General features: G+C 38.6%; 4 protein-coding genes and 1 long non-coding RNA gene across 9 annotated transcripts; 4 read left to right on the plus strand and 1 right to left on the minus strand.

Moving 5' to 3' along the window:
* Positions 1 to 4,844: 4,844 nt before the first annotated feature.
* On the plus strand, positions 4,845 to 8,557 carry LOC137726521 (G2/mitotic-specific cyclin-2-like). Its single transcript, XM_068465455.1, has 11 exons — positions 4,845 to 5,024; positions 5,214 to 5,274; positions 5,384 to 5,483; positions 5,614 to 5,673; positions 5,766 to 5,799; positions 5,897 to 6,118; positions 6,224 to 6,346; positions 7,132 to 7,221; positions 7,335 to 7,655; positions 7,759 to 7,937; positions 8,040 to 8,557. Exons 2-11 carry the CDS (start codon positions 5,223 to 5,225, stop codon positions 8,176 to 8,178), a joined length of 1,320 nt encoding a protein of 439 aa, XP_068321556.1. The 5' UTR covers positions 4,845 to 5,024; positions 5,214 to 5,222; the 3' UTR covers positions 8,179 to 8,557.
* Positions 8,558 to 15,386: 6,829 nt separating this feature from the next.
* LOC137726318 (protein LAZ1-like) lies at positions 15,387 to 21,522 on the plus strand. 4 transcript variants are annotated; one of them, XM_068465231.1, is made up of 9 exons: positions 15,387 to 15,469; positions 16,509 to 16,685; positions 16,781 to 16,837; positions 17,462 to 17,594; positions 18,353 to 18,537; positions 18,654 to 18,742; positions 19,452 to 19,713; positions 20,085 to 20,336; positions 20,746 to 21,522. In XM_068465231.1, the coding sequence occupies exons 2-9, from the start codon at positions 16,533 to 16,535 to the stop codon at positions 21,100 to 21,102; spliced, it is 1,488 nt and encodes a 495-aa protein (XP_068321332.1). In that variant the 5' UTR covers positions 15,387 to 15,469; positions 16,509 to 16,532; the 3' UTR covers positions 21,103 to 21,522. The 4 variants fall into 4 exon arrangements, with proteins under 4 accessions (XP_068321332.1, XP_068321331.1, XP_068321330.1 ...); XM_068465230.1 differs by having other exon boundaries at positions 15,400 to 15,473; positions 16,417 to 16,685; XM_068465229.1 differs by having other exon boundaries at positions 15,404 to 15,469; positions 16,417 to 16,685; positions 20,746 to 21,521.
* A 1,035-nt stretch (positions 21,523 to 22,557) lies between these two features.
* Positions 22,558 to 23,697, minus strand: LOC137726319 (uncharacterized). Of its 2 annotated transcripts, none has more exons than XR_011067611.1 (4): positions 23,563 to 23,697; positions 23,393 to 23,480; positions 23,057 to 23,184; positions 22,558 to 22,682 (listed from the first exon to the last, which is right to left on the minus strand). It is a non-coding gene; the product is annotated as an uncharacterized lncRNA (long non-coding RNA). The 2 variants fall into 2 exon arrangements; XR_011067612.1 differs by having other exon boundaries at positions 23,057 to 23,199.
* A 190-nt stretch (positions 23,698 to 23,887) lies between these two features.
* On the plus strand, positions 23,888 to 26,562 carry LOC137725592 (SEC1 family transport protein SLY1-like). The gene is made up of 2 exons (XM_068464328.1): positions 23,888 to 24,013; positions 24,349 to 26,562. The coding sequence occupies exons 1-2, from the start codon at positions 23,983 to 23,985 to the stop codon at positions 26,187 to 26,189; spliced, it is 1,872 nt and encodes a 623-aa protein (XP_068320429.1). The 5' UTR covers positions 23,888 to 23,982; the 3' UTR covers positions 26,190 to 26,562.
* A 537-nt stretch (positions 26,563 to 27,099) lies between these two features.
* LOC137726478 (isocitrate dehydrogenase [NAD] regulatory subunit 1, mitochondrial-like) lies at positions 27,100 to 30,615 on the plus strand. Its single transcript, XM_068465415.1, has 4 exons — positions 27,100 to 27,741; positions 27,817 to 28,056; positions 29,791 to 29,869; positions 30,105 to 30,615. The coding sequence occupies exons 1-4, from the start codon at positions 27,214 to 27,216 to the stop codon at positions 30,377 to 30,379; spliced, it is 1,122 nt and encodes a 373-aa protein (XP_068321516.1). The 5' UTR covers positions 27,100 to 27,213; the 3' UTR covers positions 30,380 to 30,615.
* The last annotated feature ends 40,994 nt before the right edge of the window (positions 30,616 to 71,609 follow it).

Raw genomic sequence — 71,609 nt, forward strand, 5'->3', positions numbered from 1 at the left:
ATGAGAGTATATTAATATCACACGCTAAACTATATAATCAATGCTCGAACCCACTTGGATTTTATTGGCTACTTGTCAAAAAAGGAAAACCAAAGTTGATCATGATCCGGAAGTCTAGGATTGGTTTTTGGTGCGTGCTTGGTACATTTTTGGCGGGTTTTTATGACTTTGCCAAGAAAAGAAACAGAAAGATTTGAAAAGTAGTTGCATATGTTTTGCTCATACATGCATGGGGATGGGGATTTGGATTGGGATGTGGGACCGGGTCTGGGTCGGTTCACGCGGTTTATTGACAATGTGACGCGCATTCACGTGCAATCATTTTGGATTGGGGTTACCTGTTGTGCTGTCGTGACGTGTCCCATTCTGCACTCTTTTGTTTTCTGAAGGACTTTGGGAGTCCTTGGGTGATGGGGTCCCGCGTAGCTCTGATCTTCTTCCACTTTTTGTGGTGGGATTTTTGGGGTAGGAAAATCTGAACGGTGAGTGGTGACTTGGAGTGTAGGAGTGGGACCCTTGTTTTATCATGTATTAGCCGTCCTAATTACGCTCTTAATGATTATATTAGCTGTATGTCAGCACTGTCTGACTATATAGTTACAGAATATTATGTTGACTTTGTAGGAATGAGACTGCATCAGACAAATTAGGGTTTAGAATTTACAATCCCATAGGTTTTGCTTCTAAGTTGAACCTGGGATAATAACGAGTTGTGAATGTGACAGTCGTTAAGAGCGTTTTAATTGCATTTTAACTAAGGTACAGGGTTTTTTTATGAGATTTTACTGGATTTTGTACGAAATTTATAAAAAGACTTCTACTTAAAATAATTTTCCAAAAAAATTATAATGTATTGATGTTAGAAACCAATAACTTATATCAAAATAAATTTTAATTAAGATTTACTGATTATAAGAAATGCGATGTATTATGAAAATCAACGACCGACATGCAATTACTTGTATGCACACAAATGAATGTCTGTTTGACAATGTTCCTACCTCTTGAAATCGGGAAGACATACGGTACTGATGCATGTAAATGCATGCACCCAGCAGACTTAAGGGCTTAGGCTATGTATGGTTAGTTAGAAGTCTGGTAAACCCTAATTAAAATCAAGTTTAATCTTAGAATTTATTGATGAGTCAATTTTATACTAAATATTTTATCCTATTCTTATTATTAATTTATTGGTTATTTGGTAAAAATTTTGATACTTTGAATTATATTTCTAATGTAGAACATTCGATTTCCCCTGGAGCAAAAAGTAGTCAAACGGATGAATTTTGGAGTGATTCCAATTGGAGGATGTTCGTGAATCCGTTGGCTTGTTCATGTCAAAATTTGGAATTTTTCTACCATTTATCTCACCTTATCTTACGCACTGATCTCAGTTTTGTCTAGATGCCCAATTTTGGATGCCGTTAAGGGTTGAATATCTTTCTTTCACATAACCAACGACATGCTAAAATCCATGGAAAATTTTAAAAATGAATCATTCACGCTATAGCCAGCTGAGATAATAACCTAATTTCCCTTTTAACTGAAGGTGAAAAACATACCATTAGGTAAAAATAGGCATAAAAAAGCTTAGACCGGTATCATATGGGTGCTTGTTGGATGACCTGTTTGTTTACCTAGTGCATATCATATCCCCAGCCTCGCCCAAATTTGATCAACACTTGCCGACCTCAAAGTTGACCTCCCAAAAACACACATTAACACAAGTGATATACAAGAGAGAACAAAGTTTGGGAGGATGAAGCAGTAGCTTCTAGGCCAAAGTCGAGTCGATACGATCAACGGCCAGACCAAGTGGAAAGAAAGCGAGGCCAATCCGAGCACTAGTGGATTTCTAAGGAGGCATTGGGAGTCTATTGGTTTGTTTGAAATAAAGGATTGGATTGAAAGGGATAACGCTCTAAATTCAAGGCATTTGGAAGGTTGATGTGAATGAGTTTTCATTTTGAGGGGATTAGAAGACGATTAGACATGAATTAAACTTCTTCCTTCCCATTTCGGGAAGGATTGTAATGTATAAGTTTTCTTCTTGAGAAATTCTTCTCCTACCTTCAAGTTGATCATAATTTTTTCATTTCTTTTTTGAACTTACCTTGAAAACAAGTCTTATTCATTCACATCAAATTATGTATGTCGAATAAGGTATATAGTCTTAACCAAATCTTTATAAAGTAATGCTAAGGAGACTAATTTTGTAGACAAAATTTGCAAACTAAATGATGTGTCACCAATAGGAAATGAGCACGTTTATCAACGGTTAAGTAATAATTTAATTATAAATTTTCAAGTCATTTAGTTTACAAAATTTTGTCTACAAATTTAATTCCTCTAACATTACTCATCTTTATAAAGTCAATTTGCACTGGGATTCTAAATTCTTAGTTCAATCTTTTACCACTTAAGTTCAAACAAACTTAATCCAAAGCTTAAGTGGTGAAGGAACTCATGTTGAAGTACTACTTTGCCTTGAAAAAAAGTTGAAGTACTAGAATCCGACCACAAGCGATAAACAACCAGTTTTAATATCTACAAGTATAATGTGCTTTTTTTTTTTTTTTTTAATTTCCAGTAAGGACAAAAAGTCTATTTTTCTCCTAATGTGACATCATTCTATCACACAAGTGTTACAAGCCAAAGTTAATTTTCTGTACCATTATATAAATACTATTTGTATAAAACATACATTAATAATAATAATCAAACGAACAATTTTAATTTTAACGTATGTACGGTAAAATTATACATAATAGTAACATATTAGGATTTTTCTCCTTGTCGAAAATGAGGCAAGTGTTGTCTTATGTTCAAACACGAGATGCAATTATTCCCGAAAATCTCTTGATAGTGATTAGCCCACGGTTTGAGCCTGTGAGTCACTTAAGAAGATATTCAAAATGTTAAATTTGACCCGTTAACAAGGATTCAAAATATCAAAATTTCAAATTATGGATTGGATTGGATTGGATTGAATCTGCAAAGTGGAAGATTTATGCGTCTGATTTGGGTTGTGTCTCTTCCACGTCAACCTGGACTTCGTGCCTGTGGTCTTTGTGAATAAGTCTTCCTAAGGGCCACAGATCGAATGCCGAAGAAAGTTCCGACTTGTGAGTGATTGCCAGCCACCATATTTGGCACGTCAACAAGTCTTCTTCTCTTCATGTGGTTGCATGATACATGCACTCCCCAAGCTTATTAGGTCAAGTCATTCTTCCTTTCATTAATAACGAATATAAACATTTTTCTTAAGGAGAAACCCTAGTGATATTGATTAACATTGTCAAGGAAGCATACAATTGTACAAGAGAGCGTTCTGGATAATATTTGAAAGCTCTTCGTACCAACAAGATACAAAATTAGAAATAGGCTAACTTAGCCAATCTATGTGCCACTATATTGGCGTTTCTACGAATATGACAAACGCGGGAAGCAACTAAGTTGTTAAACCAATCCTTGTGTCTTCAATAGTGCTAGTGTGGAGGGCGTCACTTTCAATATCATCATATAAGGATTACCCTCCCAATATCTTGTATTAAGGAAAATAATTAAGCCATAATGTTTGGCTTTAATGAAAAAGACTTAGACCATACGTAATGAGAAAAGTTATTTATGCATCTGAAGTCTTGTGGCCAATCCATCCCGCACAACTTGTACCAAAAGAAACATGTCAACACATTTCAAAAAAAAAACACGTCCACTGTCCAGCCTAAAAAATAAAATAAGATACAAGCTTGTATTTCAAAATGATAGCACTTTATAGGCCAATTCACCTTTAGAGTTTATAGGGGAATATGGGAAAGAAAATTGAATTACTTTGGCAAGATAAAGGTAAAAAGGGAAACTGAATACGCAAATGGAGGTAGACACGATACAATTTGATAAGAACTTTGCTGTTCAATATCTCTAGATCTTTCCCTTTCTTGTCCTGCAAAAATGAAGTGAATTCATATTATTTAGTCAATAATAAATGTTGAAACTTGATCACTTAGTACTACAGTTTAGTGATATTCCTCTTCATTTGTAAGTCAGAGGTCTTATGTTCGATTATCGTCAAAGAAAAATTTTAACCACATTATTGCTAACCTATTATGATGCTAAGCACATTCTCTCTCATTTAGTGTAAATAATATCGTTTGTTAAAAAAAATGTTAAAGCTTGAAGGTTCAAACTAAAAATGTGATTGTGTAAAATTAATGCGATTATATATTACTTGATCACATTACGTAATTATTAATTTATAATTAATTTGCTAAAAGATAAAGAATTAATATTAGCGTCTTGAAATTATAACCACATGCTTATTTTTTCCTTAACAATACATTGTTCGGAGCTTCAATAATAATTTTAAAATAAAATATTAATTCATATATTCGTGGATATATTTATAGTAAATTAATTTTTTGTGAGGCACGTGGCATGGGGAGCTTGTATGAGAATTGGGACAGTCCCCTCAGTGCTGTAGAGCGTATCTGCTAAATTTCTAAAAATGACCCTAGGAAAAAGCCAAATCAATAGCGTGGAGCGTAGTAAACGGGCTAATTATCACAGACAAAAAGGTCAAAGGCCCAGCCCAACCCAAAAAAAAAAACCAGGACCGGAGGCCTTCATAAAACATTTGAAATTATATATAGGGCACAAAGCACAAAAGCCAGGTAGCCGTTGGAGACAGACCATCGTGACCTTTCGGCAGTATTGAGATCGGACGGTCAGGTATTAGTAGCCGTTGTATTCAAAACGGAGGAGCACATGCCCTTCTCTCCCAAATTCCGCTTTAAAAATTCTTTTTCCTTTTTTCTTCGACTATGAATCTGCTTAATAAATAAAAACCCGTTTTAAAGAACCCAACAAGAACACAGACGCACAGAGTAGAGAGAGACAGGACGAGAGAGAGGGGGAAAGAGAGAGAAAGCGGCTTCATATGCCATTCATTTCTCTCTCGGGATTTTGAAGATTCAAAGCTTTGATATTTGCATTACTTTGATCAAGTCCCTTGATTTCTCTTCAAGGTTTGTGGGTTTCTTTCGATCTTTCGTTTTGTTTTTTAAATTTCGAATGTTCTGGGTTTCGATTGTTTCAGATTTTCGGTCGTTTTCTTCTTGTTCTTCGTGTTCTAGATCATGGGTTTTTCTGATTTCATTCACATTTTAATTTTTGGTTTTTTATTTTTGTTGTTTGATGGTGATTTTGTGTTGAAGGTGATCGAAATGGGATCAAAGGAGAACAACCCAGCTCTCGTTAGGCCCTCAAATTTCCAAGGTAAGAGCCGCAGCCAAAACCCATGATGTAATTTAACGTAATTTTCAATTTCTGAATCTTTGAATTTATGTTCTTCTTTTGTATTTATTTTCTTTAAATTTTGGAAAAGGTCCAAGAATGGGGGGTTCCAAGTTTGTGAAGGAGGTTGGGCCGAATCATCGACCAGCACTAAGGGATGTCCATAACATCACCAGAAAAGAATGTCCTAGGTTTGTGACATTTTCTTACAATCTGATGAATCTCTTTCCATGTTTATGTTTTAATATGTTTGATTCGTTTTCTAGTAGCCTTTAGTTTACTAATGACCTAATTTGAGACATTATAAACGATGTAATTCAGGAAAGATGCTGCGGAATGTAAGAAAAATGTGCCAGATCTGCCACATAGACCAGTGACAAGGTTTGAATTTACTCTTATTCTATTTGCCTTCCTGTTTTTGTTGTAATAGGCTATCTGAAGAATTTGATACTTATATTTTGATTTTTGTATAGGAGGTTTGCACAATTGCTCCAGCAGCAGCCAAAGGTAGTACCTTTTAGACCGATGACAAGGATCTTTTGTTTACATTTTGGTTTTTCGCTTTTAATTATTAAAATTTTTGGTGTTGGTTATATGTAATTAGGAAACCAAGGAAGTGACTGTGAGTTCATTTGCTGCAAATCCGAAAGCTGTGCAGGACGTTAATCAGGAAGCTAAGAAATCGAGCTCGTATAATGCAAATTCTAGTGGTTTAGTGGATTGCGAAATTATAGATGTGGAGAATATCGAGGATGAGGCTTGTGATGCTCATGTGCCAATGTTTGTTAAGCACACCGAAGCTATGCTAGATGAAATTGATAGGATGGTATGTCTGTCTTACTGTCTAGTACTACTAGTAGTTTTCTTATTCGAAAGCTCTCATCTTTATATATCAGAAGGCTAAATGGGTACATTCTGTTGATTACTGCAGGAAGAGGATGAAAATCTGGAGGATGAGGACCCCATTATGGATATTGACAGCAGCAGCTCAAAGGATCCGCTTAATGTTGTTGAGTACATAGATGACATCTATGCTCACTACAGGAAATCTGAGGTATATTTTCATTAGCTATTGAAAGCATATACTATGGTAACTAGATGGATCACTGAAACCAATGTAAGAACATAGTTCTGCTCTTGAGGGTTAGAAATGAAAGGCATAGTACCTTAAGATTTGTTGGAAGTCTGTGTGATCATTGACCAGATGACCTTAGAAATACCGCTGCATTTTTGTGTTCTCATATGGCTTAGGGTAGAATTTAACCAATGTTGAAACTGCAGAATTCTTGTATCTGTTTGATCATATGAGCTTCAAATTTAAAAGCACTGCACTTTTTGTTCTCATATGAGCATAGGGTAGAATCGAGCGAATGTTGAAAATTCTGAATTCATTCGTCTGTTTGATCAGATGAGATTCAAAACTAAAAACCACTGCATGTTTGTGTTGTCGTATGGCTTAGGGTAGCTAACCCGAAATAGTTATACAAGGATGTCAGATATGCAAATGTTGGAAAACTGACCTGTTTGATTAGATAAGAATATTTACTTTTTTTTGGTCTCATACCTTTTCCTTATAGGGTTGGTCTGATTTCTGGAGGTGCATATGTTGACAATCAATTTCTGCCTTTTTCTTTTCTGGGGTTTTCATTGTTTGGTTTTGGTTTTACTGGTTTTCTTTTGGTAAAGAAATACATTCTTCTTGCCATAAGTATCAATCAAATTGGTTAGTTGGCCAGATTGTCTAGTGAGACACCCTTTAACTAGATAAGTAGATGCATAAATGAGGGAGGTTACCGACTAAGTTCAGTTTACTGAAAAATGATAATCTTTATCATGCAGAAGTCAAGCTCTGTTTCCCCAAGTTACATGGCTCACCAACCTGACATCAATGAGAAAATGAGGGCAATTCTCATTGACTGGCTTATTGAGGTACAATATTGTGTCATTAGTTTGATTCTTTTTAAAGATGCCCAAGTTTGAGTATTAAGGGTTTGGTACTGTGATGTGAACAGATTGTTAACAGGTTTTGATTCTTTTAACAGGTCCACTACAAGTTTGAGCTTATGGACGAGACACTATTCCTTACTGTAAATCTTATAGACAGGTTCCTAGAGAGCCAAATGGTGATCAGAAAGAAGCTTCAGTTGGTTGGTGTGACAGCCATGCTACTAGCTTGCAAGTATGAGGAGGTTTCTGTCCCAATTGTGGAGGATTTTGTTCTCATATCAGATAAGGCATATTCACGGAAAGATGTGCTTGATATGGAGAAATCAATGGTGAACAGCTTACAGTTCAACTTCTCTGTTCCTACCGTGTATGTGTTCATGAGGCGATTCCTCAAGGCAGCTCAATCAGAGAAAAAGGTCAGTCATGCGATACACAGTATAAGAAGCAGTAATATTTCACTTATTTTTATAAAACCTAATGGTATTAATGTACTTGGTTTTCATGGAATTGAATGAACAGCTTGAGCTTCTGTCCTTCTTCCTCATTGAGCTATGCCTGGTGGAGTACGAAATGCTCAGGTTCCCCCCTTCTATGCTAGCAGCTGCCGCAATTTATACTGCTCAGTGTACTCTGTCCCGGTTCAAGCAGTGGAGCAAGACTAGCGAGTGGTATACGAATTACTCGGAAGATGAACTCCTGTGAGTACTTCTTGCACTGACTGTCGGTGTGATAATGTATTACATGAAATTTGTTTACTTGTCAGAAAAGTAATGTTTCATGTGTAATTTATGTATCAACAGAGAATGCTCGAGGATGATGGTTACGTTTCATCAGAAGGCTGAAACTGCGAAACTCACTGGAGTGCACCGGAAGTACAGCACATGGAAGTTTGGCTATGCAGCTAAAGCTCAACCAGCTGAGTTCCTCTTGGATCACTGATCGTGCGCTGACAGACAACTTCGATCAAATATAAGCGACCAAGATTCTATCTTGAGTTTGTCACTGAGCAACAGAAGTTGCCCTGGGGGATCTTTGAACATATTAGGATGGGTTTCTTTTGTTGACAACTCCAGCAGCTATCTATTTAGTCTGCTCTCTGCAGATAACGTGAATGTGTTTGTTGGGTAGTCTTTCGTTGACTCATGTTTCCTGGAATCAACGGTTTCTTTAACATGAATGCTCTTAGATTTCCAGTTTGTCTGTCTCTTCCGTTTTCCATGCCAAAAGACTAAACAGAAAGGAGGGATTGAGTCGATTGACAGAGATCAAGATTTGTCTTGAAATTTGATGGATGAGGTTTGAATTAAAACAGAAACTTGAAGATTCAATTCACAATATAATCGGTCAATTGTATAAACTTTCGACCTTTCCGGATCTTATTTTTGTCATAAATAGAATCAAATCTTTAATCTCTTTACTTTCGATCTTTCTATTCCAGTTTCAACCATACCCAATACAGAGATCTACAACAAGAAAGACAACCGCCACAGCTCCGCTGTTAGATACCAGTTCCGGCCTCTAGTTCAACCTTAACTGGAAGCAAGAATTACAGGGAAAGGTGAGGGAAAGGAGATGGGAGTATTTTTTGCAAAATGATTTCTTAATATTTGATTTCATCCATGTCTGTTGCAACAAGAAAGAGAGAGCTTAATAGCACTAGCAACCTCTCCAAAGTAAGACTGCCACATGGCACACACAGCCTAAACCCTTAACAAACAGCACAAAAGAAAGGCAAATTACATAACGACCCCAAAACACTACATTTCGACCCAAAACTTTGTTGCCTTTGATCAAGGCAATCACGGTACATAACATCCGCTAGCACGGCCGCCACAATACCACCACAAGCCGTAACCAAGAAGGAGGGGGCATCCAGGAATCAAACAAACCAAACGGAAAATGAGAGTAGACAAGCTCCCCGCACAAAATGCGCTCCCCTAATCCAGTCTAATTAAATAGTGCCAAAATGCATTTTATACGTCACCCAACATCGTAGTGTGACACTAAAGAGTAGCCGGTATGGAATTGGTCAAGTTTCCTATATTATTGGAGATTCCTGTAAACTAGGAATTTGATATGCACCGTAAATAATCACACTTTTAAAAAGATGCAATATCTGCTCCTAAATATCATTTGCGATTCTCCCAGTTTAATACATATTTTGTATCCTAAAATGACTCTTTCTCAACTAATATAAATACTTCTCGTGTACCATCTCTAGTGGTGTAATTATCGCATACTATATTCTCTTGCCTACTACTTAAATCTCAAATATTGCTTACTAACTTGACCGTCAAAGAGTCTTTGGCCAACACCCCACCGGTGCGTAGGTTACTTAAGGTTGTTTGTTGCTTTATAGGTAATCAAGTTTGTGCATCTGCAACGCATGTTCCAACTCAATTCTAGCCCTACGCTTGGACTCCAATTCCCCTCCGGCCATAGTTAGGATTGCCCGAAGGTCATTGGCCTTAATCTTCTTGAAGGTAGCATGATCAATCAACTTATTCGCCTCATAATCGTGGGCCTCCGAACACGTCCCGATCCAAAATGTCCATCTGGGCACCAGGATCAATCAGTGTTTGCCAACCTTTTCAAGGTGACGATGTCATAAAGTGATTGAGATGTGCAAAGTGTTACTAATTTAAAATTTAAAGTAACTAATTCTAGAGTGCGCAAGTGAGCGGATTGAACTGTTATCACACAAGTGATGTCAGAACATATGTAAATAAGCAGTAACCTTGTATATGTCTACTTTTGCTAGAAGTCCTCGTCCTCACTAGAGCATTGCCACTAAATCCTAGAGGAAAAAAAAAAGGCCCAGTGGACCTATAAAAGTAAAATTTTGAAAACCTCTATGAAAATGTGTAACTCCTCATTGTCAAACAAATATAGTTTCTTAGAAATAATAATCTAATACTAGTATGTACTAGGGTACCCTATAGCACAAGTGAGTAAAAGAATATAAGGTACTACTACAATACATATCTCATCATCAAATCTCAAATCTTTGTCACAATAAATCAATGCTCATTAAGTAATGGTGGCACATAACTCATGTAACAAATAACTACATGAATGGGCTGGGTGTTAAGTTTTACATTTTAGTACTACACCGCTAGCGTTGCGCTAAGTGCATCACTAACTCTAGATATAAAACGAATGTAAGCGGTGCCATCAGAATTAGACTTGAGCTTGTCATGTGCCTGGACCAATATAATAAATAATAGACACTAGTGCAAATCACAGCATAATGAGCATATATGATATGCAGATGTTATGACCTAACTTTACATTTTACGAATTTTAGATTTTACATAAATTGTTTATACATTATATTCATAATTGTTGAATTAATATTGAATTATATAATTTGATTTGAAAAATAAATTTTTTTTTTTAGGGTTTTCGAACCCAACGGGTAGCGGCTCGAAGTCGCTGCTGCAACTCCCCTAGTCGCTAGAAACCAACCTCGAAGCCACGGGCTCCAGGCTTGAACCCAGAGAGCCCCAGAGCCACTAACCATGGGCAGGCTTGGCTTGCAGCCATGCCCCACCACGTGGTCACCGTCCCCGATGACCTAGGGTTGTCGCTAACCCATTTTTGACCGGGAATCATTGGATTTTTCAAAAATTCGATTTGAATTTATCAAGGGTTTTGGTTTTTGAACATCAAGATTCACCTCTCTCCGCTCATATTCCTGATCACTATTGAACCACGAACTTGCCCCGCAATTTTTCGACCAAAACACAGTCGCCTGCAGCAGCAGCGCTGATCTTCTTCCCCGGCGAGCACACCCAGAGAAAAGGGAAATGTCATGGCAACCAATGAGTTAAAGTGTGGGGTCTTTCGTAAAAGGAATGACTAGACACTGTAAACGATGCTTATTGAGTAAGCATACGCAATTGAATTTAAACAAGATGATGCCCGTTAAGCATTGAATGTACATAGCTATTGGGTTGTGTTATTTATAATTTTGAGCGTCCACATGTATTAGATGAATTCAATAATGTTAAGTTGTTAACGAATTGAATTTCTTACAATGTGAAGTCAAAGTACATAGGTGGGATATTCATGCAATGACTTAAGAAAAATCTCAAACAAAATCACATTGCACAATCCTGAAAGCATACTGGATTCAAAAGATTTTAGAATACAAATCCTATGTTCTGAGGGGTTGTCGAATTGGGCAAAGGACAATTGGAAAGAGTAATTTGCATCTTAAAAGAGACTAGTATTTTAAGGTATGGAAAGGTTAGGGACCTTTCTACAAGTACCCTAAATGTGGAGGAACATTCTTAAGTGTTAGCAAATTATTTATGAAGACATTGGAAAATTATTCTCGTATGAAATATAATTTTATACTATAGAAGTGCACACCATAAGAGTAGTCAACCTTAGTGGTACCACTTATTAAAGATATGACCAGAGAGTAAGTTGATCATCGAGGGGAATGAGGCTAAAGCCAACATAACTAATGAATCAGTCGGGCGGAAACCTAACTTATTTGATTGGAGATCTCATGGTCTAAGTTCAATAGGCAAACTGGTTGGGCATGATTCAAAGAAGTTAACACACTACATACCTCATTCCTATGATGGAAGAAGTGAGTTGTTTGCAGAATTTTTAGGGTGCATATTATACTTAATGGTAGTGATATCTTAAATAAGAGGAATAGAGCAGACTATTCTTAATGAGTGGTCACTTATGTGAGAGTAGAAGTGGGTTGCTTCTATGAGAATGAGATGGTTAAATTCTCTAAAGCTTTCGTGAATCCGAAATTTGTTCATGACCAAAATGAACACAATCGTATGAACCGTAATATATTAGGATTAATAATGTGTGTTGCTTATGGTTTTGGAAGCTTCTGGTTGCTCAACTGTCGGAACCAAATTACCAGCAAAAATGTCATTCGTTCGATATAGTTGCCATCTGGACCGTGAGGGAGTATTAACCACGGCACTCCTAGTTGAGCACTCCTAGTTGAGCACTCCCGATGTCCCCTCGCATACAAACGGAGTTCCAAGACTTGCAGGCAATACCTAAACACTTACGTTCAAACGTGGTACAATCATCTCCATGATATCTTCGTCTAGCCTCTGCCATCTGCTGCCCTGTTCGTTTTGCTTCCTCTTCTTGTGTGGTTTATTAACCAATTGAAGCAGCAGTTGCTTGAACCTGAACCATCTGCTTAAAGAGAGGTAGTCGCCTAGGTTTTGAATTTTGATACGCCAAAAATAGAGTCTCATTCATCTCTCTCGGTCTGTTTAATTGATTTTGCAATACCTTGATATTGCAAAAGATAGAGAGCGTTCAATTTTCTGTTCTAGGGTAAGGACTATGGAATAATCTATAGGATGGAGTGTGAGCCAACCCTAATTCAAAAAGAGAACCCCGATCCTTTCCGCGTCCTACAAGAATAACATTCGGCGCAATTTTTAGAAGTGAGCTATACTAATTCAATTTTACGGAAAGGGATCTTCTCAGGATCCCTTCCTCCTAATCCACTAAGTTCGGAGATTCGAGCCGTTGAAATTTGATCAACGACTACAAATAAAGGTCTACATTAAAAATTATAACAACTTTAGCTGTTTGATAAAATTTTAACGGTACGGATCCCTAAACTTGGTGGATTAAAAGGAAAGAATCCAGAGAGGATCCCTTTCCCAATTTTACCATGCCTACGTTATTCTTTTTCTTTTATCCTATGCTTTTAAGGTTAAATGGTGGCACAAAGGCCCAACATATGGTAACCATCTTTTTAAAACCATCATCATTTGCCACTTAGTAATAGAGTTTAGTGGTATTCATTTTTCACTTCACTTGTAAGTAACAGGCCTTTGATTTGATTCTCGCTAATCGCTAAAAGCGAATTTGAACCACATTGCTAGCCCATTGGAAGACTTAGCTCACGCCTCCCCCTAGTATTGAAATATCATGTGTTCAAAAACCAAAAAAAAAAAAAAAAAAAAAAAAAAACAAAACAAAAAACCATCTTCGTGTGTTTAAGGGCAGATATAGAGTCACAAAGTCCTATCCTTCTAACCATAATTCGAAAAGTGACCTCCAGATGTGGCCTGAAGAAAAAATACTCGTTAAGCAACCAAGAAGTGTAAAACAAGGGGTACAGTCTGACAGATTAGGCATTCTATTTTGATTTTTCCCCGATCAACCAACCTAAACCTTTTATGGTTAATTATCAAAACATTGATGGGGTTCAAAGTCATATTTAGTAAGGCACTCACTGCAGTAGACAAACTGGTTGAGGTCCGGAGTCACAACCGAACCAGGAACAGATGTGAGTGGGTGTGCATGTAAGGATAATTTGTCTAACCTAACTTAGGAAATATGACACTCATTAAATCTGAATTAAAAGTTTAAAACACCTTTTGTGAATTGAAACGCAACCTACCGAGCAGACTGCAAAAATATAAAAAGAGATACGAAGTCATCTAGTCTGAACATTCCTTTCTTCTTTTAATCAAAGCTCTGCACAATAACGAATAAGCGATATCAAACCATCTCAAGCATTGAATAAAGCCTTTAGATTTCTCTTTTGGGATATAATATTTGAGTAAATGAAGCTTTCATCATAGCAAACCACCGGACAAGCAGAAGGATTACAATAGATCCGTACGTAAAGAAACAAATCTTACAATCAACTAAACAGGAAGCACCACATCCACTTTCTTGTTTCTTTACACTCATGCTTCTTGACACTCACATCTTACAGGAATGTCCAGCAAGAAGTCGAGTTTCACCAATGCCTGTCACAGTAGTTGAGCAATTGAGAGTTCAGATAATAGAGAGGGCAGAGGCCAGGAGGAACAACCTTCCTAGTACAGTAGTATCAAAAGATATATAGGCCTCAAGTTCCTGACACATTTATCACACATGATTTATCAGCAATGTATCCAAACGCACAAACTTTTCCTTTTTAATCCAATACAAAGAGAAAACCAGATATTACCTCTTGCACATCATCAGGAACAAGATGGCCACGATTAGTTGTAGCCTAATGTCTATGATACACATTAAAGTGCACGAATTATGAAGAAAACATGAACCGCTAACCACGGCTTAAAGCAGCTCGCTTGATTACTAACTGCAAGAGCGCTCTGATTACCATCGAACCGTCGTTGTAAGTTAGAGGGAAGACAAAACTTGGGGATTTCGGGAAGATTAGAGCGGAGGGATTGCCCGAGAAGTACCTTGAGCTGAGGCGCCGTGATGTTTCCGGTATGGGCCGAGTCGACTCGCGTGAACCACTCCCTCAGAGTCGTCTAGTTCTCCATTTTCTTTTTCTCTGTGAGCGTGACGTTGACTAACTCGTTGTTTCTCTCTTTTGTTCAATTTTAAAATCTTCTTCTCGAAACGCGGCGTTGCGCGCCGCTTCACACGTTAGATTTTTCAAGGTATCGGTCACGTATCTTTATATAAATAATAAAATATACATGCTAAAAGTTTAATAACTTAAAAAATAAAATTTTTCTTCATTTTTATCGTAACAGTTAGTTATACCACTTGTGTTTCCGTCAGAGTGACAAATTTCTCGCTTCACACAATTTTATGGAGATGTATTCAATTGGGATTTTGAAGGATTTTAATTCTTTTAATGAATCTATGGATATTCAATCAAGATTTTAAGTGATTCTCTGAAATTCTATATGTATTCAATCAAGATTGTAAGATAATTTATTAAAATCCTTAGAAATCCTGGTGTATTCAATTAGAATTTTAAAGAAGTTTATAATAGTCATGGTGTATTTAATCAGAATTTGAATTTAAAGAATTTAGAAAAGTTGAGGAATTAGAGGGAATTGAAGGGACTTTGTAATGTATTTTAAGCATCCACAAATCTCACCTCTCCTCATGAGATTTCGAGGGAATATAATCAAAATTTTACATAAAATCTCTACAAATCAATTAAACTCTATAAAAATCCATGGATTTATAAATTTATTAAAATCTCATTACACCTGCTTGGTGTTTTACAATTTTACACTTTTACACTTTATAGTTTCAACTTTCACTTTCCTAAAAACAGAAAAGAAGAAAAACATAGCCATTCCACTTATTCCGTTGGGACGAAGTGTCACGTGCCGCGTCCGTGTTGAGTTTCAGATGGGTTTCTGTAATGCGAATTTCGTGAGGTTTATAAAGCTGTTTTGATTCTGTGATAAGAAAGGATCTCCTCTCTGGCTTTCTGGGCCAAGTCGACGAAGCTCTCTCTGTAAGTAATTTCTCACCCTTTTCTTCCATATATGCTCCCGCCGTAGTAAAATCGGATTTCTTTGGTTAAATTGATTGCGCCAATCAGTTCATCTGCTTTCAGTTTCTTAATTCTCTGTTTGGTTGCTGGGAAAGTGTGGGAAAAATGATTTAAATTTACTTCCTTTTATGTTTTCGACTTCAATCTTCGGAATACTTGTACCTAAATGAGTTGACTTTTATTACAGTTTTTGTGGAATTCCATCTTCTATCTGTTATCTGATTGATCTAATTGATTTAAAATGTATATAAAAAATGACTTAATTTTTGTTTTTTGCACTGTTGACTTCTGAACTGTTTAATTGAATTGGTTGTCGAAAAAGCTGATTTTTTATTTTATTTTATTTATTAAAGAAAAATGATTCTTGAATGCACAATGTTGATGGGGTTTTATTGCTCATCTCAAAGACTGATATATTCACTTTCGGGGGAACATGCCTAGCATTTTTTCCTGTGCTGATTTGAGCTTCAAGTTTTGACTGAGTATGGTGTATGAGGGTTGGTCTGAATTGACGAGCATATATTTTGCGTATGCAAATGTATACTAATTTAGGATTTTGAGCATTGTGGTGGTATGATCTCATGATAAAATGTCCAAGAATATATGATTTTTTATTCTTTCGATTCAGTATCATGACTCAGTTGCAAAGCACTAAACATCGTAGTTAAATACTTGCATGCTAGTGGTTTGGTGTAATGGTAACTCATTTAGAGCTTAGGGAATGGTGATCTCCGAACAAATTATGGCATTTGTTTTCGGTTTTCCATGCACCCTTTTACCGATTTTGTTTCTTTGTCAATCTGTCTTTTTATACTACACGAGAATAATCATATATTAAGTTGTGTGCTAGGTATCTATATAATTTGTGCTCTCACTTTATGCTTATTATTCATCATCTGGGTGAACAGGTCCATATTCTGTTGTCTGTGGTGATTCACCACCTAATGCATATGTTTGTGATTTGATAATTCCATTATGCTGGCAATATTTAAGAATATAGGCTGGTCAGAAGGAAATACGGCTGATGAAGATAGCACCATTTCTCGAATTCATTACCCAGTTGGCCTACACACCTCCTACGTGGGCAAGTCTAGTTTGTGGTGTATTTGTACTCATCACTCTTACCCTTTCAATTTATCTTGTATTTGAGCACCTTTCTGCATACAAAAATCCTGAGGTATTTATTCCCATAAATTGTATTTAATATGCATGGTTCTATTGTAATGTTTATCTGGTGCATTTTTCACATTTTGGTTTGTGTGACCCTTTCAGGAGCAAAAGTTTTTAATTGGTGTTGTCCTCATGGTTCCGTGCTTTGCAATAGAATCAGTAAGTTTTTATTTTTGTTTTTGAAATTTAATTTTGTTTGTATTTTTTTATTCAAGCCTCTCTTTGGGTTTATAGGTAGAACATATATTAATCTTAAATGTCCTTTAGATATAGTTTCTTTAACCCACACTTGTTTTAGACAATGGTTATTAGTGTAGATCATTAACAGTAAGTGTTAAATGGACAGAGGGGAGAGAAAGGGTAGGAAAAGTAGTTCAGGAAAAGAGGGGGTGGGGGGATTTATGGTGTTTGCGTCTGCACATATGACATGTGTGCCTGTGGTTCCTTAGGAGAACCTTATATGTAGTTTGTTGTTTAAACTTTAATGTGCATGGTAAACGGTGAATTGAAATTTAACATACGAAAGATGATGAATTTTTCATTTGTGATTTGTTTTTGTTTGGTTCACAAACATCCATGTTTCTTTTGGACACATTGGGAAGATAATGAGTTGAATATACATGTACTGTTCATTAAGTTTCTGTTAATTTGGGAAGATTAAGTTCTTGTATTAGATTTGCAAGTGATCGTTGTTTCTTACTATTGAATTAGATGTACAGGTGTGCCTGTGTTACAGACAGAAAAGTACTCTTCCTCTGATATTTGGTATTTTTTTTTTTCCAGATTCTAATTTGGTGTTCTTTTCAGTTAGTATCTTTATTGAACCCTTCGATAAGCGTTTATTGCGAGATTCTACGGGATTGCTATGAATCCTTTGCCATGTATTGCTTTGGAAGGTACCTGGTTGCATGCTTGGGTATGTCCCTTTCAAGAACTTTTATGACACCATTGTTTATCTATAGACACTTTAGCTAACATGCTCATTAAAATTCAATTTTGATGTGTTTGGAATGTCATAATACATTAAATGGTTATTTGGATCTCAAACTTGAATTTCACAAAAGCTTTGGAAGTACATGTTCATGTCTAATACATGGTTATTGAGCATTCACTGACAATCTTGTTCTGATTGTGGACAAGATTGCACTGTTCATGGCAGGATTGGCCTGTTGGCTGCAATGTGATAATAAATGTTCTTTGGCTGTTCTTGCATACACATTCAGCTCTCTCTCTCTCTCTCTCTCTCTCTCTCTCTCTCTCTCTGTCTCTCTCTCTCTCTCTCTCTCTCTCTCTCTCTCCATGCACAAATAAATCTATTCTGCATATAAGAATCTAACATCAGGGCCAATGTTAAAATTTTAAGTTTCCAGGGCCAATGCACAGACAAGTAAATACCTGTTCTGCACAATGTTAGGGTTTTTAAGTGTTCAGGGCCAATCATATGACAATCATGTAGAATTATCACAGTTGCCATCTTTAACTTAGTGTATGTGTGGTAGTTTCAAATAATCCTTGTTTGATGGGGTACATATCTATCCAGGATATTTTTCATTTGCAGTTTGTAGTCCTTTCGTTTTTAATAGATAAAGAAACTTCTTTACTTCCGTAGTTTATATTTATTCTGCTTTTGACACTGTCCGTTTATATATATATATTTTTTTTTCTCTTGCTAAGGTGGGGAAGAGAGGACTGTTGAATTCATGGAAAGGGAAGGACGTGCAAGTTCTAAGACTCCCCTATTAGAACACAGTTCTGAAATGGGAACTGTTAAGCATCCTTTTCCAATGAACTATATCTTGAAGCCATGGAAACTTGGCCAATGGTTGTACCAAGTTGTAAAATTTGGAATTGTTCAGTATGTATGTTTACCATCACTTAGAGAATTTTTATTTTATTTTTTGTACTGGCCATTGTTTCTTGTTCTCTAATTCCATTTCCCTTATATAACATAAATTCATTTTTTATTCTTGGACAGATGTTAATTAAGTCTCTCAGTGCTATTGTAGCAGTTATCCTTGAAGCTTTTGGTGTATACTGTGAAGGTGAATTTAAATGGGGATGTGGGTAAGAGAATCTCAAATGATTATAGGAAAAGCATTTGTAATTTGAAATTATCATGTGATATATTTGATAGGATAAGTCTTATTTTTTGGCCCCCAAGAAGCTTTTTGAACTATTAAGTATTGAATTTCTCATGGAACTCTTGCATGTTACTTATACTGATTATGTATTGATTGTGTCAATTTGCATGTGAAGTAGACGCTCCTTAGGGACTTGTAAATTTTGGGTATATGTTGTATACCTAGAAATGAATCTTCAGGAATTCTGCATGTTGAAATAACCTCTAAAATCTCGCTAAACACACTGTAGATGGTGGTTAACATATGATAGCTCATTTTTTTTTGCCTGTTGCAATGTTTACGGGTTTGTCAATTGATAGAGACGCAAAATGGTCACATGATCTGGCTTTAGTTCTTTTAAAGTATGTATTTCGAAAACAAGCAGGAGAGGCCTGTCAAGACCTCAGTTTCCGTAGCCATAGCCTCTTTCTTTGAACCTTTGACTTATGTTATGGCATCAGAGCTTGTGGGATTTTGCCAATTACTTCTTCTGTTTTAAGAGCTTGCGATATTTTGACTTATCAATTTTCCTTCTTATTATTTTGTTGATACCCTACATATCTCGTTCTCCTACAAAAGAATTGGATAAATATTACTTAATGAAGTTTAACTCATAAAGAAATCTCAACATCATAATTTTCTTGTGCTTGCAGGTATCTTTATATTGCGGTGGTTCTGAATTTTAGTCAGTCATGGGCTTTGTACTGTCTTGTTCAGTTTTACACTGTTACAAAAGATGAACTAGCTCGCATAAAACCGTTAGCCAAGTTTTTGACATTTAAATCAATTGTGTTTTTGACATGGTGGCAAGGTGTGGCAATTGCTCTTCTCTATGCCTTGGGTTTGTTCAAAAGCCCTATAGCTGAAGGCTTGCAGTTTAAGTCAAGTGTTCAAGACTTCATCATTTCTATAGAGGTAGAATCTTTCATTGGGTAACACAGTTTGCATGCCATAATTGTGTCTTTTCACTGAATATTTACTGTCGTAGTCTTTTAAATGGTAATCTATTCTTCCTTAAAACTTTATGAGTTGATTTGGTCTTGAGAGATTATTATTCCTCATCTGAAGGTGTTGCTATAAAATTAAGGGTTAATCGGTCGACAAAATCATGACTAATAGTTTTTTTCTTCTCAATTCTCATTTTATTCTGCTAGTAGTATTCTGTATTACACTGTCTTACATTTCTCAATAATGTTACATGGGTTACGCAACAAAAGATTTATTCATTTTACCATCTTTATGCAACATATTTTAGTTTGACAGTTCTGCGTTTTCGCCCTGCACAGATGGGCATTGCTTCTGTTGTTCACCTATATGTTTTTCCTGCCAAACCTTATGAGACGATGGGAGATCGTTTCCCTGGAACTGTCTCTGTTCTTGGAGACTATGTATCGGCTGACTGTCCTTTGGATCCGGAGGAGGTTAGGGACAGTGAACGCCCCACAAAGCTACGCCTCCCCACTCCTAACATTGATGCCAAGAGCGGCATGACCATCAGAGAGAGTGTTCGGGATGTTTTCATTGGTGGCGGGGGATATGTAAGTATCTATTTAGTTGTACATTATGTCAAAAAACATTGGAACATAGCTTCTGTTGAAAGGGTTATTTTGATATATATTAAAACAACTAGTGTTACACCTTGGTATAGCCAATAAGATTTGTAGATTGCTGTTGATATTGGATGTGCACCGTAAGACACTGAAAACATGTGTAAATTGCGAAGGCTGCTAACTGATGTCTCTGGTTAGGTGATAACTGTTTGCGGAAAAGAACGGATACAAATGTTTCAGATTGAAACTGTTCTTTTTTTCTCTAATATGTTTCAATATGTCCAACCATCTTTTGAACTGAAAGATAGTTGGTGTCTACATGAAACCAGTTGATCGTGGGTCATGGTGTAGGCTTTTTTAGTTTGGGTTCTGAATCTGCTTTTTGCGTGGAATACAGATTGTGCAAGATGTGAAGTTCACAGTAACACAGGCAGTGGAGCCGGTAGAGAAGGGGTTCACCAGGTTCAACGAGAAGCTACACAAGATCTCCCAAAACATTAAGAAACATGACAAGGAGAAACGAAAGGCGAAGGATGACAGTTGTATATCAGCATCACCTACACGGAAGGTGATTCGTGGGATAGACGACCCTCTCTTGAATGGAAGCATGAGTGACAGTGGGGTTGCAAGGGTAAAGAGGCCTCATCGCCGCAAATCTGGATATACTAGTGCAGAAAGCGGCGGAGAGAGCAGTAGTGATCAGAGTTATGGTGGGTTTCAGGTAAGAGGCCGTCGGTGGGTAACCAAAGACTGAAGAAAGGTCCTGGCTATTGTCTCTTGGGATGCTGTGGCCTGTGGGTTTTGTCCATTGTTATTTGCTCAGCGATATTTTCATCTGAAGCTGTTGCCTTTTTCCTTTTTTCGTTCTTTTTGATTCATAGAGGATGGCGAGAACTGTCGCCTCGGAGCCACTTTTTTGTTGGGGGCGTAAAAAATGTAAATGGTATCTAAGTTAGATGAAATATTTTATAAGGGTATGTAATTTACGCATTTACGTTGAGGACGGTAATTGTAACAGCTGAAATCAAAATTTTTTTTTTTGTTAGAGAAGGTGACTCAATCTCTTACCTTTTGTTCTCTGTCATATGCAAGAGCTGCAATTTTAATCTCAAGGACTAAAAGTTTATCTTAGTAAAGTAAATAAACTGGCCTCCAAGTATTATTAGAGGTCCTCATTGTATTTGTATTCTCTTCATTTGATTTTCACACCGAAAGGTTTCTCCTAATTAGAGTCGGGCCCCTGAGAGGCCGGAGCCCGGAGTAGACATCTCCTCCGGCCCCCAATTCTCAAGCACTGTTCAAAAATGGTCAATCAAGGCGAAGCCACTGTGATGAGTTGTACATATCACCGAAGTGTGAACAAATCTGATCGTAAATGTGGCGAGCAACGAAAAATTTCAAGGTGATGGCAAACATGCTCTTAATTAGCTCATGCCATGTATATACTTCATTTAATCCTTTTCAATTACAACTAACACTATCCATAATCTTAGTTTTTGACAAACTACAAACGAAAGATGAAAGTTTCTTCAGAGATGATACTTATATCACTGCCCGGAGCTCTGCAGTAAGCAGGGAAAATTTCCGGTGCTGTGATAAGATGAGAGGGTTTCGAACCGCTTGAATTCTTGATGACAGATCAGTGTGACTGGATCCTGCGTTTAGCTTGGCAGCATTGAGTATTGTCCGCAAGATTTGTAGGGTATCGTCGTGACTAACAACTAAGATCGTGCACAGAATGAACAAACACATGTAACAGACAAAGTCACACTTAGTACGCAGGCAAGAAAAGGTATGATTTAATTTAACCTTATGGCAGTTAAAAGTGGAAAGCCGTGACACAGCTGGATAAACCGACGGTCTTGTACAACTAACAGAAAAAACCTCTCAACTGAGAAACTGAATTGAATAATCTCTCAAGAACCGCAAACAAACTGAGTAATTACAGCTACAAGTTTTTCATCCTTATTTTTGAATTCTTAAGGTCGACGGATGTTTCTTTTTTCTTTAAGTAGAAATTATTCGGAAATAGGCTTTTTGAGTTCCGCAGCCACAACTAGACATTTTATTTCATGTCTTTGCAATGCCAATGTGCCCAATGATATGCAATGTAGAGCATAAGAATAAGATGTTTCTATAATTAAGATAGATGTATTGCAAACATGACTACAATGCAGGAATAGAAAACGCGTATTTATACACACACCCTTGAAATTGTGACTCCATAGTTTCCATTGCTTCTGCAAGTCTGCACGCAACATCATCGACGCTTTCTCCTCCCTCTGCCGGTCTCATGAGTGGATCTTTCTCATCAAGAGCCCATATATCGTGATACTATCAGCAAAGGGGAGAACAGAATTACGACAGATGATCATAATAAGTTAGCACCACCTATAAACCCAACAATATAGACAAAGCCATCAATCTGCCACTTTAATCAGTGAAAAAACTACACCAACACCAATGGACTTACTTTACCGTGTGACATGAGTCATACGAAGGACCAAAGAAGCGTTTGCGAAGATTTTCCATCAGCTGTCCAGAAAACCAACAAATGGAAAAAAAAAATCACAGGTTTGAAATCTTAAATTAGTCCTGACCATTGTAGTGTAATTACATTCGTTACAAAATCGATCAGCTGCGCTCCTGTCAAGCAGAAACCAACCAAGCTAGCGTTCCTTTTGGTGGTTTTTCAAGGACTATCTTACCTTGCATTGAGCACCCTGAAATGCAGTGTTTAAGACAGATGCAACAACTTGAGCCGTGTGAGTTGTTCTCGAAAACGGGAGTAGCAAATCCGAACATTATCAAGTGGTATGTTCTTTTCCTCAAGTACCTGCACAGTGCACATCTACAAACTACTCAAACTCCCATTTCTTCTTTCCATCAACATTCCGGTTTTCGGTTAAATCTTCAACCCTACCAAATTTTCAGTCCCTAATTCACATTTCCTAACTTCCAATTTTGCAGACATAAAGATTCATACTTTTTGAAATGTGAAACAAATTGCAAAATGATTAAAATCTTAAAGCAGAAAATAGTACCTTTTGCCTTTTGGAATGATTGTCCAGATGATTGTGCCCGACTTACACCTTCTGGCGCCAATTGATATTCTGGGCGGGTACCATTTTCCTGTGTCAAATTCTAAATCCTCAAAAACTGCAGGGCCAAACAAGTAATTAAGGAAAATTGAGGGGGGAAGAGAAAAAACAACCATGGAAGAAACAACGATGCCTCTCTCATTCGCAATGCTCTTGCCGTGCCTCTGCAGTCAGCACCTGGTATCTGTTCCTCAGAAACGGCGTCGTCTCCGCCATCTCCACACCCACCGCTACCGCACTCCTCTCCTTCTCCTCTTCACACCATCCACTTACGTGTATGTTGTTTTATTAGTGGGCTTCCATTGGTCAAGACTCCGTGGTCAACCAATGAACATAATTTTATTATACGTGACGTGGCGGTCTCCTATTAGCTACATAGAACTCTTCCTCTGATAACGGCCGTATACGAACAGTATAGACCCTCACATTTGCAGAGCTGTTTGGAATTCATAAAATTTGAAGCGAACAGAAAATTGCTAGTGAGAGTGAATCTGTGAGTCTTTGCTTCGCCGGAGGAAGTAGATTTCACGGCCATGGCACTCAATCTGCGGCAGAGGCAAACAGGTAAAATTACTCTTTTGCCCTTTTAGTTTCTCTCTCTCCAGATCTCTCTGCCTCAATCAAACCAAGGAAGCAAAAATTGAAAAATACTGGATTGAATCGATAACCCATTTAGCTAATAGAGAAAACCCAGATGAATTATTACCGGAATTACTATTATAATTGATGAAATGTGTTTATTTTTTCTGGGTTTTGTGCGTTGAGTTTGATCTGTGATATTGGTTTAAGAGCTGTGACGAAATTTCATTTAATTTGCTCGATTGGGTTTGTTTAATTCTGCATAATTGTTCCGGGTTTTGTTTAAATGATTGATTTTGATCTATGGTTTCTGGATCCAGAATGTATTACCCGCATGCTGAATCTGAACCAACCCGTTAATGCAACCGGTATGGCCAATGAAGAGGTCTATAAGATCTTGATCTATGATAAGTTTTGCCAAAACATACTCTCCCCGTTGATCCATGTCAAGGACCTTCGTAAGCACGGTGTGACCCTGTACTTCCTGATTGACAAGGACCGAAAACCCGTCCATGATGTGCCTGCTGTCTACTTTGTCCAACCCAGCCATTCCAACATTCAGAGGATCATTGCTGACACTTCGAACTCGCTGTATGATAGCTTCCATTTGAACTTCTCGTCCTTGGTTCCCCGCCCACTGCTCGAGGATCTGGCATCTGGGACTTTGAATTCAGATTCAATTCATCGGATTTCAAAGGTGCATGATCAGTACTTGGAGTTTGTTACACTGGAAGATAATTTGTTCTCGTTGGCACAGAAGAACACTTATGTTCAGTTAAATGATCCCAAGGCAGGGGACCGTGAGATTGAGGAGATTATTGAAAAGATAGTTGGTGGCTTGTTTTGTGTTTTGGCTACTCTTGCTGTTGTGCCAATTGTCAGGTGCCCTCGTGGTGGTCCAGCTGAGATGGTAGCATCAGCATTGGATCAGAGACTTCGTGACCACTTGTTGTCGAAGAACAATCTGTTTACTGAAGGTGGAAACTTTGTGAGCTCTTTCCAGCGCCCCATATTGTGTATATTTGACCGTAATTTTGAGTTATCTGTGGGAATACAGCATGATTTCAGGTACCGGCCCTTGGTGCATGATATTCTTGGATTGAAGCTTAATAGGTTGAATGTTCAAGGTGAAAAGGGTGGGATGAAGTCGTATGAGTTAGATAGCTCAGATCCCTTTTGGGTAGCAAATGGGTCTCTAGAATTTCCAGAAGTAGCAGTAGAGATCGAGACCCAATTGAATAAGTATAAGAGGGATGTTGATGAGGTCAATAGACGAACTGGTGGGAATGATGGAGCTGAGTTTGATGGGACAGACATGATTGGGAACACAAAACATTTGATGAGTGCAGTGAACTCATTGCCAGAGTTGACTGCGCGGAAGCAGGTGATTGATAAGCACACCAACATTGCAACTGTGTTGTTGAGTGAGATCAAAGAGAGACTGCTCGATTCTTTTGCTAAAAAGGAGTATGACATGATGGTTAGAGGAGGCATTGATCGCAGCGAACTTTTAGGTGTGCTTAGAGGGAAAGGGAGTAAGATGGATAAGCTGCGGTTTTCAATCATGTATCTTATTTCTTCTGAAACCATTAATCAACAAGAAGTGGAAGCAGTGGAAGCAGCCCTCAGGGAATCTGAGGTTGATACCAGTGCATTTCAGTATGTGAAGAAGATCAAGGCGCTGAATGTCTCACTGGCATCAGCAAATTCTGCTAACAGAAGTAACATAGTCGATTGGGCAGAGAAACTTTATGGGCAATCAATAAGCGCAGTGACAGCAGGTGTGAAAAATCTTTTATCCAATGATAGGCAGCTAGCACTAACAAGAACAGTGGAGGCCTTGGTGGAGGGGAGGCCGAATCCAGAAATTGATTCCTATCTTGTGTTTGATCCTCGTGCTCCGAAGTCAAGCTCAGGAATAGGTAGCAGCCATTTAAAAGGACCTTTCAAGGAAGCTATCGTCTTCATGATTGGAGGTGGTAATTATGTGGAGTACGGGAGCCTACAAGAGCTTGCGCAGCGTCAGCAACCTGTCAAGCATGTTATATACGGAACAACAGAAATACTCACAGGTCAGGAGTTTGTGGAGCAGCTCGCAGTACTGGGGCAAAAAATGGGATTGGGTGGTGCTCCTACTCCTCCTCCTGCCTCAACTCATTGATACGTAAATCCTGCAGTTTAGTTGTTTTTTACACCTGAAAGAAGATGATTGTGAGAAACTAAGAAACCATGTAGATGAATCTGCAGAGGACTGCTATGATCTGTGGTTTTATTTGTAAGGTCTGCACGGTGGTTCCATACGAGATTCGTCAACTTTCTATCGGGATCAAGAAGAAACCAGTTTTATATTTTGTTATAACCAGAAGTTTTCAGAATCACATACTTCTGTATTTCATTGATGTGTACTTTCTATGGTTGGAAGATGAGTTTACCGATCTTACCCTTTAATTCTTGTTGATGTTTCTCTATAAACTGAACCTTGTAATATGATATTTTAATTTTTATTGGTCTCTCTAAAGACGAATTTTTACTGATCTTACTCTTCTTTGTTTCTAGTAATTGGAGTTAATAGGTCAAATGAAAACAACGAAAATGATTAAACAAATGAGTGTAAGAGTATAATGACGGGTTTATCATTCCTTTTAGTTTACTTTTTGTTAAAAATATATAGAAAATACAATAAAGATTGTAGGCTTCGATAAGGATACAGGAGAGTGAAGAGAATGATGCGGAAGAAATGCATGTGAAATGGTACATAAAAGTGAGAGGTTTTAGATTCTCTTTCTTTTTATTTTCATTCTCTTTCCTTTCTTTCTTTCACACCTTGTTTTTTATTTTATTATTTTTATAAAAAATTAATATAAGATGTTGACGTGATTTAACCGTAACATTTCAAATAAGAAGGAAATGAAAGGAAAAGAGATTAAGAGGCCTCCAACAAATTTAGGCATGTACCCTTCAAAAAAGGAGCACTGAAATTATTAGGACAATAAGACAAGTCAAACCTAGTCCACCCAGAAATGCGAACGTGGCATTATTGCAAAAAAGTCCTCCAACGTCCTCATATTTTCCGATTCCCCTCCCTAGTCATTCACCCGCTCAACTTCAACTCCTCTGCAGCTAAACCCTTCGCAAATCCGACAACCTACTCCGTCCAGAAAAACCCAAAATCCTAACCCTCAGCCATGGCCCGCCGGACCCTCCCGATCTTTAAAAACCTCACGTACCGCCTCACGCCGGCACCATTTCTTCCCAAACCCCTCCCGAACACCCGATCCGTCACCTACATGCCCCGACCCGGCGATGGTGCCCCTCGGCCCGTAACCCTGATACCCGGCGATGGAATCGGTCCGCTCGTAACCAACGCCGTCGAGCAAGTCATGGAAGCGATGCACGCCCCCGTGTACTTCGAGCGCTACGACGTCCACGGCGACATGAAGCGGGTCCCGCCGGAGGTGATCGAGTCGATCCGGAAAAACAATGTGTGCTTGAAGGGCGGGCTGAAGACTCCGGTGGGCGGCGGCGTGAGCTCGCTCAACGTGCAGCTGAGAAAAGAGCTCGACCTTTACGCTTCGCTAGTAAACTGCTTCAACCTACCCGGCCTCCCCACCCGCCACGAGAACGTGGACATTGTCGTAATTAGAGAGAACACCGAGGGTGAATACGCCGGGCTCGAGCACGAGGTCGTCCCTGGCGTCGTTGAGAGCCTCAAGGTAATCAAAAACCCAAAGTTCAATCTTTCGCTCTGCAGTTTTGTGAAAATTGGGAATTGATTGTGAATGTGTTAGGTGATCACCAAGTTCTGCTCGGAGCGAATCGCCAAGTACGCTTTCGAGTATGCCTATTTGAACAACAGGAAGAAGGTGACTGCTGTGCACAAAGCCAACATTATGAAGCTGGCTGATGGGTTGTTCTTGGAGTCCTGCAGAGAGGTTGCTACAAAGTACCCAAGTATTAATTACAATGAAATCATCGTGGACAATTGCTGTATGCAACTTGTTTCGAAGCCCGAGCAATTTGATGTGATGGTAATGCGACTTCAGCTCAGAATTCTGTTTTGTGAATATGGTTTTTATATTTGGAGTGTGGATGTGTTCGTGGCATGATTAAAGTTTTATTTTTTGCTTTGACTAAGTGTGGATAATTTGGTTTAATTTTGGACTTGGTCTGACATCGGTTACTAGGATTTTGTTTGGCAGATGTAGACGCCTAGTGATTAGGAGTTTGTTTAGTAACAAATTCTGTCCTTCTCTCTTGTATTTAAGAGCTTGGAATAACTAATAAGACGTTAGTTCAAAAATGCTTTGGAATGGACTTGCTGCCTAGATGGGGCGGCTGCCAAGGAATTTAATTTTCATCTCACCCTGTTCTATTTTCCTTTTAGGCTTTAGCAAAGGAATCTTGAACTTGGGTTGATTCGATTTTAAGCAAAGTTCAGGTTTCTTGGAATGATGATCTGCGACTAGGAATTATTGGAAATACTTGGTTGACTGCAGTTGACTGGATTGTGATGAATTTGCAATTACTGGTATTCGCCTTTAAATATTATTTGGCTGTTGAAATGATGCCAATGTGAAAAGTTTCGAGCTTTGGAGTTTCTGTGATCTGAATTGTGAATTTGTGAGATGTATCTATGATTTGAATTGTGAAAACCATTTCTAATGTTTAGTCAAGAAGTGGTTCTATTCTTATCTTCTTATATGCTTCAGATCGGGTTTGACCCGTAATACAAAGGCTGGATATAAGATGAATTATTAGGTGCTTGTGACATGTCAGAATCGTCTGTTGAGAATCTTGCAAAGGTTCATACGCCAACCGATGATGCAAATTAGACATTCTCTTTTACTATTAGTTTTGATTTGAAGAAATTATGTATTTTAAGTGGAGAATTACTTCACAGCTTGGGCTTGTTAACCTTATTGGTGCCTAAAAAGTCAAGACTGGCCAGCATTGAGCTACACTTTGGGCTAGTAGCTCTTGTAGGTATTATGCTATTGTGATAACCTATGAAGAAGTAAAAGAGTAAATGGAAAAGAGTATGAGAGTTTAAAACCTGTGAGTCACATCAAAACATTGACTGAGTTTTTCGAGTCTGATGTCTATGTGGAGTGGATGTGGTAGGTCGAGAAGTAAGCATAGAAAGATAGTAATGCTCTATTTAAAGCCGGGAAAAGAAGAACAATCTGGATGCGCTCAAGTGAAATATCAGCCTGGATTCATATAGTCGAATAAAACACGAATAGTGCGATAGTCTGTTCATACCTTGTTTCCTAATGTGAATTCCTAGTTCTGCTGTTTTAACTTGGATCAAAATCTTGTGTTTCTAATGAGTTTGCTTCTTGTTTCATATGTTGATCATGAACTCGGTTTTTTCTGTTCCTTGGGAGCTGGTGGGAAGGGTAAATTGAATCTAGGACTTGGTATTTGCCCTTGTAATCTGGGTTCCAAATGGGAAGTATCCTTTCCACAAAATGGTAAGACTGTTCATGTGGCACTTCCCAGACCCCACACTGGCAAAAGGCTCTGTTTATTGGATCATCTTGCATTTGAGAAAACGTATTTATCTGGGCCCAACCCTCAGCTTCGGATGCTTCATGCTTGCTCTTCATTTTAGCCAAAAGACCTATCTATGTTGTTGAGCTAAAAATGAGTTGTCTATTGAAATTTAAAATAGATGTTTGCCTGGTTTCGAACTTCACAGTTGGTTATATGTGCTACTTTTTTTCCTGTCCCATTTACAGAGGTTGTCTCATGTCTTGCAGGTCACTCCCAATCTTTATGGAAATCTAGTGGCAAATACGGCAGCTGGTATTGCTGGAGGCACTGGTGTCATGCCAGGAGGTAGAAACTCTTGTTTAATTTAATTGATTAAATTATGCTGCCAGGCCTTGCAAATTTTATATCGATTGTTGAAGTTGTGTTTTTTTATTAACACCGTCATGATATATCTACTTCACCCCTTGATAGAAGAAAGATCATTTGCTAGCTTTAAGCGCTGAAGCCCACTTATAATATATCTTGTTCTTGTAGTCGGTTTCTTCTAAACAGTGCCTCATTATCTCTTTGGTAACTACAGGAAATGTGGGTGCTGATCACGCTGTTTTTGAGCAAGGTGCTTCGGCAGGAAATGTCGGAAATGAAAAGTTGTGGGAGCAAAAGAAGGCCAATCCAGTTGCTTTGCTTCTATCATCAGCAATGATGTTGAGGCATCTCCAGTTTCCTTCATTTGCTGATCGACTTGAAACAGCGGTGAAGCGAGTAATATTAGAAGGCAAGTATCGGACAAAAGATCTCGGAGGAGTCAGCACTACCCAAGAGGTCGTTGATGCTGTAATTGGTAAACTGGACTGATTGACGGGGAACATGTCAATTGCGTTTACCTGGGCTATACTTCGGACTGTTGATTACCCACCGTTGTCACGTGGTCTGGTTTATAATGGTTTCTTCTACACTGTTGGTAGGTTATCCTACATCTGTCGATATGCGATATTTTTTTTTTTCACCCTATTCGGGAATAATCGGAATTGATCCTAATAGCGATTCAGTAATAAAGAATATGCAAGAGTCCCACCGTTTAAAGTTTCTGATTTGATGAGATTGGGTTATGTGGCCTGAGATTGGGTTAAGCATAGTACAGCTATCAGTAACCTGGGGACGGTTTGATTAACATCATACAGAATTCTACTGTTAAGGCTAATGCCTCAAATCGTATTGTAAACGATGGAAGGCGCCTTCGTAGGCGAAGGCAGACAACCGTTCGGGAGATACAGTAGGTTCCCTTGAATCATTGGAAGCCATCTGAAAATGAAACCAAAGAAACTAACAGAATGACGAGAAGCTCTCTCAGTTCTTTTCAGCTACCAGGGGGCGCTTGGATTCAGAGAAGCATATGCAAGTAGATCCACATTGTTTTCAAACAAGGATGTCCTTTCTTCGGTTAGACGCAACCGTGCTTCTATTCCTCTGCAATCTCTTTTGATACACCAAAACAAACGTATTCTTAGGCAAAGGCACCGGCAAACCTGCACTGGCATGTGCATCCAAAACTGTTTGCGTTACCATTTCTTGTTAAAGATCAACACCAGCCTATTAAACCCAGCCCAAGGTCAGGTGCAAAGGAACTAGATTGTTCTAGTTCAAACATGCATGAGATTATTCTAGAAGATTCTAGCAAGCAATCACCGACATGTGGCACCGACAAGACATGAAGTGACAACCAAATAAGAAGTATCTTAGAATAGTGTGTGGTGTGACATAAAGTAAGGAATCTATGTGTTGTAAAGTATAAGTATGACTAAAGTAAAGTGTGATGAGTTATAAAAGGAGATTCCCTCTCATTGTTGTAGTGATCCTGTTGTAAAATGATCGTACTGGAAAGAAAGTTTATGGGTAAGGGAGTCTATGAGCGAACATAGAAGAGGCTTAATAAGCTTGTGATTGAAAAGTTCCTGATGCTGACATGAATGAGGCTTGTGTGGGAATCCAACAGCTTCTAAGAAGGCATATTCTGTGTATAGTAGATATGGAGGCACTAGTATCTACTAACGCAGTGATTACAACTGGGCCTTCATTTGGTGGAGTTATTATCAGGCAAAGGCGTGGCCTGAATGAATCTCCGGGATTGTAAGTTGCCTGGATGGGAAAGACTGCTTCTTCATCAGAGTCATCTGATGACTGTAATAAGTCATCAGATGACTCTGATGAAGAAGAAAGAAAACTTCTGCTTGAATGTTGTGCTGATGTTCCAAATAAGTTATGGGAATGAGAACATCATTTCGCAAAGCTTCCATACAAGCAAGGATGGAAAATGCCTCACCAGACCATCACATCCAGAAATGCCTAATGACGAAGAGCTATGCAAGGAAGAGATCAACTCCCTGTTGCAATTAGGGTTGATCAGACCAACCAAGTCCCCCTGGGCAAGTTAGGCATTCTACATATATATTGAAATGTTCCCATCTTCTCTATGTCAGACTATAATAAGTTGTCATCAGGCTGAGCATGAGGCGCTTCTCAAAAATAGATAAGACCAAAATTCTGCACTTACCTGGGACGATATAAATCGATGAATTTTACCCTTCAAGTCAGTTCTTTGAGCTCAACATGTTCTGTGCTACCTTGAACAGTAGTATATATATGAAAGTGTTATAACTTGCTTGACTTTGGAAAAATACTGGTTGTCAATGAAACTCTTAGGCTGAGTAACGCTATGCTAGGCTTGTTTCGTAAAGCAGTGAAAGATATCCCAGTAAAGGGTAAGTCCTCAATTTCAAATCGGTTAGGCCCTTTGTTAATTCATACATAAAAGTACTCGTAATGCTTTGAAGGATACACAATACCAGCTGGCTAGACGATTTTGCTTGTTACCCATGCTCTTCATTTAACTTCTAACACATTCAAGGATCACTTGGAGTTCAATCCATGGCGTTGGAAGGTATCCGTCTTTCAAAGTATACCAGTGACTTTTTTTCAAATAACTTTCATTTTTGGGAGAACCTGATCACGATCACAAAGCTATCTGACACCGAACTTTGTTTATGCATATTTATGTTTTGTATGGAATTAGAACCTTGAAAAATCCTATCAAGAAATTGGTGTAGTTGCCAGGGAACTGACCTAAGGCTCATTACATGGGTTGGATCGAAAGCTTAAGGGAACTGACATTGCACAACCACTACTATTACTAAAAAAAGTATATATGAAAAAAGAAATGAAAAAGAAAAAAAATTCGAAAAGAACAAAAAAATACATCAAGATAGTATGTGTAGAAGTATTAAATAAAGAGGACGAAAGGTAGAGATTTTAATCGAGTTTTCTTAACTATGTTGGTTCACTTTACACCAAAAGAAGTTCATGAATCTTTTTTTGGAATCTTAACGAAACACTCATGGTACTATTCACTTTTAACGTTAAGGATATTTTTACCTTGAAAAGTCACTCTTAGTACTATTCACTTATACATTTATTTTGTCATTTTCATTAAAATAAAAGTTTTTGAGGATTTTTCGTTAGTTTTCCTTTGTTTTTTTTTTTTTTTTTTCTTTTCCCTAATTGATTATGTATGGCTTAGACTTTGTGGTGGGATTGGTTGGAACTTTTGAAATGATGTTCTAATTTTTAACATTTTCCATGGCTTGCGACTTGAAGGTGAAAATTGTCTTACTCAAGTTTTGTTTAAGTTTGTAGTTTGTTAGTTTTTAATTTGTTTTTCAATTTTGTTTTACTTGAGGACAAGCAACAAGCTAAGTTTGGGGTATTTTGATGAGTCGATTTTATACTTTATATTTTACCCAAATCTTAGTTATAATTTGTTGGTTATTTTGGTATAACTTTGTTATGTATTTTTAATATAGGACATTCGACTTTCTCTTGAGCAAAAAGTGATCAAACGGATGAATTTTGGAGTGATTCTAATTGGAGGATGTTCGTGAGTGTTTTAAGATGATTGTATCAAAATTCCAGATTTTTCTACCAAGCCGTTTGACCGTGGCAATGAAATAAATGTCTAGCGCGTAACTTTCCCAAATTGACGTTTCTGGACGTTTTGGGTATTTTGAAGGTCAAGATGGTATATTTTGAGGAAGATTCCTTCTGAGGATTTGTTAGGAACGTCTCAAGCTTTAAAAAGAGATATTTTGGGACCAAATTGAAGTAGATTTGGTTGGTCAAAAGATGGATTTTCTCTACAGTCCGAATTCCAGTTTAAATAGAAAACTTTTTATTTCCTTATTATCTTATTCTATTATGTTTCTTAGTTTTTAGAAGACCTTTTCTAGTAAGGATTTTATTTTTTAGTGGAATAAATAAGGCTTTTTTAGTCATTAGGGTTTAGGAGAAGGGGGAGAGAAGAACGTATTATTTTGGAGAATTTTAGACCTTTTACCTACAAGATGTTTTATATCCATGTTTTTAATAATATTTTGTTTTATTTCCTAATTAACTTATTCTATTATGTTTCTTAGTTTTTATAAGACGTTTTCTAGTATGGATTTTATTTTGTAGTGATATAAATAAGGCTTTTTAGCCATTAGGGTTTAGGAGAAGAGGGAGAGAAGAGCGCATTATTTTGGAGAATTTCAGACTTTTTACTTACAAAATGTTTTAATCCATGTTTTTAATAATATTTTGTTTTATGATTATTCATAACTAGTTTCGTTTGCTAGGGTGAGACCACAAGCCTTAGCAAGAATATGTAATTTCTTTTCAATTTACTTATGATATTATCCATGCAGGTTTTGAGTTATTAATCACCGATTCACAGTGTTCATACTATCTAAGTGTTTTAGTGATTGGCCAGTATTAGGATATTTAGAAAAGTAATTTGATGCAATTTTGGCGAAGGGCTGTCCCTGAAATTGACTAAGACTTCTTGTGGTTAATATGTGTAACTTCTTAGGATGGACGACACGTCTTAAGGGTTATATGGTTTTTCAAAAGGTTTTCACAAAACTTAATGAGTCTTGCATGTTCACATTTGATCTGGACATCACGGATGGGTTGCATGTTAGATATACGTTCTATGTTGGAGGTTACAAGTAGGATGGAGGTTACAAGTAGGATATATATTAGGAAAGCCTAACCTTCAAATATGCATAGGTAATTCATAAGTAATTGTAAGAACTACGTATGATTGTTAAGGTGATGGCATAATTCTAGTGCTTAAATAGATTTTCAAAATATTTTCTTTTGTTTTATTTTTATTTTTATAAATTATCCATTTTCCTTATCAGGATCGAGACTAACAAGAATGGTTGGGACAACAAACATCCATTTGGTTTGTTTTTTAGATACCCGTATTAACCATCGAAGACTGTTGAAGTGACTAATTCTTGTGGTTCACTCGATAAATTTCTACCTCTCCATCTCTGAGATGTTTGGATTTTTCAAAACTCCATGGACATCCCATTATTTTCGTATCCGTAATAGTGCGAAAAGAAGGCCAACTCCAAGTTGTTCAAGAATAGTGGCGTTGACTTTCTTGACCCTTTGCCTTAGGATCAGTCACTGTGCAAAACTACCTTACTTGAGCTGCTATACTATGATAACCTTGTACTCTTGCAAGTATTTTTAAGTATTTTTATTCTTACTTTTGCAGGTGGTAAAAATCATATTTGGAAATATGTTGTCAACATTTACAAATATTACGATTACAAATAAAATAAATACCAGTGCCTCCCATAACCTAGCTCATTGTTCATCTTACTTGTCTCCTCCAATCCTTGTTTCTTAGCTATTCTCTTCTGAGTGTCTCAAGATGTATCTCTACAACAATTAGCCTAACCCTTCCGCTTCGCCTCTTCAGTTCATTCTCCAAAGCATCCACATCCTCTCTCAATTTTTTGACTCGTCCCGCTCTTTCCATAAACTGCTTTTACTCAAAGCGGATAGAACATGCGGTTCCAACCATCCTAAGAAAATCTGAAGAAGTCGAGCACCTCCCATAAAAGTTGAAGGCGTTCACAGGCATCCTTGGTCATTTCATTGACCATTGTTGTCTTCAGAGAGTGTAGGACTTCTTGTAGACATTGAAATTTATGTTGACCAATGTATTAAAATTACAACCTTTATTCATTTCACCAACCTCACACACTTATTTCACCTACATCACACACTCATTTCACCTACAACTTCCACTTACTTCACCAACCTCACACACTTATTTCACCTACATCACACACTTACTTCACCTACCAACTCCATTTATTTCACCTATAACATCCACTCACTTCACCAAAAAAATGGATTGTGGTGATTCACTCTCAAAGCCTATAAATAGGCTTCTCCATCAAGAGAAAAAAGGGAAAGGAATTTACATCACACCAAAACCTTGAAGCTTTGGAACTCTAAAGCTCTCAAGCAAATCCCGAAGGATTAAGAAAACTCTCTTCGTTCTTCGTCAAATCCTCCTTCAAGATCAAGCCCCGATGGCCCTTGAAGAACTTCCACCAACTCAAGATCAAGCCCCGATGGCCTTTGAAGAACTTCCACCAACTCAAGATCAAGCCCCAACGGCCATTTGGATCAACAACCTCAACAAATCCACACATCCAATCGTTCTTCAAGATTAAGCCCAAAAGCCCTTGAAGGTCCGCTCATCCATCAACCTTCAAGATCAAGCGCAAAAGCCCTTAAAGAAATCTGCACAACCATTATTCAAGATCAAGCCCAAAAGCCCCCTTCAAGATCCATTCATCAACTGTTCATCCCTAGATCAAGCCCCGACGACCCTTTGGATCAACAGCTCATCCACAAACCCACACCTTACGAAGATAGAATCAGAGGACCAAATTACAAAGAGATTGTAACCCCAACATCATTAATATAAAATATTATTTTTGTACACGTATTCTTGTTTCAGGAAAGTTCATGTTTACAAATTTGGCATGCCTGGTGGGACCTCTCTACTTCTCATCTCTATCCTCAAATCATCGAAAAACACAAATGGCATCAAGAAAGGATCAAGCTGTTCCCGCAATCAAAGTGAAGAACAAGAACATCATCGCCGCAAGTGGTGATATTTCTTGCATCAAAACCCGAAGTAAGGCAAAAGCTCTTTTTGCCGCAGCTTCCGCCCCTGCATTAACTCTGTCAAAGGAACAAGAGCACCTGAGGCACGAGCTTGTGATCACTCTAGCCTTGCTAAGGGCGCCAAGAGGGGAGAGCCCGAGAAAATACTCAGAGTCCCTACTCTCCGATGCTGATTCGAGCGACAGTACAACCATGCAAGTCATGACCACTGGAGCAACTTCAATAGAGGAGCAACTAGCTCAGATGAATGAAGCAATCCCAAAGCTCACACGGACTGTGGAAGAGAAGGACTTGCAGATCGCTGCACTCGTCAACCAACTAAATTCGTGGCCCGACGTGAAAGTCGACCCAAATGTTGGTCTATTAAAGAAAGAAGTCAACGAAGAAGATGAGCCTCCAAAGGAGAAAGTCAAAGAGAAGCTGAAGCTAGACCAAGCAACGGCGTTCATGGGATCTCTCTCTATCCAGCAGCTACAGGAGATGATCGCAAGCACCATCAAGACACAATATGAAGGAAGCTCACATGACTCCGTACTGTACTCAAAGCCTTACTCCAAGAAGATTGATGCTTTAAAGATGCCAAAGGGTTATCAGCCCCCAAAATTCATGCAGTTCGATGGAAGAGGCAACATAAAGCAACATGTCGCCCATTTCATTGAAACTTGCAACAATGCTAGGACAGAGGGAGACTACCTCGTCAAATAGTTCGTGCGTTCGCTGAAAAGTAATGCTTTTGACTGGTACACCGACCTCGAACCTGAGTCTATCAACAGTTGGGATCAGCTAGAAAGGGAATTCCTTAACCGCTTCTACAACACTCGCCACACTGTAAGCATACTAGAGCTGACCAGTACGAAACAGTGGAAGGATGAACCTGTCGTCGACTACATCAATAGATGGCGCTCCTTAAGTCTGGATTGCAAAGATCGACTTTCTGAAACCTCCACCATTGAGATGTGCGTTCAAGGCATGCACTGGGGGTTACGTTACATCCTCCAAGGCATAAAACTGAGAACATTTGAGGAGTTGGCAACGACATAGAGATGAGTATCATTAATCACGGGAAGAAGGAGCCGATTACTAACTTCAAGAAGGATAAAGTATTCGCCCCAAATGTAGATAAGACTGGGAAGAAGCCCATTAAGGAAGCTTTCACCGTCAACACTACCCTCATCAAGACCTCCTTAGCGCCCATCAAGATCTCCTCCAAGAAGAAAGCGAAGGAGATAAAGAAAGGTGAGCCTTCTCGCACCCAAGACACTACAAGAGCACCTTGAGGGAGCTGGAACAGAAAACGTACCCTTTTCCTGACTCTGACATGGCTGCAATGTTATACGACTTGCTGAAAAAAAAGGTGATCGAGCTACCCGAATGCAAGCGTCCTAAAGAGATGAATCGCATAAACGATCCTAGGTACTGCAAATACCATCGTATTGTGAGCCATCCTGTTGGCAAGTGCTTCGTTCTTAAAGAACTCATCATGAAGCTAGCACAATAAGGGCAAATTGAGCTCGACCTTGAAGACACAGCCGTAACGCATACCACTACAATTGCGTTTGGATCGTTCGATCCCATGTCTTTCCAAGCGACACCTGACCATTCCCATGAACACTTAAGCTGCACGGCACCTCCTGCACAACCATCATTGGGGGGAAGCGACCAAGATGCATATACCGATGATGAAGAAGGATGGACATTGGTAACCTACAAAAAGACAAGGAAGCCAAAACCACGAGTCATACAACCAAAGGCGGAATGAAGAGGAAATCATCATCGCCACAACAATGGGAAGCCTAAAAGAAACATAAAAGTTGATAAGACAACATATACTGGGGAACCTATGGAGCAGGAGCCACGCATTCCCGTTTCCTTGCATGAGTATTTCCCGAAGTACTTTTTCCAACAGTGTACTACCGTCGCTTGTCACATGGTTGAAGTAGAAATAGAAAAGCCCTCAAAAGGCAAAGCTATCGCCACTGAGGTAGAAAAGACCCTCACACCAGAAGAAGGTCTGCCAACACACTTTAGTATCAAGGAAGCACTACAATTGCCAAAAAGGATGCGAAGAGCACTAGCAGCAGTCTTGTCAAGTCCCGTCGACCATGAAGTGCAAGAAGGCAACGGCGAAGACTTGAAGCTTCAGCCACATGAATGTGCCATATGTTGTGCCACCCATGACGCAATTAACTTCACTGATGAAGACTTACTGCTGGGATTAAAGCTTCACAACCGTCATCTCTTCGTCTCAGGGTACATAAGGGAACACAAAGTCAATCGCATGCTTGTAGATGGTGGGTCGACCATAAACATCATGCCAAAATCAACAATGACCACAATCGGCATCAAGGTAGATGAATTATCCCTAAGCCGTCTGCTGATCCAGGGTTTTAACCAGGGAAGACAAAGGACAATGAGCATGATCTGAGTGGAGATGACTATTGGTGAGCTCAAATCAAGCACGATATTCCACGTGATTGATGCAAGAACTTCCTACAACTTGCTCTTAGGAAGACCTTGGATCCACGCAAATGGGGTAGTACCGTCCACCCTTCACCAATGCTTAAAATTTTACCGAGAAGGAGTGAAGGTGATCTAAGGCGACACCAAGCCATTCACCGAAGCCGAATCACACTTTGCAAACGCCAAGTTCTACATGGAGGAAGACATGGTGCCCGAAGCTCTTCTAGAAGAGATCAGATCCACGGGCAAAACAGCACCTAAAAAGCAGGAGTGGCAAGCCATGCCTAAAACGCAAAAAGGGCAAGCCGTGCCATCTTTAAGCATAGACAATGACGAGCCTGCTAAACCTATAACAACCAAAGGGACTAGACGCCTTCAAAAGGACTGAACACACCCATATTTCGATACATCCCGATGTTAAAAAGAAAGAATGGTCAATCTCTATTCGAAATTGGAGCAAGAAAAGCCGATACACAATGGCACAAGGATAATGTGAAGTTGCTCAAAACTAATGTAGTTTTACCTCTAACACAGCTAGGCGGTGCTAAGGTTGCAAGACTACCACAAGGCTTCATTAAAGCTTTACCAAATGGGTGGAATCAAGCTTTCTTCCAACCAAGATGACCGAGGAAGGTTTTGATCCAAACGCGTACAAACTCATGTCGAAGGTTGGGTATGACTTCGCTTCCTCTTCTAATCATGGAAAGAAGGTTTCAAACACCATCAGTGACAAAGAATGTAACCTCACCAAGACTCAAAAGAAGTTGAAGGAGCATGGTTACGGGGTTGACAACAACAAAGCTAGACTTGGTTTTACACTAAATGCACCCGTGATGATTTCAAACAAAGCGAACAACACTAGTGCTCAATCCGTCAGTGTGAGCATTGAACAAGACCAAGAGGAGCACAAACCCACCCCTCGGACGTCATTTTTCGATAGGATAAGCCGTTCAAGACCCAGAATTTCAGTGCTTAATCGCATTGGTGGTCAAGACCGAACTTCCGTCTTCAAAAGGCTTAACGTGTCAACATCCCAAAGCTCTGTTTCAGAAGGTTGTCAAAACCTAAGAAACAAAGCAACACAGCTAGCTCTCTTCCACAACAGTCAGCTTCGGAAAGATTTGAAGATAATGAGAAGCCTTCTAGAAAGAGGAAGACAACACCAAAGGAAGAAAAACTCGACGGGTTAGCAGAAAAAGGCAACATTCCAAGCTTGATTCCTTCAAGGATGAAGCGCCAAACAATCTTAGAGGTTGACACAAATGGACCATTGAAAGTAAGAAGGCATACTATCATCCACACCAGACAATCCTCATGCCAACAAGCTCGAGAAGACAGCACTGAAGAGGAGGTCCAAGATGTCTTCGACATCATGATTCAAGAAGGCAAAGAAGACGAAATCCCCGAGGAAGATGTCACTGCTGCACCATCACAGCTCGAAGATGGGGGGCAAGCCACGGTTGATGATCTCAAGGAACTCAACTTAGGCACAAACGAGGAACCAAAACCTATCTTCGTAAGTGCATTATTAAGTACGGATGAGATAGAGGAGTATTACCAGCTGCTATTAGAGTACAAAGACGTCTTTGCTTGGACCTACAAAGAAATGCCTAGCTTGGACCCTATCATTGTTGTTCATCATCTTGCGGTTAAGCCTGGAACGCGACCGATAAAGCAAACTCAAAGACGCTATCAATTTGAGCTCATCCCACAAATCAAGGTCGAGATCGACAAGCTAATCGAAGCAGGCTTTATTTGAGAAGTGCAATACCCTAAGTGGATCTCCAACATCGTCGTTGTCCTTAAGAAATCAGGACAAATACGTGTTTGCGTAGACTTCCGGGACCTCAACGATGCTTGCCCAAAGGACAACTTCCCTTTGCCAATCATTGAAATCATGGTGGACGCAACCACTGGCCATGAGGCATTGTCATTCATGGATGGCTCTTCTGGGTACAATCAAATTCGCATGGCCCTCGAAGATGAGGAACTAACAGCCTTTCGCACTTCAAAAGGTATCAACTGCTACAAGGTGATGCCCTTTGGTCTAAAGAACGTTGGAGCTACGTATCAACGCGCAATGCAGAAAATCTTCAATGACATGCTACACAAAAATGTAGAATGTTACGTAGATGATGTGGTGGTTAAGACAAAGAAAAGATCAGACCATTTGAAGGATTTGCGAATAGTGTTCGAAAGGCTGCAAAAATACAACCTCAAGATGAACCCGTTAAAGTGTGCGTTTGGCGTCACCTCTGGAAAATTCCTCGGCTTCATCGTCAATCACCGTGGTATTGAAGTGGACCAATCAAAGATCAAGGCCATTCAAAGCATGCCCAAGCCAAGAAACTTGCACGAGCTGAAAAGTCTACAATGAAGGCTAGCCTTCATCAGACGTTTCATCTCCAACCTCGCAGGGCGTTGTCAACCATTTAGTAGCCTTATGAAGAAAGATGTTCCATTTGTATGGGACGAAGCATGCCATAATGCTTTTGAAAGCATAAAGAAATATTTGTCAACTCCACCTGTCCTGGGGGCACCTGTGCCCGGGAAACCGCTCATATTGTATATTGCTGCTCAGGAAAGTTCAATCGGAGTACTATTGGCACAAGAGAATGAATCCCAGAAAGAATGAGCACTTTACTACCTCAGTTAAACTCTTACCGGCGCTGAGTTAAACTATTCCCCAATAGAAAAGATGTGCCTCGCTTTGGTGTTTGCCATTCAGAAGCTCAGACATTACATGCATGCTTACACCATCCACCTGGTTGCTAAAGCTGACCCTGTCAAATAAGTCATGTTCAAGCCATTCTTGACAGGACGACTCGCTAAATGGGATTTTCTTCTTAATCAATATAAGATCATCTACGTCCCAAGGGACAAGGGCTAGCAGACTTTCTTACCGATCACCCAATCCTGGCTGATTAGAAAATCTCAGACAACTTGCCTGACGAAGAGGTGTTCTACATCGACATCTTCCCGACATGGACGATGTTCTTCGACGGATCCGCACGAGCAGACGGAGCGGGGGCAGAAGTAGTATTCATGTCGCCACAAAGGCAAATACTACCTTACTTCTTCCAACTGAGTGAACTATGCTCCAACAATGTTGCTGAGTACCAAGCGTTGATCATCGGGCTCCAAATGGCGATCAACATGGAAATCACAGCTCTTGAGGTATATGGCGACTCCAAGCTCATAATCAATCAACTCTTAACTGAATATAAGGTGAGGAAAGATGATCTCGTCCTGTACTTCCGGCTGGCAACTCAACTGCTACAAAAGTTCGAGGCCGTGACACTAGAACATGTGCCAAGAAAGGAAAATCAAATGGCAGACGCTCTTGCCAATCTAGCCTCGAGTATGACACTAGGAAAAGATGCTGCAGACGTGCCAGTTTGCCAAAGATGGGTGATCTCGCTCGTTACTGAAATGTTACAGGATGATACAAATGTCATCTCAGTACTTCCAGTCGACACTGAAGAGTGGAGACAACCGCTGATCGACTACTTAGAGCACGGAAAGCTTCCAGATGATCTTAGACACCATTCCGAAATATGTCGACGAACACCCCGCTTCCTTTACTACAAAGGAACACTCTACCGACGCTCTTTTGAAGGAGTGCTCCTGAGATGCCTAGGTGAGGCAGAAGCCAATCAAGCCATGGAAGAAGCATATTCAGGTGTGTGTGGGGCGCATCAGTCTGGACCAAAGCTACATTTCCAGCTCAAAAGAATGGGTTACTACTGGCCAAGCATGGTGAAGGACTGCCTGGAATACGCCAAAAGGTGCCAAGCCTGCCAATTCCATGCCAACTTCATACATCAACCACCTGAACCATTACACCCTACAGTTGCTTCATGGCCGTTCGACGCATGGGGATTAGACGTTGTACGACCAATTACGCCAAAGTCATATACAGGAGAAGCTTACATCCTAGCTGCAACATATTACTTCTTCAAGTGGGCTGAAGCCATACCCTTAAGGGAAGTAAAAAAGGAAACTGTCGTTCGTTTCATCAAGGAGCATATCATCCACCGATATGGTGTGCCTCGCTACATTGTCACTGACAACAGAAAACAGTTCTCCAACCAAGTCGTGGACGAGCTCTGCAATAAATACAAGTTCAAGCAGCACAAGTCTTCGATATATCATGCTCAGACCAACAGCTTCGCAAAAACATTCAACAAGACGCTATGCAACCTCCTGAAAAAGGTAGTCGGCCGAACAAAGAGAGACTGGCATGAAAGAATAAGTGAAGCACTTTGGGCATATAGGACTACACATAGGACTCCCACTCGAGCTATACCTTATTCTCTCGTATATGGCATGGAAGCTGTTCTACCGCTCAAAAGTCAAATCCCCTTACTAAGGATGACTATACAAGAAGGCTTGACTGATGAAAAAAATGCAAAGTTGCGCCTTCAAGAGTTGGAAGCGTTGGATGAAAAAAGGCTCAAAGCTCAACAACACTTAGAATGCTACCAAGCATGGCTATCCAAGGCATTCAACAAGAAGGTTCGCCCAAGGTCTTTCCAAGCCGGAGATCTCGTACTGGCATTACGTAGGCCTATCATCACAACTCACAAGACAAAAAACAAGTTCACATCAAAGTGGGATGGACCATACGTTGTACAAGAGGTCTACACTAACGGCGCCTACTTAATCATGGCAGAAGACGGCTTGAAGATCGGCTCCATCAACGGTAGATTTTTGAAGCGCTACTACCCCTAAAACAATCGCACCATGCTCTTGGCCCGCAAGAGCATAAACTGTGTACGGCAAAGTCATCATCAAAATCACCATTAAAATCATTAAAAAATAAATAAATAAACCATCACTCATTTGAACTACGTCATGGCTTGATCCCTCCTCAACCAAGGGTACGTAGGCAACTTGAAACTTCAAAACTTCAAGTACAGTCACATCATCAACAAAAACACAAACACTTTGAAGAATAAAGAGCAAATTCAAGAATGTAAACACTTCATTTCTTTAAAGGAAAGAAGTCGGCCCCAAAGCCTGATTACAAAAAAAAGCAGAAGACACTACTTGAAAACTATGTCCTTAAAACTACGGAGGTGATCTTCAAGCAAGCCTTCCAAAGTCTTCAAAGTCTCTACCTTGGTGGGAGACAAGATGGGCAATTCCATAGCCATGCCTTTCTCTTGTTCTAGGCGTGAAATCTTCTCTTGGTATTGAGAAAGTGTAGCTCCCTGCTCCTCGAGAACACTTTCAAGTCGTGATGCTTCGATGCCCAGCTATTCTTGGTCTCGTATCAACATATCTAGACGCACCTGGACAGAAGTTAAAGAAGTCTCTGTGGCTTGATAATCTTCCGAAGCAGCTTGCTGAGAAGACCAGACTTAGGTTAGTGACAAGTCTATTGGTGCAAGCTGGTGAGCTCTAACATCTGGACTCAACTTCTTCGAGAAAATAGCGTTAAAAAGACACCAGCTGCTGGGTTACTTTGACTTTAATAAAGGGCTGCCTGATTCAAGTGATGTTTTCTCTCATTCCTCCACCACAAGATAGCAAATATTGCAGCGGCTGTGCAATGGTTGCACAGTGATGGTGCGATCCCATATATATATATATGTACAGGAACCCAGAAAAAAAGATGGAGTACGGCGACTGTGCAGGTAATGATGCGGTGACTGTGCGAGTCCGCATGCAAAAAAGGATGCAGGCGAGGAATCCCATTGAGGAACCCAGAGAAGTAAATGAAGTGCAGTGACTGTGCAAATAATGGTGGGTGACTATGCAAACAGCAATCCCTATGCAGTGAAGAATGTAATAAGATGACTGTGCAAATAAAAAAATAAAATAAAATAAAAAAGGTCCGCATGAGGTGCAGCAAGGAACCCAGCAGTGCCAATCTACCATACTCGTCATTAGAACAATATACACGCACACAAAAAGAAGGTGCAAGTTACTGTTAGCAAGTTAAGAAGAAAAAGGAAAAGAGATGGTGGCGACATAATTATTGAAAAGAAGAAAATAAGGGAAGGATAGTGCATAACATCACCTTGCAAAAGTATCATTTAAAAAAAAAAAAAAAAAAAAAAAAAGGAAGGAAGTAACACATCTTAATATCTTTTGTTTGTACTTAACACAATACGCTGAATGAAATAAAGCATGTCTATTAATATCTCCGAGAAATTACAAATGTGTACAAAAAAAAGAAAAAAAAAAAAGAAAAAAAAAAAAAAGAAAGGAAAATAAAATGAGCCTTCACAAAGGTTGCTCACATGAAGGCCCACTACTTGGCGAAACCCCAGGAGCGGGAGGCATTGAAGATAGATTATTCGAAGCCTCAATACTTGGTTGAACGCTAGATGACGAAGGCAAAAGGTGCATTTGGAAGAAAGCCACAAACTTCTGATGGTCACTTTGAATCCGACCTTCAGATTCTTGCAACTGATCAAGCTTCTTCTTCATGCTCGTCGAATAATTATTTGCAAGTATGTGCAAATCTCTATTCTCGCTCTTAAGCTGTATGATCTCTTGTCTAAGATTTTCCACCATGGCCGTCAATGATTCAACTTGACGGGTTCGAGCAAGTAGGCGTTGGCCCATGTTGGACACAAAGCCCGCACACTGAACACTGAGAGCTAGGGACTCTTGAACGACCAACTCATCGGATCGTCTTGAAAGCAGCCTATTATCTTTAGGAGTGAGGAGGTTCTTAGCTACTACCATAGCCGTTGTTGCATCCCATCACAGAGTCTTCACCTGTAAGAGGGCCATTAGAAGATAAGAAAGACGGGCACCATATATTACCCTAACGCGGCGCACCTGTATCACCACTGAGACTCAAATCTAAGCAAATGTTAGATGGGTTAGCCATTTTCAAAGATGTTAAAAGAAAATGGTTGGATGGAGTAAAATCTCAAAAAAAAATACACCGGAGACGATTTTCATGAACGGGCAATCTTCAAAGTGTACATGTTGGATGTGATTGATACCTCTATAAAAGGAGAGGCAACACAGCCACCAATTAAAAAAATATCGAAGAGACACCAATATTCGAATTTTAAAAGCTGGATTTTCCTGCGTAAAGTTCGTCAACACTTTTCAGACGCAATCTTAGCTTTTCAGATAACGCGTGCAACTTTGTCAAAAATCTCTGACAAAGTTGAAAACGCGTGGAGTTCACTATTCCAACTACCACAATTTTACCGATAAGCGTGGGTGACAAAGCCGCACCCGCACCACTATCTGCTATTAAAATCCCTATATATGTCAACATTCATGGCAAGGCATACATCCAAAACGCCTGACTCTTCTTCCTTGCCAAGAATGCAGCTGCAACCAAACCTCTCAATATACTCAGTTTTCTTCTTCCTTGAAAACACCTATTCAACCAAGTCTTCAAAAGTAAACGTATCTCATATCATTAGGGTCGAAAGCAAGAGTATCTCATAGCATGCCTTTTCCACGTCATTTCCTTTGTTCTTGTTCTTCCCTGCAAGACAAAGAGAAAGAGAGCGATCAGTCGACACTTGGAATCAAGCTTCCCGTCTGGAACCGACTGTCTGGAACCGACTGCCTGGAACCCTTTCCCTGATTGCTTACCCAACACTGCTCTCAAGTACTCATCTTCAACTGTTGATGTACCCCCAAAGAAGATACTAGACGCCTGGAGAACGGATGAGGCAAGAGAAACCGCTACATCATCCGCTACTTCTTATATCATGCTTTTTCCCTGTTTTTTCCTTTGCCCTTGCTCTTGCCTGCAAGACAAGGAGAAAGAAAGCAATCAGTCAGAACCCGAAATCAAACTTCCAATCTGGAACTGATTGCCCAGAACCTTTGCCTGGTTGCTTACCTAGCGTTGCTTTCGAGTGCTCGTCTTCAATTGTTGGTGAGTCTCGAATTCACTCAGCGAATACTTCAAGACAGGTGACATGATGTCGGCTTTTTACATTGAAGCTGCCAAGCATAGATGAATCGCTAAGAAGTGTTGCTTTGAAAGCTCTCAAGAAAAGGCAAAGGGTTGCGCACCACCTCGGCTATGCAAAAAGAAACAAGCAGAGAAGAATGCAGTACAAGTAGCTGGAACAAATCACTGTAGCACGACGCCCTCCCCTGCAGAACCGCATAATCCAGATGAAGGAGTTTAAGTCAAATCCAAGCTCGACATCGTTGTTTTAATCAAAGAGCTCAAGAAGCCTCAACAACCTTCCGCTGGCATCGTCGCCAAAGAACAAAACCTCGCCGCGCGACGCCATCAAATCGCCAGTACTTCTTCAAAAGTAAAAGTATCTCATATCATTAAGGTTGAAAGCAAGAGTATCTCATATCATGCTTTCTCCATGTCATTTCCTTTGTCCTTGTTCTTACCTGTAGGGCAAGGAGAAAGAGAGCAATCAACCGGCACTCGGAATCAGCCTTCCGATCTGGAACCGACTGCCTGTAACCTTTTCCCTGATTGCTTACTTAGCGTTGCTCTCGAGTAGTCGTCTTCAACGGTTGATTCACTTCCAGAGAAGATACCACATTTGCTTGGAGAACAGATAAGACGAGTGATAATGAAACATCAATCTTGTGGATCGTCAGCAAACGCAGCAACTGCACATGCTGATTCATCCCCTAACCCTCTTAAATATGAATTGGAAAGATTGAACAAAGAAACAGGCCATCACCTCCACCTCATGCTTGCTTGCCGTGTGTCTGAATCATGAAACCGCTCGTGGTCCTATTTTCATTCAAGATCAAGCCTTGATGGCCCTTGAAGAAATCACAAGTCCGATTCAAAATCAAATGTTCACCATCCTTGAATCAAATTCAACTCCAGATAAAAGGAGTAAGTTTAGACCTTCGGAGGAGACCAAAAAACCCTCTAGCCTAGTTTAAGATTAAGCCTGTGGAAAATTAACGATTGGAGGAAATTAGAAAATCTTCCAGTCGAATTCAAGATCAAGCCCCGATGGCCCTTGAAGAAATTTCCAGCCCAATTCAATAACAAGCCTCGACAGCCCTTAGATCAACATCTACATTAAGGGACTTCAAAACGCATCTTCTACACGTGACAAACACATGTATACGACGCGCCTTGAAGTGGGGGCATTTGTAGACATTGAAATTTCAGTGAAATAAATGTTGACCAATGTATTAAAAGTACAACCTTTATTCATTTCACCAACCTCACATATTTATTTCACCTACATCACACATTCATTTCACCTACAACTTCCACTTACTTCACCAACCTCACACACTTATTTCACCTACATCACACACTTACTTCACCTACCAACTCCATTTATTTCACCTACAACATCCACTCACTTCACCAAAAAAATGGATGGTGGTGATTCACTCTCAAAGCCTATAAATAGGCTTCTCCATCAAGAGAAAAAAGGGGAAAGGAATTTACATCACACCAAAACCTTGAAGCTTTGGAGCTCTAAAGCTCTCAAGCAAATCCCGAAGGATCAAGAAAGCTCTCTTCGTTCTTCATCAACTCCTCCTTTAAGATCAAGCCCCGACGGCCCTTGAAGAACTTCCACCAACTCAAGATCAAGCCCCAACGGCCCTTTGGATCAACAACCTCAACAAATCCACACATCCAATCGTTCTTCAAGATTAAGCCCAAAAGCCCTTGAAGGTCCGCTCATCCATCAACCTTCAAGATCAAGCCCAAAAGCCCCCTTGAAAATCCATTCATCAACTGTTCATCCCTAGATCAAGCACCGACGACCCTTAGGATCAACATCTCATCCACAAACCCACACTTTACGAAGATAGAATCAGAGGACCAAATTACAAAGAGATTGTAACCCCAAAATCATTAATATAAAATATTATTTTTGTACACATATTCTTGTTTCATGAAAGTTCGTGTTTACACTTCTCATTACCTGCAGGAGTTCCATTGCCATTAGCACCCTTTTTAGTATTCATTGAGCTAATTCCTCATTGTTTTCGCGCATTAAGCTCAGGAATACGTTTATTTGCTAATATGATGGCCGGTCATAGTTCAGTAAAGATTTTAAGTCCACGATTTCATCTTTATCGAATCTTATTATCAGAATAGCTTATATAGTCATGATTCAATTCAAATCTGCTGCATTACTTTTGATTGATTTCTCATTTTTCGGATCTGATTGGAATCGATGACTTACGCCTATTTCTTAGGGCGTTTAAAGAGCGCAACTCTACCCCTTAGTTAAAAATGTCTATTTGATTCAATTCATGAATGGACTATGAGTTTACTGTATTTGCATTTATAAATATATTAAATTATAGATTTTTTATGATAATTATTTATCGTCTTAAAGATGTGAATATATATATATATATATATATATATAGTTAGTTAGTTAGTTAATAGTTTCACGTGGGAGGTTCAGGGTTCGATCTTCAAGTTGGTGAGTCTGCTTGATTATGGTCATGGGCAGGGTGAAACTCCCCATAGTCTCTCTAAGCCCGGAAGGAATGAATAACTGTGACTTACCACCAGTTGTCCCCCTTTTATAAAAAAAAAAGAAAAAGAAAAAAGAAATAGTTTCATTACATTTGAAACCCATATAGAGACCCATGTTTTGCACATAGATCAAACAGTACTCGACCCATTTCTCTATTTTCAATTCAATCATTTATTTTTGTTAAGACCCAATTCTTACATTAATTATTGGGTAAATTACATAAAATTACTTTAACCATGGGTCGAACCACAATCTCATACCTCATGTTTTAAACATTGCAATGTCATACCTCAACTTATGAATTTATTGCAATGTCAAACCTCTGTTAAATTTTCTGTCAATTTCGTTGTTAAGTGATGACGTGGCAGGCCTAGGGCCCACTCTTCACCTAACTAAATTTAAAAAATCAATTAAATATTAATAAATTATGAATTTTTTTATTTAGTAATTAAAACTAATTTAAAAATAAACTCTTACCCTCATTTCTCTCCAAAACGCCTCCTTTCTCTCTAGAATGCCAGTTGTCCATTCTTCCTCCCCTCACTCCCACTTGCCATTATCACCCCCACACTTGCCAAATTGTCACCCTAACTCCCAAACTCGGAAAATCATACTAACCCAAACCAAATCCACAAAATCATACCATCCCATCCTGACCCCAGAAAATAAAATCATACCACATCCCCATCCTCACCATCTCATCTACCTATTCTCTCCAGCCAATTCCGCCATCCTCACCTCACTCTCTCAATCCCAAATCTGATTGGACTCTCATGCTCATTGTTGTTGAAAAGGGCTTTCGTCGATTCTACAATCACAACAGCTATTGAAACTACGCAATCACCAGGAAAGGTGACGAACTCCAACGGCAGGCTCAAAGTGTGATGGTGGTGAAACGTGTTGGATGTTGGATCATAATCTAATGACTATTAGGTCTACACAGTTAATCTAAGAATGGCTTGGAATATAAATAAGATTATGATTTAGTTAATAGCTATAGCTTGTACCACAAGTAAAGTTAATATATTCCGAATTTCCTTGGGAAATAAGGGCTCCTAATTCTATCCTATATGGAATGAGATTTGGTGTATCAATTATCTTTTACTGCAAGGAATCCTAATGACATTATTATGGGAGGATTCATTAGGGTTAAGTCATTTAAATACAAGGCTAAGTTCTCTGCTCATAATACACAGAAACTCAGATGAACGCCCCATTAGTTCGAGTTTAAAAGAGTGTTGAGTGTGCAGAAGACTTTGGTTAACTAACATATTATTTTCATGATTACAATAAGTTATCTGTTATATGAAGAAGTCTGCATATGGTTCATTCTATTCCGCACGGCTCTGTCAAAGATGGTTCATCTTTACTAAATGCCATGTCGACTTCAAGTACTTTATTAATCGTGTATCATCTATGGATTCTTCTAAGTTAGTGTTTTTAGTTGTTTATGAAATATATAAAGTCTAACAGTTGGTATCAGAGCATGTCATACTACAACTAAAGATCTACTCGGTAAACCCTAAAAGTTTAGGTCTTGAATTGATAACATGTTTTAAGTTTTGCTCAATTTTCAAACTCATGTTTCACGGCAAAAGAAATTGGTTTTCAACATGAATTGTGTTCTAACCTAATTCATATTGAAATCTGAGATAGCTATATATATTAAAACTTGTCCTTTGACTGAAGGAATATTACAACCTATTAATTGATATTTCATCCTATTTCGATTTCATTGTCCTATTGGATTTATACATGTTTATTAGCTTTATCACAACTACCTTAATTGAGTCTCCTATATGGTTGTAGACATATAATTTGAGATGTTAAATTAAAAAGTTATGAAAAAGACATTAAGTATATTCGTCATGATCTTGAACTTCTTGAAGTTGACATATATATATATATATATTAAATAGCATGATGACAAACCTTTTTTGCCACATACATATTTCGGCAAAAGGGGTAAAGATGGTTCTTAAACCTATTAATTTTCCTTTTTTATTTTTATTTTGTTGACATACAAAATTTCAAGAATGTAAATGAGCATATATATATATATATATGTATGTGTGTGTGTGTGTGTGTAGGTGTCTCGCAACTCAATATTTAGTTTATTTAACATATGGTTCAATTTGACTTGAGTTCCTTGTTCAAGTTTTTTGATAAATTACTTTTTGGAGATTCTCGGTACTATTAATGCATTGTGTTTCAGGTTATTAGTTTATTCACATACATTGTAAGTCCTGATATGTGTATAAATATATGAAAAATTTGATAGCATCAAAGTGGTAATTTAAAGTGATTTTGATTACCTCTTATTCATTTAAGTTATGTTATATGCTATCATTGGTACTTACAGTCTTACAATTCATATGCACATATGTAAATCTCATGTTTGTCTTTAGTGATATACATAATTTTTCAAGCATGATAAGTCTGGAATGCATTCGGTGAGGTATGCATATGTTTAATCCATGTCTATTTCAATGGATTTTAATTTAAAGGTCATAGCCATGTATGGCTTATTTTTTAGCTTTAACTAGTGATACTTTATGACCTTGAATATATATATATATATATATAATATTGCTTATGTTATGGCCCATGCTTTGGTACTATGAGATTAATTAACTATTGTAACAATAATATGCAGACTATATTATTAACTTAATATCATGAATATAGTATGCAGACTACATTCATTTATTGGAAAATTATACATCTCTTAACATACTTTGCAACATCCCATTTCATCCCATACCAATAGTAGAACGGGCGAATAGTGTGATACAACTTAGTACTTCCCAGGTGCATGGCATACACCGAAATGTGAACTTCATCAATGTCACATCCTAGTCTCGACTCCGTCGTAGCATGATATTGTCCACTTTGGGCTTACCATTCCTTCACGGTTTTGTTTTTGGGAACTCAGACGAGAACTTCCCAGTGGGTCACCCATCCTAGGAATGCTCTAGCCCAAACTCGCTTAACTTTGGAGTCACTTTGCCGTTCGGTGCGGATGTGCCGGTGAGGATGCTGGGTTCCCCTTAAGTAGGGTGGATTGTAAGATTCCACATCGACCAACGACGAGGGGGTGATGTGCCTTATATATAGATGCTCCCTTCCTTATAGCACGAGGCATTTTGGGAACTCACTGACTTCAAATTCCATTGGAACTCCGAAGTTAAGCGAGTTTGGGCGAGAGCATTCTTAGGATGAGTGACCCACTGGGAAGTTCTCGTGCTGAGTCCCCAAGAACAAAACCGTGAGGGAATGGTAAGCCCAAAGCGAACAATATCGTGCTACGGTGGAGTCGGTCTGGGATGTGACAATCAAGAATTTCCTTTTTCACGACTTCATTGTTTTAGGCATAAATAATCGATTTCCCATCGTTAAAGCTCACCTCTCTGGATCCTCAAATCTCGCCACAAACCATTCGACACCTGTTCTTTCAAGTCTGCATACTGTTGATCGTGCTCTTGAGCTTCCAGAACTAGATCCACCAAAACAAGCATAATTTGGAAGTGTGCCAACAATGCTCCCTGTGGATTTGGCGTCACCGCAACATCGATTCCTCTAAGAGCAAACAATAACAGAACATAGATAATTCGCATAGAATCAAGCTGTCCATAGGATTTCTGGCTAAGAGTGTCCGCTACGACATTTGATTGACCAGGATGATACTCAATAGTGCGATCGTAGTCACTAATGAGTTCCATTCACCTTCTTTGTCTTAAGTTTAACTCATTCTGGGTGAATATGTACTTCAAGCTCTTATGATTCGTAAAGATGCGACACTTCTCACCGTATAAGTAATGTCGCCAGATTTACAAAGAAAAGACTACTGCTCCAAGTTCCAGATAATGAGTGGGGTAATTTTTCTTGTGAGGTTTAAGTTGTTTGGAAGCATAAGCGATGACTTTCCCATGCTGCATCAGAACACAACCCAAGCCTGACAAAGGTGCATCCCTATAGATTTCAAACTCACAACCATCGTCTGGAAGAGCAAGGACAGGGGCATGAGTAAGACAATGTTTAAGCTCCTGGAATTTTCATCCCATTCGAATTTGACTCTCTTCCATGTTAATTTAGTAAAAGGCAAGGCAATCGCTGATAAATCCTGCCAAAGTGTTGGTAATAACCGGTTAGCCCAAGAAAACTCCTAACTTTTGTGACATTCCTCGGTTATTTCCACATAAACACTGCAGAAATCTTCTGGGTGTCCACACAAATTCCCTCAGCGGAAACCACATGCCCGAGGAAACTGATTTGGTCCAACCAAAATTAACACTTACTAAACTTCACATACAACAGATGCTTCCTCAACTTCTCCAACACTAACTTCAAATATTTCGTATGCTCGACATTACCCTTGGAGTAAATCAAGATGTTATCGATAAATACAATCACAAACCAATCAAGATACGTTCTGATCCATGAAACAAAATTCACAGATTTGATGACACAAAATTCGTTAAACCAAAAGGCATGACACAAAATTCATAGTGTCCATACCGAGTGCAAAAAGCTATCTTTGGTACATCCTCATTCTGAATCAACAGTTGATGGTAACTCGAACGAAGATCGATCTTAGGCCAACTCCAACCTATGGCCTAAAACCTATAATTCCCCTTCTATTCCCCCCCAATCCATTACAACCCAAGTTCTAATTTGGACCTAAAACCTAAAACCTAAAAAAAGCCAGATTTAGGCCAAGATTAGTGGTGGAGCTCCCACCCACATAGGTGTGTCTCCCACTTGTCTGCCAATAAAATTGAGTCCAACGACTCTTTTGGTTGATCAACGACTCACATTTAAATGGAATGTTGGTTATCCAACAGTCCACATTTAATTTAGTTAACATTTTTGTTTTATATTTATAAATTTATTTAATCCAACGACTGAGATCGAATATAATCAAATCTAATGGTTAAAAAAAAAAAAAAAAAAATCTAACAGCCCAAATTTAAATTCAACTGTTAAAATAATTACAAAAAATTATTTAACTCAAAATTCACCCAAAAACTCTATAAACACCTATATATTTGGTGAAACATCCACACAAAACTCACTTTTCTCCTACAATTCTTCCAATTTTTCTTTCTACCATCTTCCAAAACCATGCTTTTGCTCATGTGTGTTTATAAGCATCTCTATCATGTGTTTCATATTCTTCTATAGTGTTTCATGAGTTTCATTTGTTGGTTTAGTGATTTTTCAATGTTTATCGGAATTTAAATATTTTTGGGTTAAAATGTCCATAAAATTAATTTAGGATAGTCTACATTTTTTTTAAAGTTAATTAAAAAAAAAATTAGCCTAAGTTCGTTCTTTAATAATCTGGGGCTAAAATTTTAGGTTAGAAAAGTTGGAGCAGAAAAGTTGTTTCTAGGTTAGAACCTAAGAGCCTGTTTGGTATCTTATTTGAAATTTTTTATCATTTCTCAAAATATTTCTTAAGAACATTTCTTGAAAACAATTTTCTTTAAAACTCAAAAACTTGAATAGTTTGCGATTTAAAATTTGTATATCTTACGACTTAAACTAGACAAAGAGATCTAAAAAGAGGGGGGGCACAAGAGAGGGAGAAAGAGGAGAGAGGAGGAAAGAAAGTAGGAGATGATTGAAGGAAAGAGAAAGAAGAGAGATGATTGGACGAGATAGAGAGGAAGAGGAGTGAGAGAAAGAACCGAGAGAATGAGGAAAGCGGATTGGAGGAGAGATGAAAAAGGTAAAAAGAAAAAAGAAAAAAGGAGAGAGAAAGAAGAAAAAAGAGAGAGATTTAGAGTGAGAGGGGATGAGGGAAAGAAAAGAAATGAGAGAGTTTAAGTTTAAAAACTCTAAAAAACTTACTTCTTATGTTTTTAGAGAATAGACTATATTTTTGAGTTAGTCTTGAGTTCAATTTTTGAAAATAGTCCTACCAAATAAGTTTTTAAGGCCTAAAACTTGAAAATTGTTTTTGAGTTTAAAAATTTGGATTCAAGTAGAGTACCAAACAAGCCCTAAATTTTCTAGGCTAAAAATTTTAGGTTTTAGGCCAATGGTTGGAGATGGTCTTAGAGAATAGCCAAGCAACCCTCAATTGATCAAACAAGTCATCAATACAATGTAGGGGATGACGGTTCTTCACATCACTCGATTACGTTGTTTATAGACGATGCAGAGTCTTATTGACCCATCATTCTTCCTTACAAATAGTACATGAGCACTCCAGGGAGACATACTGGGTTGGACATAGCCTTTATCCATAAGCTCCTGAAGTTGAATCTTCAACTTCCTCGATTCAGTTGATGTCATTTGATGTGGTGCTAAAGAAATAGGGTTAGTACTTGGAATTAAGTCTATGGTGAATTCAACTTCCCTTGCAGGTGGTAACCTTTGCAAATCTTCAGGAAAGACATTGGTGAATTCTTTCACCACTGGCACATCCTCAGCACATGGAGAAGGTTTACCTTAGGCGACCACATGAGCCAAGAATCCCTCACAACTCTTCAGTAATAACTTCGTCGTCCTGATGGCAGAAATAATACTATTTTGAAGAATCCTTTATTCACCTTGAAATGTGATTGCTGGTCGTCTAGGCTAATCAAATATCACCAATTTATCTATATAACCGACATCTGTATTGTGCTTGGATAACCAATCCATTCCCAAAATGATATCGAACTCCACTAGTTTAAAAGGAATCAAATTGGCATCCATAAGTTTTCCTTTGACAATAATTAGGCAATCCCTAAATTCCCATTGTGCACAAAATAAATATTCAGAGGCAATTGTATAAACATATCAAACCCAAGTGATGTAGGTTGCGGGTTCACAACTTGTGCAAATTATGGAGATATGAAAGAATATGTAGCACCCGAATTAATCTGAACATGAGCCCAATACCAAAAACAAGTAACGTACCCATGATAACTTTGGGATCCTGCTCTGCTTCCCACTGAGTCATAGCATTGATACGTCCGTGGGCCTATCGTCCTGAACCACCATTACGACCTCCATGAGTCCTAGCACCCTAAGTATTGCGGCCTACTCGGTACCCTGAGTACAACTGCCAGAAGTTGCACCAGAATACTGCGATTGTCTCTGAACAGGATTCTAAGTTCTTGAACTACTACTTCCACCATAACCTGAACTAGAAGTAAGATTCTCAAGTGAGCACGTAGTAGTGCAATTACGGGCAATGTGTATAGTGCCACCACACCTGAAACATGTGCCTGCATTTGTAATAAATTCTCCTCGATGACGCCTACCACAACGCGCACAAATCGTGACAGCTAGATTAAAGTGACTGAAAGATTATCTCGTCATCTCATTACCAGATCCCTCATTGGAAGATCCCGAACCTTGACCACAGCGTTTAAATGAAAATGAGAGTGTCTAGGGCTGAAAAAGAAGAAAAAAATGAAAGGCTCCCTTGTGCTTCGAGATCTGAAACCTCAACCCCGCTGATTCTGATTTCGAGGCTGATTCTAGGTAACTCTGTTTTAACGCGACTATTCAATCTTTAAAGCTACCTGAATTGTTTCTTCATAGGATGCATAAGTTTGTGGTGCCAAGAGTTCACATATGTTATCATTCAGAGCAATTTTAAGTTGTACCATCATCTCTCGAGGGTTCCTATAGACCAAAAGGTGGTGTCTCGCCAATCGTCAAAAAGTATTATCCAACCTCGTAATCGTTAAGTTGCCCTGGCAAAAACTTAAGAATTCCCTCTTTCTCAACTAGTATTCGGGGCTCAAAAAGTGTTTACTAAAGAGTCTCTTGAAAGTAGCCCAAGTTATCATCGAGTTAGGTGGCTGAGAGTCCTTCACAGATTTCCACCAAAATCTCGCATTACCATTGAGAAAGTAACCTGTTGCCTTCGCCCACTCAGCCATTGGGCAGGACATACCCTCCAAAGTGTCCTCCATTTTCTCGAACCAATCTTCGACCTTTTCACAAGCACTAACTACATTTAGCTTAGTAACACCGTGGCTCCGAGCAATTTCCATGTAAGTATGACTCTGCCGGCTATTCCTAGGGAAATCATGTTGCAGGGCAGAGGTCAATTGCTGAATTCCACCCATCAAACCATAATGAGGCACATTCCCACCACAAGTATCCATGATTCTGATAAGAGGCAAAAAAGATTTAGAAAGATGAAAAATTGTGGTTGCGTGAAGGATTATGACTACTAAGTGATGCGAGAATTATACGCACACAAATTAAACCCTCTTGTGACAATTGTAGTATAGATATAAGTAGGGATCGTTCTTAACTGGGGATTAGGAGGGATTGCAAAATCACTTGGAAACTGACTCAAAAACGTAAAATAAAGTTTAAAACACTTAACTTACTTAAAGAAAACTCAAAAGAAGTTCACAAGACTCCAAATACTTAAAAACATAAAATAAGATAGATTTGAATGACTAAGACTTAACAAAATATGGGGGGGGGGGGAATTGAGTTTTTGACGAGATTAAATTAAATGGACAGATTATAATTAAGGGCAAAATGTAAATATGAATGCGATGAAAATATGGATGGAATGCTAGCTAGAAGGTTCTTCTCCAAACATGTTACACTTGCATACAAGATTGATTTTTAGTTGGTCTTTCGATAAATTATGAAACTCAACACCCCGGGTTAATTAGGTCCGCTTAAATTAACCGTCAAGTTCTCCTTTAAGTTAATGAATTGGATGGGTTTGCGCAACGCAATTCACAACATTCTCCAAAAGTCCTTTACGTGAAAAACACAATAAAGATACAATCAAAGATCATTAAGCATCATGAAAACTATAAGTGTTGACGAGGCATTCATTACTATGATGAGCATGAAACTAGTGCCAAGAATTCATTTAACGCGATTGTTTATAAGCAACCTCCACTACTTGTGAATATAAGTTCATAACGATTAGGTGAAACTCACTTATATTCTAGCGTCATATTCATGCATGAAAATTAAGCGTGCACTCTCAATAAACATACATAAATAAGTTATCAATCAAACGGCTAAACAAATTGAATCCACAACTTATGAAATTCCAACCAAAGGTAATCAATTCATATTGCAAGCATAAACATGGTTTCGAATCACCCCCTAGCTAAAGGGGGTTTAGTTCCTCATACTTACAAGACAAAGAGAATTGAAATTAAACATTGAAATCAAAGAAACACCTAAACATTCCAACAACTCAAACTTGAATTGTATGAACGTTTAGGCCCTCTTCTCTTCCTCTTTGTTGTGGCACAAGGTCTAAGGAAATGTTTAGGGCTTTAGGTGTATGGAGGAATGGATGTGTGGTGGTAGGATAGTGTTTGCAATGAAGAGAAAATATGCAGAAAATGGAAGGGATATGCACGGCAAAGAATGTGTTTGTGATGGTGTGTTGTGTGATTGATTTGTGGTGAATGGAATGGTTTGTATGAATGCATTGCATGGTTTTATAGGGAGAGAATGGATGGGAGAACATGTGAATGGCAGCTAGGAATGATTAAAGAAGGGAATGCATGTGGAATGACAACTAGGTTGGTTGGTGGAAAGCTGAAAATGCAAATGGGAATGCTGGAAATGCAAGGGATGCACGGCAAGGTGTGTTTGTGATGCATGTGGCTGAATTGTTTGTTGGGAAAGCTTATGAGTGAATGATTAAAGATGCATGTGGATGAATTATACAATGGGAAAGCATGTGATTGACAACTAGGGTGAATGGTGGCTGCAATGATGAAGTGTGATGGCTGAAATTGCAAGGGAGGTGCACGGCATAGAATGTGTTTTGTGGAAATGCAAGGTAGGGTGAATGATGATGAATGCATGTGGATTAAAGAAGAATATGGAAGTGAATAAATTAGAATAGGGCTGCAAGGTTAAAGGGCTAGGGTTTAAGTACATAGAATGGGCCTAAAATATGGTGGTTTGCATGGCAAGGGAAGGGAAATATGGTTAAGCCCATGGCAAGGTTGTGTAATTGGGTTAGGGCCATTGTTTTGTGTCCTCAAGTGCATACAAGGCCTTCAATTTCATCCAACACTTTGGCTCCAAGCATAAGCTATCCATCCTTAGCCCAATAGTGCTCCAAAAGGCTCCAAAATGCATCTTTTTGCTTCCTTAGCCATATGAACCTAAAAACACACGAAAATGGCTTAAACTACTAAAATTACTAAGTACTAGCAACATAAATGCAAGAAAACAAGCAACTAAGGCGCATAAATATGCTCCTATCACTAAGCGGAAAGAATGACATCCTAAGTATGTTCTGATACCAATCTAACACGCTCCGATCCCAGTGTTCAAAGGACAATGGGATTGCCATGTGCTGGTCGACACCCGAGGGTGATGCAAGCCATTTTATGAATGCATATGCTGAGAACATGTGAAACATGCATAATAATTTTGCATCTAACTACGCAATATAATATTCAAGTACAAACCTTAATAAAATATAATATTCAACTGCCAATAATTTAAAAGTATAATGCATGACATGTTAAAAGCATACTACTAATTCGAATACAAGCGAAAGGAATATTAGAAAGTGCGATTACAAGAGATGTCCTACGCATAGAGGAAGACACAAATTCATTGATATGGGAATGCCTCGTAGCTCGAGTCGTATGCCTCATTCCTAGGTCCTGAGGGGACAAAAAACAAAGTATGAGTGGACAAAGTTTATAAATAAGTAATACTAAAACAATTACTCTTCAAATGTACTAACCCCCAGTTTTAGAAAAACTCATATAGCTAATAAGTAATAGGTTTTTTGAAAATCCTATTATGTCGTAAAACCTTCATAAAACATATATCGTATATAGTGTGCTTCGAAGTGGTATCATAATCGCCCGAAGGCATATATAAATCTTCCGCCCAAAAGCCTTACATCGCCTGCTTGAAGGTATATATATCTAAATATCCACTAAGCATAGAAAATTATAAACATAATAATTCCAAAATATATCTCATCAGAGCTCAATATCTCAAACATCATATCATAAATCATAATCTTAAATATCTCAATAACGTAAATTTGATATAAAGCATGATATTTCATAAAGCGTAAAACCGATAACTTAATAAATGTTTCATAGAACGTAGTCATAAAATCATGCTTGTCTTGTATGCATTTCTAGTAATGAAATCATGCATTTTGGAAAGGGTCCACTCACAAATACTTCATCGCCGAAGAGTCGTTCGAACTAGGGAGGATGGAAAAGCCACTAACAAATGCACCTAAGCATATAAAGGGACCAATTAATAAAACTCTACTAACACGATTGAACTTGGGAAAACGGACATTGTAATCAGATTCAGAACGTCAAAAAACCTAAGGGGGGACCTCGGTTTCCCCCACGCGCCGCCATAGGGTGGTGGCCCGAGAGGCCATGCTCCTAGATGGGTCGCCAGAAAAGTTGTCGAAAAATTCGCCGGCGTTGCAGTAATTGCTGCCGTGGATGGTGACAGAGCATAGTACCTCCGGCAAAGATGCGTGTGCACTACGCGCTGGCCATGGCAGCCCTCTACGCGCACCCATGCTCGGCCTACGCGCCACCTTCGAAACTCTAGGAATTTCTAAAAATTTTCTCCTAACTTCAAGAGCCTATTCCGAGCTCGATACAAGTCCAAATCGAGTGATTCAAAAGCCAAAATGTAATTAGGAATGTGGAGAAGATATTTTTAGCAAGTTGGGATAGAATGGTGGCTAGATTTGGCCGGAAAAATGGCTAGAAGATGGCCAAATGACCAAGGCTTAGAAAATTCCAGATTTGCATAGTGACTTTCTTTGAGCATTTCTGTGTTTGTACACCACCAAAACCACCCAAAAACTTACTAATCGGGAACCTAGACATGATCTACAATAATAGGGACCAATTTTGATCGTCAGAGATGCCGAGAAATCGTCGAAGAAGTTCCTTGCACAGTAAATGCACTGTGCAACACGGGGAGAGTTTTCGAATGGTTTTTTCTTCTATTTTCTAGTTTAAAAATTTGTAGGGACTACAAGGGAGAGTGGTGGTGTAGGCATGGTTGTTTTTGTGTGCTTTTGGTACCCTCAGGGAGGGCTGGTTTGAGAGAGAAATGAGGGGGCCGAGAGAGAACTTAGAGTAAGAGGGATATTTTCAAAAAATAATAAAAGGAAAAGAGGGTCATAGGGAAAAGGGAGGGGATTAGGAGACAAGAATCTATTGTGGGCCCCAATGGCTCACACATTAAGGTCACTAAAGACAAAACATGAAATATTCGAAAAACATTCGACGTTTTGTAACGTAGAATCTTCATTATAACTCCAAATTCGAATCCGTTCACACCCACGTGTTCGTGGTAATGAGTATAATAAGAATAAACTAAGAAAATTAGTAATCCACGTCACAACTATATGGTCAACGAAAGTCAACGTTCATGCCTTAAGGGCAATTTGGTAATTTCATACGTTTGATAAAATAAAATACGACAAATTTAGGATGAGGTATCACAACCTTCATTTGGCAATTAGTTGTCGCAGGCTTCACATAATCCATACTTTACACTAAGCCACTAGTAATCAAACCAGTAAGACTAGTTGCACTGTTGTTTGGGGATATAGTCATATTGTTATGACTTCTAATGCAATTCATAGCAGCCCTTAAATCAATAGAAAGGATTTGTTGTGTCCTATTCACCCAAGAACATCTCAAAAACATTGATCTTATCATAACTTTTTGCATGTCTTAATAATAAAATTTTCTATCCAAGAGCATGCTTATTTAGTAAAGTTAGAGAAAACATACAATTTTCCATTTTAATTAGACGCCGTGTTTTAAAACTTGTGAAACTAAATTCATCTAGGATCTTAACCATGCATTAGTTCTATATATGCATGATACGAAAAATAGCTGCTATAGAATTGAAATACTGAAAGCAATTCTAGCATGATTTATGCAAAATATTAGGCAACAAAAATATTGATATATTGTTAGACTACGTGTGAATGACAATAAGATAACAACTAGATTTCTTGGATTACACATAAACTCATTGTGCGAGTTGTGTGGTTGAAGGAATCTGAGATCCTTGATATAATGGGAGTTGTGGAGTTTAATTATTGTGCAGCCAATCTAAAGGGAGTACTTATCAAGTATTTATTGAGAGATAAAAATCACGATGGGACTTGAATTTGTTATGAGGATAGAGTTTATCACTACTACTGATAATAGGCCGGTATTAGTGGAACTTTGATAGGATAATTTAGTATATATATACATATTGAAGAAGTCCCTGCTTCCACACAATAAGACTCTCAAGAACTAAACCCTATTTACTAGTAAAGGTCATCGCTGTGTGCTGGAAATAGAAGACTGATTCACTGTTCATTCAATGGCAGCAACATCAGGTAAGTCGCTTTTGCATATTGCATATAGGGTTATGTATTGAGGTTGTTCGTGGATGTAATCCTATCACTACGTTGATTGAGTTGATGGTTTGTGTGTGCATATTAATTCTTACATGTGGTACCAGAGCCACTCAACGTGGCTAGGGTTCTTCACTCTCATTAAAGACTATGATATAGTTTTGATAAATACAAAACCATGTATGATCCTGGAAAAATATCGCTTCTACCATATGTTCTTGCGTTATCAATTTGTGGCTTAATTATCAATTAAAATATAATGATAAGCTACCTAGTTTTCCTTGAGTAGTTGTTTTCTATGTTTTGCAAGTAACCTATTTCATGCAGATGAGGACAACGCTGGAAAAACCAGCAATAACAGAAGACCTTTTGGGTTCATAATATGCTTGTTAATACTGAACTGACAAACATAATATGAATTATAAACAAGGATTACGACATCTAATCTGCTCAAAAGTGTTTGGATTGTTGTTTTTGGCTTGTTGATCAACTAAATATATACGTGGTTTATTTGTATTAAGTGAATAATAATTTGCTCAAAAGTGTTTATTTATTCAAGTCAAACAAGTAAATCAATGTATAATGAGTCATTAAACTGACAAGATTGCACTCTTCATCTGCTCGAAAGAGTTGAAGTTGTGTAAATTGCCCTTGTGTTTAATGACTCAGTTATACAAACATAATACAAATGGTTTCTGTCTAAAGATGATACCATGTTTATATGACTTTGGATTGGGAAATATTGTAACAATAGTTTTCCATGTTTGATAAACTAGCTACTGAATAATATTGTTTTCGTGATCTTTTTCAACACCTCACATGATGTCTCTCAACTTCAATAATATAGAGACTTTGACTAGCTCCAACTTCAAGAAATGGAAGGAGGATGTCGAGACTGTGCTCGGTCTCATGGATCTTAATCTGGCACTAAGGGAAGAAAAGCCTGAAGCCATCACTGCCGAGAGTACTGCAGATGAAAAGATAAAGCTTGAAAAATAGGAGAGGGTGAATCGAATGTCCATGATGATCATGAAGAAAGCAATGGCTCAGTCAGTCAAAGGGGGAATTCCTAAGACTTACAATGCAAGGGAATTCTTGGTTGTCGTAGGGGAGAAGTTCAAGGAGTCAGAAAAGGCAAAAAATGAGACCTTCCTTACACAAATAACATCAATGAAGTACGATGGTGTGGGAAGTGTCAGAGAGCACATATTGAAGATGGTCGATCTTGCCCAGAAATTGAAGGATCTTGAGGTACCTATGACTGACCAATTTTTAGTCCACATGGCTTTAAATTCCTTACCTTCTAAATATGGGCAACTCAAAGTCTCATACAACACTCAAAAGGATAAATAGGGTATCGATGAACTGATTTCAATGTGTGCTCAAGAAGAGGATCGGCTCAAAAAGGACAAGGTTGTGGATGTGATTTTCGTGCAAGCTAAAAAATGCAAAAGAGACTCTACTTTTGGTTCAACCATACCTGCTGGTAAGAAGAAGAAGAAAGAAAACTTTTCTTCATTTAAAAGTACTAACCCCTTTAAAGGATCTCACAAAATTAAGCCTGTTAATGCCGAGATTGAGAAAGAAAAAGAATGTTATTTTTGCAAAGAGACAGGTCACTTAAGAAAGAATTGCAGTGGATTAAAAAATTGGCTTGTCACTAAAGGTAAAATCATAAATGTTTTTGTATGTGTTGAGTCAAATTTAGTTTTATTCCCCCTCAAAGTTGGTGATTTGACACTGGGTGCTCCATTCATATAACTAATTCCTTGTAGGGATTCTCAAAAACCAGGGAGATAAACAATGAAGTCTACAATGTTTATGTAGGAAATGGGAGCAAAGTTGCTGTTGAATCCATAGGGCGAGTCGAATTAGTCATTTCATCTGGTTTTGTTTTAGAATTGAGTCAGTACTTTATGTACCTTCCATAAGAAGGAATTTCATTTCTGCATCTAAGCTGGTTAAGTCAGGTTTTATCTTTGTTGGTGATAAGCATTGTGTGAAGTTTTACCATTTGAATGATATTAATAAATTGATCGGGAAAGCTTATCTTGAAATCGATATGTGGCAACTAGACTGTTCATATAAAAATGAATGCCTTAGTGTTCAAGCTGTCGGTTCAAAGTTATCGTCCATTTCTGAAAAATCCTCAATGCTTTGGCATAAAAGGTTGGGACACATATCTAAAGAAAGAATCATCACCTTGTCAAAACAAAACATGTTGCCACAACTTGATTTTAGTGATTTCAAAGAATGTGTCGATTGTTTTAAAGGAAAACTCACCAACACTAGAAAGTTAGGTTCAAATCATAGTAAATCCCTATTAGAAATCATACATACTGACATATGTGGACCTTTTCCAAACAAAACCATTTGTGGAAAATCTTATTTCATATCCTTTATTGATGATTTTTCACGTTATGCATATGTTTATCTCATCTCGGAAAAATCTGAAGCCTTGGAGTGTTTTAAATCTTTTCATTTAGAAGTCGAAAAACAACTTGAAAAACAAATTAAAATTGTGAGATCCGATAGAGGTGGTGAGTATTTTGGCAAGTACACTGAGGTTGGACAACACAAGGGGCCTTTTGCAACTTATCTAGAACAAAATGGCATCGTAGCACAATATACCACTCCAGGGACCCCTCAACAGAACGGGGTGGCAGAAAGAATAAATCGTACTCTCAAGGATATGATAAGGTCTATGTTTGCACACTCACATCTTCCTATTTTTCTCTGGGGAGAGGCATTGAAAACTGCAACATATATTTTGAACCAAGTGCCGAGCAAGTCGGTTAACTTGGTGCCATTTGAAGCATGGACTGGAAGAAAATCGAGTTTCAACCATTTCTATGTTTGGGGATGTAAAGCCGAGGCAAGATTCTACAATCCAATGGAAAAAAAAAAACTTGATCCAAGAACTACAAGTTGTAGGTTTATTGGATACTCCGAAAAATTAAAAGGGTTTAAGTTTTATCGCCTTAACAGTCATTCCAGAATTATGGAGACACACAATGCTAAGTTTCTCGAGCATTTGGATGGAGATGATGACAACTCTTCACATTCAATACTATCAAATTTTGAAGAACTGCCACAAGAAGGTAAGTTGCTTGAGTAGTAAGCAATTGTCGTGTGCATTCCTTTCGAGCCATAAACATTTTCTAGACTTGATAGTCTCCCTGAGCAGCAAGTAGATGGAATGATGAATGATCACCAAATTCCCCATGATGAAGAGCAAGGTCCTAACATTGTAGACGTAGAAGATAATAATATTGATGATCACATACATGGCATAGCTGCTGCACTGATTCGGGCACCAGTCAGAAAGTCACAGCGAGTTCGCAAGGCTGTTACGTTACGAGATTTTGTATATCTTAATGAGGCAGAATATAACGTAAGGGGTGATGATGATCCTACATCCTATCATCAAGCAATCTCAAGTACAAGATCAAGGTTATGGAATGAAGCCATGCATGAAGAATTACAATCTATGGAAAAGAATAGAGTGTGGACCTTAGTACCAAAACCGACGAGGGTTCACAAACTCGTTTGCAAGTGGGTCTTTAAAACAAAGAAAGACTCGGAAGGTAAAATTGACAAACATAAAGCAAGACTAGTGGCAAAATGCTTTACACAAAGAGAAGGAGTCGATTACAACGAGACATTTTCTCCTATCTCAACCAAAGACTCCATGAGAATAATACTAGCCTTCACAGCTCATTTTGATTTAGAGCTTCATCAGATGGACGTTAAAACAACCTTTCTTAATGGGGATCTTGAAGAAGACATATACATGAGTCTACCACCAGGATTTGTTGAAATGGGGAAAAAATTAATGGTTTGTAAGCTGAACAAATCGATCTATAGGCTGAAATAGGCTTCGAGGCAATGGAACAAAAAGTTTGATAGTGTGATGGAGAAGTCAGGTTTTTAAGAGAATAAACTGGATGAGTGTGTGTACTTTAAAGTCTGTGGTACCAAGGTAATATTCTTGGTATTGTATGTAGACGACATATTAATGGCGAGCTCAGATATGTTTTTATTGCAGTCGACCAAGGGCATGTTAGCTCAGAACTTTGATATGAAAGACTTAGGAGAGGCTCGGTTTGTTTTGGGAATATAAATCATTAGGGATCGTGCCAAGAGATCCCTTGGTCTTTCACAAAGACAATATATTGATAGGGTGACTAAAAGATTTAACATGGATAAATATTCAAATGGAGAGCTACCTATTGGACAAGGAGACAAGTTGACTTATAAGCAATGTCCCAAGAATGATCTGGAGAAATAAGGAATGAAAGACAAGATGTATGCATCTTTAGTAGGGAGCTTGATGTATGCACAAGTATGTACAAGACCGGATTTTGCCTTTGCAGTGAGTGTATTAGGCAGGTTTCAATCAAATCCTGGTGTATCTCATTGGGTTGCAGCCAAAAAGGTCTTAAGGTATCTTAAAAGAACCAGGGATTTTATGTTGACATATAGTCATGTGGACAAACTTGAGTTGGTGGCATTCTCCGACTCTGACTTTGCAGGATGTATAGATGATAGGAGGTCAACTAACGGTTATATCTTCCTGCTAGCTAATGGGGCAGTTTCATGGAAGAGTTCAAAGCAAAAGAGTATTGCATCTTCTACAATGGAGGCTGAATACATGGGCTGTTATGCATCAACTCAACAAGCCATTTGGCTTAAAAATATGATGAAAGGATTGGTGATTATTGACAACATTGAAAGGCCTCTTAAACTTTATTGTGATAATAAAGCTGCAATCTTCTTTTCGAAGAATAATAAGAGGTCTTATGCGAGCAGGTTAATGGACATAAAGTTTCTGAAAGTGAGAGATGAAGTGAAGAAGAGGATTATTGATGTTGAGTATATCAACACGAGTTTGATGGTTGCTGATCCAATGACAAAGGCCTTACCAGTGGGAGTCTTCAAGAGGCATGTTTTTAACATGGGAGTAAGAGAGTCCTTTGATTCAGTTAATGAGTGGGAGTAAACACTCTAAATACTGTGTTGAACTTGTTTTTATTTGGTTGTTTCTTTTGATGTCAGTAACTAGTTGCAGAACAATGCTATGATTTATTATTGTTTTGACAATCTATGCAATTTGTCATTTCAAACAGTTTTGGTACTAAAAGTAAATTTCAGTTTGTTTTGAGGAATCAGCGTATTGTTTGTCGATTCTCGACATCGTGATTCTGGTAGTAACATAGTGTTTCATGATAAATGTGTATGTAATTATAGAGTATCAAGTACAGGTTATTCGTACTTGGGATTTCTATGGTTCTGCATTTTCTTGGAATGACAGGTTACTAACTAGAGTGGCAGCAAGCTTTTGTAAACTCAATGATCATCATGATTTATGTTGTATTGAGGAATATCATTGACATTCAAGTGGGTGAATGACACACCCCGTCCCGAAGGAGGGCATGCTGGCCGTCACGTGAGAGTGACGTAACCATTTACACAGTTCGGAAGCTTTAAAATATACAACTTCTAAGATGAAACACCCGAAGGTGAGTCCTCATTTGGTCCATTCTGTCAGAACACCGTTGAACTTCCTCGTAGTCACCACACATTTGCAATTCTTGAACCTGGAGGGGTGCAAAACAAAGTTGAGTGGGTCAGCAAAACAATTCTTTTCCAAATCCAAACACTTCTCAAAACTTTGTAACCCCTCGCCGTAAAACAAGTATAGTTTCCCAGAAAATAACATATATACGTATGTATGGATATGCCAACATGCTCAAGGGTATATCATTCATGCTCAAGAATATGCCATTCATGCTCGAGAATATGCCACATCAATAGAGCTCCACGCTCAATAAATGCTCAAGCGTAATCCACATCAATAGAGCTCCACGCTCAATAAATGCTCAAGCGTAATTCACATCAATAGAGCTCCACGCTCAATAAATGCTCAAGCGTAATTCACATCAATAGAGCTCCACGCTCAATAAATGCTTAAGCGTAATTCACAACAATAGAGCTCCACGCTCAATAAATGCTTAAGCGTAATTCACATCAATAGAGCTCCACGCTCAATAAATGCTTAAGCGTAATTCACATCAATAGAGCTCCACGCTCAATAAATGCTTAAGCGTAATTCACATCAATAGAGCTCCACGCTCAATAAATGCTCAAGCTACTACTGAATACAAACATGAATACCACTTACCTGGCACTTACCTGTGCGTCCACAGCACCAAATACACATATATAAATGTATACTACTACTAATGCATGTGATGATGTATTTCATACGTATATCAAATGTATTTCAAATGTAGCTTACCTGGGCCTCCTCAGCACCATGCAACAATATGCATAATTATGGTAATGCACATATTAAAATATGATGCATATATGACAGGATATTTAATTCGTATTTCTTTTAAAATACGTCAAGCATACGTATATATATATATACTGAAAAATAACTGCCCACTCACATATCACATCGACGTCTCGTAGGTCCCTGAGCCTCCCCTAGATTGGTTACACTCTTCTTTTGTATAATTTTCACCTATACAAAAAGTAACCAAATTGACGTTATTTAACGCACATACACCAAACATTCGTCCATAACTTTCTCATACGTTATTCAATTTGGGTGTATGAATATACCACGGTGATCTACACGACGTCACGAACGCGTGACAATTTTTAGAACTCAATTTGGAGCTCTCACGCGCCCCCACGCGCACTGTTCACGCGCTGCCCACGCGCGCGTCTTCTTCCTCGCGTCGCCGGACTGGTTTCGCCGGAAATAGTGTTTTGCCGGAATTTCTGGGTAAATTTCAAAGTGTCATAACTTCTTCATTTCTTAACCATTTTCAACGTACTATATATCAAATTGAAGGTATTGACGAGACGAACACATCCATACCTGTCTCGACCCCTAACTCGCCGTGGTTTCACCGGAAAAAGCCCCGACAGTTCCGGCCAAACTTTGAACTTGTCGTTCTCCGTGTTCCTACGTCCATTTTTCACGTAATTTATACCAAAATGAAGCCCTAATCATAATCTACCACGTTGGACTAGTTTTATGGCCTAAAAACAACGGAATCAAACTTTTCCAAAAATACGAAAATTCGGCCAAACTTACAGTTCGTGATCCCGATGTCCAAATCCTTCAAACGAAGCACTCCGAGCTTCCTTAGGACCTCACCAAGCTTCCTACAAGCTTCAAAATCCCAGAAAACATCAAGTTTTACGTGTGCATGAACAGTGCACACGCACAGTGAAATTGAAATCCAGGTTTTCCGAAGTGAAACTCACCTGAAATTGGTACCATCGTGTTCGTGTGGTCTTCAGGAGTACGATGGTGGTCTTAGATCCTTCGTTGGTATAATTTTGGGGTGGTTTGTGGGTGGTCTGTGTGAGTTCGAAGGAGAGAGAGAGAACTCTCAGAGAATGAGAGATTTGTGAGGGAGGAGAGAGAGAGAGACAAGGCACGGGAATGAGGGAGAGATTTGAGGGAGGTGGGATCCTACCCAATCCCCAACTCATCAAGTTACAACATATTTTACGCCCCTTAGTCCCGTTTAAGGGCATTTTCATAACTTCACGTCCTCGGAATTAAAATTCCGGGACGGGTTGTGACAACCTTCCCTCCTTATAGAATTTCGTCCCCGAAATTCCAACAACCAACTTAATCATCTAAACTCATACAATAGCTTCGGGTAAATCTCTCTCAATACATTCTTTTTCCAATCCAAAGTCGTCCTTGGTTCCTCAACCAGTTTAATCCGGATTAATTCTCAACAGTTGCACCGGAACTCCATGTGACGAATCTGCCACCTAGTGACAACACATCGAAATATAATACATTATGCACCTTAGCCAATTTTGAAGACATCACCACTTGTATGCAACTTCATCGATTCCTTTAGTGGTCAAAAACGGTCTGATGTGTTTAAGACTTATTTTGTCTCCTTTCCAAATCTCACTATTTCTTTTCGTGATGAAATTTCTAAAAATGTTGAATCATGAAACACATCATGCTCTTACAATAACTCTGGAAGTAAATCAAGCAACTTCACTTACTCTTCGATGATCACATAAGGTCCGAGGTACTTAGGACTTAATTTGCTTTCCTTTCCAAGCCGTATCATACTTTTCTAAAGTGAAAACTTCAAAATTATAAGATCATCTACGTTAAACACTCGATTAGTGACATGTTCAACTATTAATCTCTTTTGCCATTCCTGGCTACTCTCAGGTTAAACTTAATCACCTGAATACTTTGAGAAGACTCATCCATAGTTTCAGGGCCTACCAAAACTCTTTCGTGATCGAATCTTCTCTATCCAGAAGTATTTCTTCCACAATTCAACAAAAATCGACACATTTCACGGTCCTTATGGCGTTACTTTGGAAACTGTGCAACCAACATACTTAAGAAACTCAGCAGTTCCGTAACTCAAATCTCTTCTCCATAAAACTTATAAGTACTGTTGTACTGTGGTTGTTACTCAACACTGGAGTAAATGTACTAATTTGGTACATTGATCAACTATCACCTCAAGTTCAATCATAACCATCCTATTCTCGAACTCAGCAATCTTTCTTTTTCCCTTCTTTCTTTACCTTGGTTAATTCTTAATTTTCTTCGTTAACCATTTGAGTCTTGAGTACGACCTTACTAAAAAGACTTAACTTGAAAATTAGTAATTACAACTTCTTCTCAATCTTCCATTCTCAACTTTACTTCAGTTGATTTCCAATCCACAAGAAGACAATCTTGGCAAGCGTGCCAGACATCAACTCTTATCACCGT

The sequence above is a fragment of the Pyrus communis genome, chromosome 2 (assembly GCF_963583255.1).
Source record: "Pyrus communis chromosome 2, drPyrComm1.1, whole genome shotgun sequence".
In the NCBI taxonomy this organism is placed as follows: Eukaryota; Viridiplantae; Streptophyta; class Magnoliopsida; order Rosales; family Rosaceae; genus Pyrus; species Pyrus communis.

Excerpts from the sequence above, each read along its gene's own strand:
- LOC137726521 (XM_068465455.1), top strand. The coding sequence starts at position 5,223 with ATGGGATCAAAGGAGAACAACCCAGCTCTCGTTAGGCCCTCAAATTTC. Across the intron at positions 5,674-5,765 it reads CCACATAGACCAGTGACAAG|GAGGTTTGCACAATTGCTCC; the intron begins GTTTGAATTTAC and ends ATTTTTGTATAG. Across the intron at positions 7,656-7,758 it reads CAGCTCAATCAGAGAAAAAG|CTTGAGCTTCTGTCCTTCTT; the intron begins GTCAGTCATGCG and ends TTGAATGAACAG.
- LOC137726318 (XM_068465231.1), top strand. The coding sequence starts at position 16,533 with ATGAAGATAGCACCATTTCTCGAATTCATTACCCAGTTGGCCTACACA. Across the intron at positions 16,686-16,780 it reads CTGCATACAAAAATCCTGAG|GAGCAAAAGTTTTTAATTGG; the intron begins GTATTTATTCCC and ends TGACCCTTTCAG. Across the intron at positions 17,595-18,352 it reads GTACCTGGTTGCATGCTTGG|GTGGGGAAGAGAGGACTGTT; the intron begins GTATGTCCCTTT and ends TCTCTTGCTAAG.
- LOC137725592 (XM_068464328.1), top strand. The coding sequence starts at position 23,983 with ATGGCACTCAATCTGCGGCAGAGGCAAACAG. Across the intron at positions 24,014-24,348 it reads TCTGCGGCAGAGGCAAACAG|AATGTATTACCCGCATGCTG; the intron begins GTAAAATTACTC and ends TTCTGGATCCAG.
- LOC137726478 (XM_068465415.1), top strand. The coding sequence starts at position 27,214 with ATGGCCCGCCGGACCCTCCCGATCTTTAAAAACCTCACGTACCGCCTC. Across the intron at positions 27,742-27,816 it reads GCGTCGTTGAGAGCCTCAAG|GTGATCACCAAGTTCTGCTC; the intron begins GTAATCAAAAAC and ends TGAATGTGTTAG. Across the intron at positions 28,057-29,790 it reads CCGAGCAATTTGATGTGATG|GTCACTCCCAATCTTTATGG; the intron begins GTAATGCGACTT and ends CATGTCTTGCAG.